At 45.6% G+C, this 54,432-nt stretch overlaps 1 protein-coding gene across 11 annotated transcripts; it reads right to left on the reverse strand.

Annotated features, from left to right (window-relative positions):
* Positions 1-8,407: 8,407 nt before the first annotated feature.
* Positions 8,408-50,466, reverse strand: LPAR2 (lysophosphatidic acid receptor 2). 11 transcript variants are annotated; one of them, XM_038378060.2, is made up of 4 exons: positions 32,666-32,916; positions 32,076-32,150; positions 22,411-23,154; positions 8,408-14,260 (listed from the first exon to the last, which is right to left on the reverse strand). In XM_038378060.2, exons 1-4 carry the CDS (start codon positions 32,703-32,705, stop codon positions 13,959-13,961), a joined length of 1,161 nt encoding a protein of 386 aa, XP_038233988.1. In that variant the 5' UTR covers positions 32,706-32,916; the 3' UTR covers positions 8,408-13,958. The 11 variants fall into 11 exon arrangements, 10 of the variants coding, with proteins under 10 accessions (XP_038233988.1, XP_038233991.1, XP_038233986.1 ...); XR_006278438.1 differs by lacking the exons at positions 32,076-32,150; positions 32,666-32,916 and adding exons at positions 14,705-14,797; positions 49,698-50,146 and having other exon boundaries at positions 14,126-14,260; XM_038378063.2 differs by lacking the exons at positions 32,076-32,150; positions 32,666-32,916 and adding an exon at positions 50,187-50,466.
* Positions 50,467-54,432: the final 3,966 nt, after the last annotated feature.

A 54,432-nucleotide genomic window follows, 5' to 3' on the forward strand; every position in this document is an offset into this window, starting at 1 on the left:
AGTGGTACATGCCATGAAAACATAAAATATATTTGTCAGTGAAATTACAACATTAGAATCACAGTCAGGATTCTGTGAGCCTGAGTCACCGCTGCCTTACTCATCTTGTGCTGTTGTAACTCTGCTGGTTTTAATTTGTTAGGCTCCCTAATGACCAAAGGATGGAGCCATTACTTCCACTGATGGGCCCTGGCTGCTGCCTTGCATGTTCACACTAGGGATTTACTCTCCTGTGTAAGTTTTAATTTTCATCTCCCATCACTACCTGTAATCTAGCTCGCTAGCTATCCTTATCACTGTGGGATTTGAGCACCTCCTTCCTCAGCACAGGCTGATGCAGGACTATCCAAAACCACTTGCCATGCCAGTCATGGTCCAGAGCTAATTTGCAACATCAACCACCCCAGGTTCACCCTGCAGGGGCAGGACCAGACCATGAGCAACAACTCACCAGGCCAGCAATCTGGCCAGGCCTAGACAGATGCCAGAGACCTACTGGTGACCAATCATCCAAAGGTGCTCCAGTCCCAGAGTCTCATCTTCACAGCTCAGTGACTTTTCATGAGAGATCTAGGTGTTGGCCTCTTGCTGCTCACAATTTCTGAGAATGCCACCATAGAGGTCCTGGATTTCAGTCTCTTTCCTAGCAGCCTAAATTTGGCCTCTAGGACATCTCTACTACCCTTCCCTATGTCATTGGTACCTACATGTACCACGACCACTGGCTCCTCCGCAGCACTACACATAAGTCTATCTAGATGCCTCCAGAGATCTGCAACCTTCGCACCAGGCAGGCAAGTCACCATACATTTCTCCCGGCCATCACAAACCCAGCTATCTATGTTTCTAATGATCGAATCTCCCATTACTAACACTTGCCCTTTCCTAATGACTGAAGTTCCTCCCTGGAGAGGTAACCTCAGTGCAAGAGGACCACCCCAACATCATCTGGAAGGAGGGACCCAATTATGGGAAGCGTTTCCCTCTGTTTGCATTGACTGCTCTCCCTTCTCTGGCCTTTCATCCTCCTTAACAGCGCAGAGGTTGTCTGACCAGAGGTGGGGACAAATCTACAGTGTCCCAGAAAAAACCTGTCTCCCTTAGCTCCTCCAGTTCCGCCACCCTGGCCTCCAAACCCGTACCCGTCCGAGGGCCAGGGAGCTCCTTGCACCCAATGCACACATATGCCACCCACCCACAAGACAGGTAATCATATATGCTACACTGAATTCAATAAACAGGATAGCTTCCCATTCTGCTGCTGGGCTTCTGCCTGCATTTTCTCTCTACAGCTACCTAGGTTAATGACAGCATTTTTGTTTAAATCAAGAAGTTTTGATTATAGTTTAGCCTAAAGGTTTTAAGAATGGCAAGTGTACCTCACCCCTTCCTACTTCCCTCCCAACTCCCTCTTGAAACTCCATTAGCGGCCCACTGTTCTCAAAAAGCCAACTCAAAAAGCCAAGGCCAAAGGGTGTTGAACTTAGGTGGCTCTGTCCACACTAGAGGGACAGATTTCAGAGTAGCAGCTGTGTTAGTCTGTATTCGCAAAAAGAAAAGGAGTACTTGTGGCACCTTACGAGACTAACAAATTTATTAGAGCATAAGATTTCGTGAGCTACAGCTCACTTCATCGGAGCATAACTGTCAATACCAGCTGAGCTGTGGTCAGGGAGAGGAGGAACTGGATTTGACACCTACTCCCTCAGTTCCCTGCCACTAGCTGACAGATGCTGAGAAAGCAACTCCTTAGTCCTTCTTGTGATGGTGCCGAGAAATTCAGCCCCAGCAGAACCCAGGCATCCCAAGAGAGACAGAAAGCTGCATTTCAGGGTAAATTGGTTGGCAAACATGAAAGGTGACCTTCTCTCCTTCACCAGCACGGAAATGCAAGTTCCAAGAAGCAGAGGCAAGACAACCCCTCAAAAAAACAGCAGCCCCAAGGACATCTGCTTTGCATGAGCAGCAGCATTCCAGCTCATCCTGCAAAGGGATAAGAACAGTCTGCAGAGCAGAGACCTATGGCTTACAGTCCCTGTACACAACAAATACCTGTAGGCAGAAAACCTCCAGCATACTGAGGGCCTAATTCTCCACTGCCCAGCACTCTGTGTCATCATCTACACCTGCCCAAAGTGGGTACAAAGCACTCCATTCTGATTTAGCACCGTTTTAACACCCACTTTGGTGCTCGCTTTTCATGGATATAAATAATTGTACAAAGTGCAGTGCAGTGGAGAATCAGGTCCAGTCAGTTCACAGGGGGAGATTTTCTTACAGCACAAAGGGCAGCAAGCACCAGATTTTTAAAGATACTGAAGCATCTAAAGATGCAGATCGACTGGAGTTAGGCACTGAGGAACTTCTGAAAATCCCACTGGACGCCCTAAATAATTTTGAAAATCTAGCCCTAGCTGTCTCCTATTGTACCTTTGAAAATCTTCTCCACTATCTCCATGTTGTTTAGTCTCTTTTAGTTTGTAGAGGGAAACTGCTCACTTGCTAGCTACCAGGGTGCTTGCTGGGACCCTGCAAATCCATCGGTGTGTATTAAAGGTCTGATTTAGGCAAACAGACGTATTAGAATTTGCTGCTGTCAAATCAACAGAGAGGGGGCTGCTTGCCTACCAAGTCTCATTCTGATCTTTTTTATTCCAGTGTAAATCAGGAGTCCACTAAAGCCAATGGCGTCACTTTGCTGTAGGTGAAATCAGAATCAGCTCTACACCCATAAGCAATGCTGCCCCTTGAGGTTTCTGCCATACCATAAGGTGGTGTCACCTAGATTCAATCCAAATATTGTCATCAAATACACTTAAGCCTTAGCTACTTGTTTGTTTAAAGCCCTAACTTAACCTTGCAGAACTAGGCTTAATTCCTTGCTGCCCTGCACATTGTATGAGTAATTTACACCTATTAAAGGAAAGTGGATGCAAAAAATCAGACTTCTTCCCTCAGCCACCCTCCTGGGAGAATGCTGCACCTACTTTGCATACCAATAAATGATTCTTGAAAGAACCAGGCACCAGGCCCAGGGAGAACCAATGATTGAATGAAGCTTTGATGCCCCTAGTGGACACACTGCTCCATTGCGCTGCAGAGCTGCTTACCTCGTAAGCCAGGGATGGGCAAATATTTTGGCCTGAGGACCACATCTGGGTGGGAAATTGCATGCAGGGCCATGAATGTAGGCCTGGGGCAGGGGGTTGGGATGTGGGAGAGAGTGCAGGGTGTGGGTGCGATGTGCATGAAGGGGCTCAGGGCTAGGGGGCTGGGGTGCAGGATGGGGTATGGAGTGTGGGTGGGGGCTCAGGGTAGGGAGTTGGGTGCAGGAAGGGTGCAGCTCTGGCCCGGCTCCACTTACCTTGAGGCGGCTCCAGCGTGGCAGTGGCGTGCAGCGGGGCTAAGGCAGGCTCCCTGCCTGCCCCTGGCCTGCACCACTCCCAGAACCAGCCGGCACCACGTCCTTGACAGCCCTTGGGGGGGCAGAGGGCTCTGCGGGCTGCCCTCTCCTGCTGGTACCTGCCTTGAAGGTCCCATTGGCCGCAGTTCCCTGTTCCTGGCCAATGGGAGCTGCGGAAGATGGTGCCTGCAGGTGAGGGCAGCGCGTGGAGCCCTGCCCCCCTCCCTCCCCAGGGCCACAGGGACGTGGTGCCAGCCGCTTCTGGGAGCAGCATGGGGCCAGGGCAGGCAGGGAGCACCACGGTGCCACGGGAATGGCAATCCTGCAGGCCGGAACCAAAGCCCTGACAGGCTGGATCTGGCCTGGGGGGCCGTAGGTTTGCCCACCCCTATTGTAAGCTCTACACATTTCTGATATGAACAGTGACAGCTGTTACAGAATTCTTCCAGACTTGTCCAACATGCATAATGCACAATCAATGCCCCAGAGACAAGGAGCCGATTGATTACACCATGTAGAAACACTCACTCACTCTGGCTTTTTAATAGAGAAAACAATGTTGTACCATAAAAAAGTCCCAGCTTGACACGGTGCCAATGGAAAGTTCCAGGCTGCAGAGCACTTTGTGGGGTTTAGGTAGCAGCTTTCCCATCATGGGAGCATCATCGCTGCATGTCATCCCTGAATTTTATTTTAGGTATGAATCATGTCCTGACTCCCTTCAGAATGGCTTTGCCACTTCTTTCCAGGTGCTACAGTAACTTGCTCACAACCCAACTTTTGTCTGGATGTCAGAAGCCCAAGACATTCACGTGTTGGAACATGACAATATGACAAAATGTATTGCTCATTCTTTGCGCCTCACTGGGATCCTCCTGCCTTTGGCCTTCACATTCCTTAAGGACTTTCAATCAGTAACTCCAACTTTCATTCTGCACAATCTGTGCTTAAATTCTGAGGCATGATCCACTGAACTATTGTGATACCACCCCGTGGGCATCTGTGGCATTGCAGATGCTGTCATATGGATTCACTTGTAAGCTGCAGAGACAGTGCCTGCAGGTGAGGGCAGCACGTGGAGCCCCTGCCTCCTTTCACCATCAGGGCCGCAGGGGACTGGTGCCAGCCGCTTCCAGGAGTGGCAAAGGGCCAGGGCAGGCAGGAGCCTGCCTTAGCTCCGCAGCGCCATGGGGTGGCAATCCTGCAGGCTGGAACCAAAGCCCCGACGGGCTGGATCCGGAAATAACAGAACTCCACAAGCTGTCACATTCAGCCCCCAACTAAAAACTCTCCAGCGCATCATCAAAGATTTACAACCTATCCTGAAAAATATATAGGTTTTTTCTCATAGACCTTGGGAGACAGACCAGTCCTCGCTTACAGACAGCCCCACAACCTGAAGCAAATACTCTCCAGCAACCACACACCAAAAACACTAACCCAGGAACCTATTCTTGCAACAAGCCCGATGCATACTCTGTCCACATATTATTCAAGTGACACCATCATAGGACCTAATCACATTAGCCACGCCATCAGGGGATCATTCACCTGCACATCTACCAATGGGATATATGCTATCCTGTGCCAGCAATGCCCCTCTGCCATGTACATTGGCCAAATCAGACAGTCTCAATGCAAAAGAATAAATGGACACAAATTTGACATCAGGAATCAGAACATTCCAAAAACCGGTAGAACACTTCAACCTCTCTGGCCACTCTGTAGCTCATGAAAGCTTATGCTCTAATAATTTGTTAGTCTCTAAGGTGCCACAAGTACTCCTTTTCTTCTGGCCACTCAGTAAAGATTCAAGGGTGACAATTTTGCAACAAGAAAAGGAGTACTTGTGGCAACTTAGAGACTAACAAATTTATTAGAGCATAAGCTTTCGTGAGCTACAGCTCACTTCATCGGATGCATTTTTGCAACAGAAAAGCTTCAAAAACAGACTCAAAAGGAGAAACTGCTGAGCTTGAATTAATATGCAAAACTAGATACCATTAACTTGGGTTTGAATAGAGACTGGGAGTGGCTGGGTCATTACACATATTGAATCTATTTCCTTAAGTTAAGTATCCTCACACCTTCTTGTCACTGTCTAAATGGGCCATCTTGATTATCACTACAAAAGTTTTTTTCTCCTGCTGATAATAGCTTATCTTAACTAATTAGCCTTTTACAGTTTGTATGGAAAACTTCCAACTTCTCTGTATGTATATATCTTCTTACTATATGTTCCATTCCATGCAACCGATGAAGTGGGCTGTAGCCCATGAAAGCTTATGCTCTAATAAATTTGTTAGTCTCTAAGTTGCCACAAGGACTCCTGTTCTTTTTAAGGGACATTTTCCACTAGTTTTCAACACAAACTTTTCCAAATATGGCTGGTCCCTGCCCCATTTTGAGCTTTGAATGCCACATTTACAGACAGATGATTTTATTTCTTTGGCCAGCCTGACACAAACAGCCTCATGACACCCTCTAGCCTAAGAGCCCCTTGTAGACTACATCCATGTTTCGCAGCCATACAACAATATGGGAAGGATACAACTCGAATAAATCCTGAACTTGATTGTCATACTAAGATGATGTTGATTCCATATCTGTTTTAAACGGCCCATAGCAGGTGCTGCGATGCCAATCCGTTGGAGACCCTCCGTGTGAGAATTGGAGGAGCTGGTAAGCATAGGCCCCAACTTCTCCTGGCACCAGTGGGTGCTTGCGCACCCCCTGTCCTCCTGACACCACCACCAAAGGAACATTTGAAATACATTTTAGAACTAGTTTTTCCACTGTTTTCTTTTCCTGTTCATAAAACCACGTGAGAAGCTGGAAATCGTAAGGCCAGGCTAAAATCGCCAAGGATTCACCAAGTTAGGCTGAACATTCACAGCTCTCACTGGTGCCAACAGAAATGGAGAGTGTTCACATGGCACAAGAACGCCAAGACAACTCAGTATTTGGAGTTAAGAGTTTTTGAGGGTCCAGTGTTGGGGTACTAGAGGGGAGAAGTCTTCTGCACTTGTAGGTTTGTTTCATTATATACAGCACCAGGGTGGGGAGTGAAGAGATGAGGGTGTGAATTATTTAGGTTTCTTAATGCCTGGGCATTGCTATTCATTATTCTGTGTGTTTAATCTAAGCTCCGTGTCACATATGCAGAGTTATGTTAAAAGATACATTTGGATGGATAATGTAATGCTCTAGAGGAGTTTAACTTGGAGACGTGCACTCTCATTGGTCTAATTGCTGTAGGATGGATGGGTATTACCTTTTATAAAAATTTGATTTTAAAAAAGAAAGATGCAACTCCATGACTCAAAGGCAAATGTAGAACTAAACCATCCAACTAAAACTTCGATGCTTGAAAGTTTGCATTGTGGCCTGAAAGGAGGATCAAAAGCTTTCAAAACTTATTACTGACCTTGGCACAAAAAGTGGGAGTGTGCTAATAAAATACAGACTAACACGGCTGCTACTCTGAAGCCTAATAAAGTTTCAAAAGAAAAGGAGTACTTGTGGCACCTTAGAGACTAACAATTTATTAGAGCATAAGCTTTCGTGAGCTACAGCTCACTTCATCGGATGCATTAGTAATTAGTAATGCATCCGATGAAGTGAGCTGTAGCTCACGAAAGCTTATGCTCTAATAAATTTGTTAGTCTCTAAGGGTGCCACAAGTACTCCTTTTCTTTTTGAGAATACAGACTAACACGGCTGCTACTCTGAAACTAATAAAGTTTGCGGATGATACAAAGCTGGGAGGTATCGCCAATTTAGAGAGAGAGACCGGGATATCATACAGGAGGATCTGGATGACCTTGTAAACTGGAGTAATAGTAATAGGATGAAATTTAATAGTGAGAAGTGTAAGGTCATGCATTTAGGGATTAATAACAAGAATTTTACTTCTAAACTGGGGATGCATCAATTAGAAGTAACTGAGGAGGAGAAGGACCTTGGAGTATTGGTTAATCATAGGATGACAATGAGCTGCCAGCGTGATATGGCCATGAAAAAAGCTAATGCAGTCTTGGGATGCATCAGGCGAGGTACTTCCAGTAGAGATAAGGAGGAGTTAGTACCATTATACAAGGCACTGGTGAGACCTCACCTGGAATAGTATGTGCAGTTCTGGTCTCCAATGTTAAGAAGGATTATTCAAACTAGAACAGGTACAGAGAAGGGCTACTAGGATGATCGAAGGAATGGAAACCTGTCTTATGAAAGGAGACTCAAGGAGCTTGGCTTGTTTAGCCTAACTAAAAGAAGGTTGAGGGGAGATATGATTGCTCTCTATAAATATATCAGAGGGATAAATACCAGAGAGGGAGAGGAATTATTTAAGCTCAATACCAATGTGGACACAAGAACAAATGGATATAAACTGGTCATTGGGAAGTTTAGACTTGAAATTAGAGGAAGATTTCTAACATCAGAGGAGTGAAGTTCTGGAACAGCCTTCAAGGGAAGCAGTGGGGGTAAAAACTATCTGGCTTTAAGATTAGATTCAATAAGTTTATGGAGGAGATGGTATGATGGGATAACATGATTTTGGCAATTAATTGATCCTTAAATATTCATGGTAAATAGGCCCAATGGCGTGTGATGGGATGGGATCTGAGTTACTACAGAAAATTCTTTCCTGGGTATCTGGCTGGTGAATCTTGCCCATATGCTCAGGGTTTAGCTGATCGCCATATTTGGGGTCGGGAAGGAATTTTCCTCCAGGGCAGATTGGAAGAGGCGCTGGAGGTTTTTCACTTTCCTCTGTAGCATGGGGCACGGGTCACTTGCTGGAGGATTCTCTGTTCCTTGAAGTCTTTAAACCATGATTTGAGGACTTCAATAGCTCAGACATAGGTGAGAGGTTTTTCGCAGGAGTGGGTGGGTGAGATTCTGTGGCCTGCGTTGTGCAGGAGGTCGGACTAGATGACAATGGTCCCTTCTGACCTTAATATCTGTGAATCTATGAAAACCAACTTTGGACAAGAGATCAGCTCATTGAATATGTGAATTACCAGTTTATTCACATGGCTGTTTTTCAAAGGACATAACACGCAATTCTCAAGCGTGAAGTCTCCACCTTCCTATTGCACTGTCAGTTATTGAATCACTTGGGGATAGTCATGAACAGACCCACAGCAGCATTGACTCTGCCTGTCTATCGTTTTGTAGTACACCCATAAGCTTGGTATCTGAGTGCTTTTAAAAACCATAGCTCTGACAGTTTAAATGTAGCTGGCGGTTCTCCTTTCACAATCAGCCCAGTGACACAGTCTCTGTGGGGTTCTAGGAATGCACAAACACAGGAACAGCCAGCCCAGCTCAGAGCAAGCATCCAGCCAGCCCAGTCTCAAATGGTGGCTGGTGAAGGCACCAGCAACCCTGCAGTGGCTGTTATGAGATAAATTGCCTGCTGGAAAGCTCCTCCTAACTCCCAGGAGTTGCAGGTTGGTTTATGGCAGGTAGTATTAGAACAACTGTCTAAGATACAGCAATGGAGACATTCCCATAAGATTTTTTTTACTAACAGTAACAATTACAGTGCAGCCAGGGTCACTGCAAACTGCAAAAAAGTGCAGGGAGCTAGGCCAAGGCCACCCATCTTGCAAGCACTGTCTCATATGTTCACTTTATTTACACCAGGGTCCCTCTGCGCCCCTTTGGCATGTGAATGGGAATCAGGAGCTTACTGTTCATGCAGAGCAGATAAGATTTTGGGCCAATTTTTTCAAAATTTGCATGCCTAAGGTCAGGCACTAATGGGAGTTGCATGGGCTAAGCCCATCTGAAAATGAGACTACTTATCCACCAGCTAAGTATCTAACTTTAGACTTGCAAATTAGGAAATTTTGTGGTTTAAGGTTTCTGCTAATTGAATTGATGCAATTAATCTTCCTTCCCAGCACAGTTTCAAGGTGCCCAGAGCCAAATCTGGCTGCAAAAGGGGCTCCTTTGGAACTAGGGCTCTTGAGCTGTAGCACGCGAGCCCTGGATGATCCTTTCACTTCCGCTTCCCATGTAGCATTCACACCCATATGCTGTGCACAAGAGCAACTGTCAAATGACTTTACCTGTGATTCCCTGAGCAACCTGTATTCAGGAAACTCAACTGATGTCTACGACTAGCATGTATTTATGTTTATATCAGCCAAAACAAATATTGCCTGTGTGTATGATTTACAGGGCACAATGGAAAGCTTCTCACACACTGACTTTACATCAGGTCTTTCCTGCAGTATTTCTATGTGATCTTTCTTTCCTGAACTACCTCTGTTGGGCATGCACTTTCCATGGCAGAAAGAAGCCAGGCTTTGCAACTATATTAAAACATGTCCCAAGCCACAAAGAAAGAAAAAGCTTTTTGAGCCAATGCTTTACTGACCCCATAATCCTCTAAGCACTGGCTGTCTCCTAGCTAGCCTTAGACAACTTCCCTTTGCCTATCCCAAGTGTTCTCTACTTGTTAAAAATAACGCTACACTTCTATTGCTCCCAGCTACTTGATACTGAGCAACAATAGATGAGAATTGAAAATACCTACTACCCTCTTAGAGGAGCACAGGTGTTTCTGGAGAGTTTGGCCTGCTAGGGTTCTCCCTTTCAGTTGGCCCTGCTCACAATACTACAGCTGTTTTACTATCCAGCCATCACCCAAATCACTGAGTTGCAGAAGGATGGGTGAGCCTTTGGGATCTTCACAAATAATTTCCCCTTAAACAATTCCTCATCTCTCCCACTTCTTCCAGTTTTTGTTCCAACAAACAAAACTTGCACTACACCTTCAATGTTAGCCTCCTTTCAGAATTGCCCTTGTATGACTTTAGGCAGTAAGTTTCTTAAGGAATTCCAGCTACTAGCAAGGCACGATCCCTCATTCCTGGAACCACGTGCCCTAACTTTGATCAAGCTGTGTGTTCTCACATATCCCATATCTAATCCCTTAAAAATAGCTCCTAGGTGTCTTTTCCTTCCTTCCTTCCAATGGTCAACGAGTCTGTAATCGCCACATGCATCTCTGACATCTAGAGCAATACAATGCTGGCAAATTTCAGGCTGCAGGAAGATTTTCTCATTGGAAGTTTGAAAAAGTAGATGATGAAACTTCAAAGGGAGGTTCATACTTCAACATTAGAAATCCATTATTTTTCTACTTGAGATGAAGAGAGCAAGGGATGCTAGCTTTGCTGTCAATATTGCCTCCTTTTTTGTCTTGAACACTGAGCAAAGACAACCGAGGTGAAATGAACAGCACAGGTACAATGTGTCATGAATCCAGTGTGACAAAGAACAAAACTCACATGCACTTTACAACATCTCATTCATGAGCAATGAGAAAGTTATTTCTGGAGTCTGTAAGTTGCCTTTACGAAGCTAACATTTTAGTAGAAAACATTACAACCTGCTCTGAAAAGCATGTTAGACTCACCAAGAAGAATGGGAAATTTAACATAAAAGGGTACTTCCTGTCCCCATGTAATTAGATAAGGGCTTTGTGTTTCCTGGAAAGTGAATTTCTTGTACAGCGTACTGAACAACCTCAGGTCCTCTTTTGATCATGTGGACTCCATATACACCATTTATCTCCATTGCTAGGTGGTTTGTGTCTGCACCTGTCAATCTTGACTCACTGACTCTCCCTTTCCTTTCAAGTTTCATCTGACATCATTTTCCACTCTTGCTTCTACGCTTCTTATTTTCCCTCTCCCAGATCTATTAGATCTACTTGGAAATCAGCTCGATTTCTAAGGGTTAAGTCACTCAGGAAGAGAAATCTCATTAAAGACTCAAGCCACTCTCTTTCCATTCAGAATGTGTGATAGCTGTCATTCAGAGGAGATATGGGCCATGTCTCTCTCTTTATAGTCGCTGTCTTTATTGGGTTGGGGAGGTGCATTCTGAAGGAGAATAAATCAGGCTGAATTTTGGCATAGTCGTTACTCAACCATCCAACTCCATTGTTACAGATAAAGTACCGACAAGCTCTAAGGCAGGGCAATCAGAGGGGAGTGTCTGGCTGGCACAAGCCATTAGAACCAACAAGAACTCATGTACAACAATCTGTCACTGCTCATACAGGTTCAGTTCTCAGGCTAGTTTTAAATAAACTAGTTAAAAATACAAAAAAACAAAGATGAGCTTCTATATGGTGGCAGTAAAGTGTCAAATAAAGGAAAATTATTATTAATTATTATTATTATTAACAATTCCCTTCCTCCACTGAGACACCTGCAGGAAACTACTTGTAAGAGTGGACTTAATTGTTCTCTGTAACAGTGCAACAGCTGCAGCCCAGCAGACTGGGTGAGGTCAGGCTAGTTAGCTGACCTCTCTGGGAGGAATGTGCACAACTTATTAAAAGCCCAATTGGGCATAAAAGCCAACTGCAATTCTTGAAGGGCTGCATGTCATTTCATCCACTATAAAGATTCATTCATAACCAGCATGCAGCACAGTCAATGGCTTTTCCCCTGGAAATAATTTTGGTACCAATCCCACAGCTAAACACCACAACTAATGAACACTTTTAATTAATTTTATCCTGTTAATAAAAGAGGAAGCCTGGACAAATATGTCTAAGATAATTTTGCTTTGCTTTTCTGACAGAGGAACTTTTATTGCTTCGCTGCTTCAAGGTTTTTGCAGAAGCTGTAGGAAAATTGTTAGGTTTGAACTGCGCACAGCAGACTATCAGTGACAAAATCCAGGAGTTAACAAATATAGGATCCACCTCATTGCTAGTGGAAATTGGCCATTGACTTCAATGGAGCTGTGCTAATCTGCACCAGTAGAGAATTTAGGCCATAAAGCCCTTGGGTGCAACTGCAGCTGTTCCACAGGGTTAATCTCTTTTCTTTTTGGTGGAAAATATTTAGAATCAAAAATCCTCTGCCAATCAAGCAAAGCACTGCCCATTTTCTCTGAGCTCCATGACACGGAAGTTTAAAAGGTAACAGCTTCCAACCATGACGAAGCTATGCAACATGTCTGAAGGCTGTTTCTTAGTTGTATCTGGATTTCTGAGCCACTGCTAGTGACAGTCATCTAGCTAAACAGAAGTAACTACGACTGTAACATTGGCAATCCCCCAATCAACATTGGACCCGATCCTGAGACGTGCTGATGTCAGTGGGTGTTGAGGGAGCTCAGCACCTGAAAGGATCAGGCTGTTTAATTTTTAAAAATTTAAATATTTTGTGTTAAAGGTTATAGGTGTTGGTCTACCATCGCTCCCACTGGAGCCAAGGGTAAAACCCCCTTTGCTACTGTGGGAGCAGACTCAGGCGAACACTGCGTGCTTTTGCAAATCTCACCCTAAAGTTTTGTTAATGACATTGAAGAAGTTCGGAGAATTGTTTAGTCTCCCACACAGCCAGTGTCACAAATATTCTCTCTGTAGTAAAGTGTCTGCCTCCAGTAGGGGGCACCAAAATGACAATCAAACTTATATTATCACAGTGTTCACATACATTTCAAGAGGCAAATAATACTCTGGTGCCATAAATCCACTGAAATCAATGGAGTTACTCCAGCAGAGAATTTGGCTCTAAGCATATTGATGGTGAGAAATGCTTCTTGTTTCTGTGCTGCACCAAGACAAAAAGAGGTCTTGGTTTGCCTTTCAGACCACGTTTGAAATGGTGGTGTTTACATGCTATTTGAATAATTGAGGGTTAAGCTACAAACTGCACATTAAAAACTAGGGGAAAGTGCTGATTGCCTCAGACTCCAACACAAAGCTGCCGAAAGGGCTCTTAGTGAGTGGAAAGGGTTAGTTTCATGGGAACGTGACTCACTGCATCTTCATGAAAAGGCAATGAATTTGCAGTCAAGACTATAAAGTACTGTGTAGTACACGTAACAAAACACCAATGCTCTTGGAGCTTTTAGCTGCAGCTTCCTCTAGCCCAGGAAAGTGGAAGGTGTTTCTCGGGCAATCTGGAAAAGCCCACAAAACTTGGAAATTCAGTAACAAACTGCTTCTCATAAAGGAATTCACATAAACTAGATCTTCCCTAGAGACACCTTGAAGAGAACAGGATTTTCAAAATCTGTGGATCAGAAGTCTCTCAGGCAAAAGTCTCAAGCAAAGCTCTTGCTGATTTCAATAAGTAAGGACAGATTAAGCAAAAGGGCTTTGGCCCTGGAATACCACAGCATTGGAACGACCATTCCTCTAGGTAGTAATACTGAAGACATGAATACATGTCTCACGTAGAAATACTTGTACAAGCATCTCGGTTAACAAGCAGCATGCCTTTTGGAGGCTACTACATTAAATCAACAGTGCTGTTAAAAACAGCAGCTCTTTAATAGTGGGTATGTAACTGAAAGTCCGTCGGTGCTAAGCAAGGCACTGCTTGGCACTGCCTTAACAGCTTTTCGCCCCATTCTGCTGACCCTACTCTTTATCCAAACATTTATGCTTTCAAAAAAGTTTAGTGTTTTTTTTTTTAAAAAGGTTCTTCTGCTTGACAAACAGGTCACCCAGATCTCTGTTCTTGGCTGGTCACTATGGAGCGGTGCGGATGAACCCTGAGCTAGGGTCCTACAGTGAGGAGTCCATGATAGAATGGCCGTTCTGAGAGAGAATCCTGCGTTTTGTGACATTGGACTTGACCGACGCGGCAGAGTATTTGGGATTCCTGTAGCAGATAAAGCAGAGGATCTTCCAGAAGGTGCTGCGCATCTCATTGTCCCGATAGGAGTAGACAATGGCGTTGATGAGCGAATTGATCTCTGCCAGCAAGAGGACGTACTTCTCCATTGCCAGCACATTGCAGCTCTCGCAGGCCAAGCCATCCAGCAGGAGCAGCACCTGGCCTGGAGTCCAGCAGATAACGAAGGCACCTGGGAAGAGAAGAAAAGCTGTAAGAAGCAAGTGAGGCACTAGGACTCCTGCCTCTGACTTGCTGGGGGGGTCAGGACCTTGGGTGAGTCTCCTGCCTCCACAGCTGGTCAGGAAATGTTCCCCCCCACTCCAACAAAACAAAGAGAATGAGATTAAAAAGATATATTCAAATTTTTGGTTTTCATAGAAAACCTGAAAGAGGTGGTTAATTATAGCAGGTTATTTCCGACAGAAATGTCTTTCTGCAAAAAAGACTTTCTGTCAAAAAGTCATTTTAGGTGGAAAATTTTCAGCTAGCTTTTATCTCAGTTTTGCTAGCTATATGACAAACTGACTTCCGCTCTCCTTCCCATGGTGGGTGTTACTAAACGCAGTTAATTAATGCTAAATTGACAAATGCAAAGAAATGCGCATAGGAGGAAATAACAGAACTATTTATATACCATACAGGTTTCTACAGTAACTCTGTCAACTCTGAGAAAAGACTTGGGCGTCATTGTGTGCAGCTCAATGAAGATCTCTGCTCAAATATGCAGCTTCAGTGAAATAGGCAAACAAAATAGGATGATTAAGTAATAATCTGGAAAATATCCCAACACAATTATATAAATCAATGGTTCATTATCTGAAATTCTGGGTGCAGTACTGGTCACCCCATATCAGAAAACAACATTGCAGAATTAGAAGGGGTTCAGAGAAGGGTGAGGAGCATGATCAAAGGCCTGGAAAAATTCTGTTCTGAAGAGAGATTGAAAAGCTTGGCATTGTTTCCCTACGAGAAGAGAGGATGTGATATGCCTACACCTTGAATACTGTGTGCAGTTCTGGTCGCATCCTTTCAAAAAGATGTGTGTGATTTGGAAAAGAGGCAGAGAAGGAAAACTACGCTTAGAGGTATGGAACAGATTCCATACGAAGACAGATTAAAAAAACTGGAACTGTTTAGTTTAGAAAAGAGACAATTAAGGGGAGATATGATAGAGGTCCATAAAATCATGAATGATTTGGAGAAAGTGAATAAGGAAGTGTTATTTATCCCTTCACCTAACACAAGAACTAGGAGTTACCCAATGAAATAAATAGGCAGCAGATTTTAAAATAAACTAAAAGGAAGTACTTCACACAACACAGTCAACCTGTGAAACTTCTTGCCTGTGAGAAAATGTGAAGGCCAAAAGTATAACTGGGTTCAAAAAAAAAAAAAAAAAAAAAGATTAGATAAGTTCATGGAGGACAGGTCCATCAATGGCTATTACCCAAAACAACCCCATACTCTGGGTGTCCCTAAACCTCCAACTGCCAGAAACTGGGACTGGACAACAGGGGATGGATCACTCAAAGTGCCCTGGTTTGTTCATTCCCTCTGAATCACCTGGCACCAGCCTCTGTCAGAAGACAGGATACTGGGCTAGATGGACCATTGATCTGACCCAGTATGGCCATTCTTTTGTTCTTAAGGGTCATTTCCCTTTATTCCTATACTTTGATCAGACTGGGAACAAAGACATTTGTTTGGGGACTCAAATTATAGACACATTCTGTACACATAGGGACAGTAACTCAGGAATATCTATTCATCCTGTCTTGTAACACAAGAACTAGGGGATATGCAGGAAAACTGAATGGTGGCAAATTCAAAACTGAGAAAAGTATATACTTTTTCACACACAATCTAATGGAACTCATTGCTACAAAATTTCATTGAAGACAAGAGCTCAGCAGGATTCAAAAAAAGAGTTGGCCATTCAAAGGCATAACAAGGATATCCATAATTATAATAGCGAGGATTAAATAAATAACCAAACATTTTGGAAGCGATCTAAACTCTCCTGCTTTAGGACATGAGCCCAATCCTCTGGCTGTAATGAATCAATAACTTCCCCTGGGGGTACGTTATCCCATCACTTCCTTCTGCAGGGCTTCTTGCATCTTACCATAGTCAGAGATGGAAGACAGGGCTGGCTGGGTGCCTAGGTCTGTCTGTTCCTGGCAATTTCTGTATTCCTTCTGAAGAGATCCATGTTGCTCGAAAGCTTGTCTCTTTCACCAACAGAAGTTGGTCCAACAAAAGATATTACCTCACCCACCTTGTCTCTCTAATATCCTGGGGCCAACATGGCTACAACACCACTGCAAACTACTGTTTGGGAAATCCTTTAGCAGAAGGATTTTGAAGGACAAAGGATGGCCATTCTGTCGATGAATGAGGAGGAGGGGGGAGTGGGAAGGAATTTCTAGGGCGATTATTGTGCATTCTGAACCCCCTGCTATTTACAGTTGTGCTTTTAGTTCTGAGGCTGCCATAAACCACGCACTCCCCCGCTAGCATTCAAGGATGTGTCTTGTTACACCAGGGGTTTATCCTGGCCTGTCTCCTGGGGGAGGGTGGAGCAGAAGTAACAGTACTCACTGGGAGTTTTTCCAACTACACCCTTTACTGGAAATCATCTGCTAGGAAGAAAAACTGCCACAAGGGTGCTGCAAAATGAGAGACTGACTCCAAAACCTTTTATTAAAAGGAACAAAGAAAAAGGCAGCACTGGTGGGGGGGTCAGGGCAGCAGCAGCTGCTTTCTGGGCAAAGCTGGGTTTCTCTGCAACTCCAATAAACTTCCTTCCAGGGTCATTGCTTTGGTCCTAATTTCAGAGGGAGGAGGGGGGACAAAAAGAAATTCTGCACTCAGCTGAATATTAGCCTTTAGAAAAGTGTGCGCACCAGTGTGTCACTAAGGGAGGGCTGATGCCCCCAGCTTGTGAGAGAGCCTGTCTCCAGCCCATGCACGCTGGGCCAAATTCTCCAGGGCTGAGTGCCCACAACGGGGGCCAAGTTCCCTGAAAAGCTCTGTTGCCTCTTCAGCACCTAAACAAAGGGGCTGGACTCTCAAAGGTGTGCTGCACCCAATGCCCTCACCCATGTTTTGGTGCCTAAATGGGAGCTAAGTTCTTTGGAAAATCTAATTCCCCATAGTGGTCCGCTGACAACCGCTTTGAGGCTGTTGGGCCCTGTCCTGTGATTTCACTCTCATTCCCCAGTTACAAAAGCTCTGTCTAGGGGCTCATACCATAGGAAAGTTATTTCAACAAAAGGTAGGGTGTGCATTTAACTCACTACCTCTGTTCTGGGATAAGAGCTTGCATGGGACACTCGATCTGGAATAAGAGTGTTCACACGGAGAGCTCTTCTGGGTAGCTATTGGTAATCCAAGCCCTTAAAGGTCATTGAGAAGACAGAAATCCATGAACTTTAGGAAAGTCCACATTTGCCATCCCACCCATTCACCTTGCTCGCTCTAATACAAAATGAAACTTTTCCAACCCAAAAGCATCTTTCACATACCCCATATTGACAGGTTTCAGAGTAGCAGCCGTGTTAGTCTGTATTCGCAAAAGAAAAGGAGTACTTGTGTCACCTTAGAGACTAACAAATTTATTAGAGCATAAGCTTTCGTGAGCTACAGCTCACGAAAGCTTATGCTCTAATAAATTTGTTATACCCCATATTGACAGTTCCCTGAAGATTAACCATTTCAGAAGCTCTCTCTCTCTCTTCATCATCATCACACACCCCCTTTCCCCACACAGAACTCCTGAACACTGACATTAACCAGATGCTTTTGGCTTCCTTTATTGAGCAGTAAGTTGTCTCACTCTTGCTGTTTCCCCAGATTTTACAGAGCAAGTACAGGGGTGTTAATTACTGAGCCAAGTCTCCGTTGATGCAACTCGAGTAGAGTCAATAGAGTTACAACAGCAGAGAATACAGCCCAGTTATGAATCATCTGGTGCCCTCTGCGGCTGCTGGGATATGCTCATGTGCAGTTGCAGGTCTGTCTTTTGAAGACCAGAGAGGCACACGGGGCAGGATCAGGCAATGGAAGGCCGAGGAAGCCCTTCCTCCCATCACCTTGCCCTGACCCACAAACACGATGCAAGTGCCTCACACCATCCGCCCGCTCCATCCCTGTGCTCAGGCCATGGCCAAGACTTCCAGGGAACCCAAGGGACCATGCGTCATGCACACACGCGCCCACAAGCCTAAACAAGAATGGGCTGTCTCACTGTCAGAGCCATGCAAACAGCTTTGACCCTGTCCTGACTCCACTGAAATCCCCAAAGGGCTCCGGCAGTACGGACTCTACAGAGGCCGTTATCTGCCACGGCCCCATTAGGACATGGTTTTCATCCATATTGTCTGGACCAAGGGATAATGTCTCCTGCTGGCCAGCCTCCCCTTGGGCTCTCAATTTGAGCACACAGGGGAGTCTGGTCAGCAATGAATCTGCTCTGCAGTTCGCTAAGGGCCAGGGGCCTGGACTCAGGGGAAATTCTGCTTTCCTTATCCATATGCTGCATCTTCCCTGTCTCCTCCAGTCCCCCCTGCCCCCTTCTGAGTGGTTTCATTCTAAGACCTTTGCACCCCATTTTTAACATCTGTGTCCTACATGATTCTGACACACAGCCTCACACAGCAGTCACACACTTGCTGCCCCTGCAGGTCTCTAACCTCCCTCCTTGTTAACACAGCCACCACACCCGCCAATGCATAAGGGGCAAAATATGTCTCTGTGCACAGTCCAAGTTTGCAGAAGGCTGTGGAGCCGGGCTAAGGGGATGAAAATTATCCCAGGGTTTTAACAGAGCAGAAAATTTCTGCATTAGCTGCTCTGGTGGTACCCTGATGAGCCATATCATTAATGGGTATTTCCCAGCTTTGAGTAGTAAAAAATGGTCTTCCCTTCCCCAACTTTCTCAGATGTCTGGGTGAAGAGCTGGCTCTGCCATTTTCTCCCTGATGTCAGTCCCATGGTGATGGCAGAACCCAGGGTTTCACTGCAGAGATTCCAAGGGCTTTGGCCAATTCCTCTCCGTCTGCCTGCATACGGCCTGCATGTGATGGGCAGAAGGCCCCCACTCCTCACAAAGAGCCAATCGTCTCTTCTTGGCCACCAGTCCCAGCTCCCTGCAAACCTGCACAGAGCCACTCCTCCAGGCTCACCTTGCTCTCCCTTGCTGGTTTCCAGTTCAAGGAGCAAGGAAAGGCTTGAAAGAGGAGGCAAGGGGATCCTAGCAGCAGAAAGATGGGTCAGGTCTGGATTTTTCCCCACCACCACCTTAGACACCCAGGTAAGCATGCCTGCCAGCAGCCAGAAATCCTTCCTCCTTCCCAGCAAGATGCCTTGAAGTCACACTGAAATTAGCTGGTCCCAGTAACCTCCACACAGGGTGGAGTTAGCCACTGTTCTAGGGGGGTGAGAAATAATGTGCCCTGTTACTGACTGCACAAAACAAATAAAACATGTTCCAGCCCCGCTGAACTTGTTTACAGCACCTGATTGATTTCCAGGCAACCATGGGCATGCTACTGGCAGCAGAACATTTGGGGGGGGGGGGGCGCATGCAGCTAAGGCAGTGGTTCCCAAACTGGGATTCGCAGAACGTTACAGGGGGTTCGCCAGAAAAATTTCACTAATGGCAGCCAGGGGACCCCGGGCATTGGAGGCAGCAGATTGGACCAAGTTGCAGGACAGACAGCCTGAGCCCCGGCAGTCAGCGGGACCTGCAACCCAAGCTCAGTGGAGCTCAGTTGACCGGGGCAGTCAACGGGGTCCAGCAGCAGGAGCCCCATGGATGCGGACGAAATTTAAACTTAAATCCCTGGACATATTCATTTTTAGGAGAGGGTTCACGAGATTTCACAATTTAGTGAAAGGGGTTCATGGGCTGTTAAAGTTTGGGAACCACTGAGCTAAGGCAGGAAAACACACAAAACCATAGCACTGTGTTAGCAAGTTGTAACAGGATGAGAGCGCTCATTCTCCTCCAGCAGGGAGACACCAAGGAACCACAGAACTCAGAGTTCTGCTGGCCCCGCCCCTTCCCACTCCCCAGCTCTGCCAGCAGAAGTTTCCAGGGAGTAGCTTCTTTGTTTGCAACTTGAAGGTTTCCCTGACTGAGCAAATTCTGCACTTATCAGGAGATTTGCAAGCTGGGGAGCGTGACCACAGACTCAGATGTGAGCTGGGCTGCAGAGGTTAGGATGACAAGACAGCAAGTGTGAAAAATCGGGACAGGAGATTGGGCGGGGGTGTGTGGGGGGGGTAATAGGCACCTATATAAGGCAAAACCCCAAATATCTGGACTGTCCCAATAAAAACAGGACATCTGGTCACCCTAGCAGAGGCGCTTAACATGTTTATTTATTTCATTTTCATTAAGCACTTTGTATCATGAAGGATGGGACAGCAAGTAATTTATAAAAAACAGAAAATTTCCCTGCACTGGCCCTGCAGTCACCAGGCACTCTGCACCAAGATCCTGACCTGCAATAGCTATGCATGCTGCAGGGAAGCCCTGACACTGCAATACTGATACACTGCACTGAGGTACTGGCGCTGCAGCCTGAATGGTTATAATTATAAATAAATATTCCACCTATGTCTGATGCCTTTCAACCCAAACTGCCTAATGACCTTTAGAGACTATATACACACAAAAACACTAACATGCAGCTGCCTCTGGGGTGCAGGGCAGCAGCCGCAATGCACAACACTGGTCCAGGAGACTGGGACAAACCTTGGGCAGATTCTCTTGGTGTACTTTGCCAGACCTGTGCTGCATTCAATGGAGCTTCACCAATTTATACCAACAGGGAGTTTGGCCCACGGGGGTCTCACAGAGAGCACCACCTGGCGGCTTTAATATTTCTGCAGAGCAGACAGTACCTGATGTTTCAGGGTTTCTGCAGTGATACAATTCTCAGAGCAGTTTCAGTACAAACCTCAGGCAGGACCCAGGCCAGGTGTGTCAAAGACCCTATGAGAGTTACATGCCCAAATCCCACTGACTTTGGACCAGAGTGGGGCACAAATCTCCCCTGGCCCATTTGAAAATACCAGAGTGAAATCTGGTTTCATCATCCTTATCCCCTTTTATTGCAGGGGCTGTAGGTGCCGACTCCGTGGGTGCTCCAAGGGAAAAAAATAAAAGTAGAGTGGATGCTCACACCGCCCGCCAGTGGCCACACGCCGACCAGCTCCTCCCCCTCCAGCGCCTTTTGCCCACCCTGATCAGCTGTTTGGTGGCAGGCAGAAGGCACTGGGGAGAGGGGGCGGAATGGGGGGGTGAGAAGAAGCAGAATAGGGGCTAGAGCCTTGTGGGAAAGAGCAGAGTGAGGGTGGGGGCGGGCCCTCCACACTGAGCGGGGCTGGAGTACACCCAGGGAAAGCTGAAAGTCTGTGCCTGTGGCAGGAGAGATGGAGGACTGCTTCTCTAGAAGCCTCCACACTAGTACAGCTGCTCCCAACTCCACTGGCGTCCATCGTCAACTCCTCCCCCTTAGGAGAGCAGAACACTTTGAATAACGCACGTGTCTGCCAAAGTGCACCCCCACCCCCGGACAGCCAGACATGGGGTGTGATGTCAATACACCGCTCATGTTCCCGGTCTGCGCTGGGCAAAGCTCAGCCTTTGCTCTCTGATGGAACATCACATCTTCTTCCCCCACAACCTCAGGCTCTTTTAAGAGCCATAGCTGCTGGCCATTTTCACAGAGAATGGAGATAAGAGAATTGGAGGGTTGCACTACTCCAGGTGCTCCAATTAGAAGCCGGGGCAAATGCCAAACTCACCCCTTTAGCTGGGCCTTCCCTCAACAACAGCAAAGAAAAGAAAGGTAGAAGGAAAGGGAGAGACAGGGGTGAGGCAAGGAGTGAAAGGAAGAAGAAATAAAGGATCATTTCTCCAAGTAGCTGTCAGGAGGAAGGAAGCCAAAGTGGACCCCGTGATGGATTTTATACTGTGCGTGATGATTCTGGAAAGCATTCAGATACTACAGCGTAGGTAGAGCTTGTAATGGATTTATTTTCTTTAGACTGACAGTTAGTCCAATGGTTATGGAACAAGTGTTCCCCAAAACACCCCCATGGGAGCCACTGCAGTTGCATGTAGGTTAGAGCAGTCCTGAGGCTGCTCTAAGTTACACCAGAGGTGAAACCATCCCCCAGGAGCCCCAGGGGAACAAGAGGGTGTCTCAAAACCACCTCCCCCCATTTCAGCTGTACTGGACACCTCCTTCCCTCTCTTACTTCCCAACACCTGGGCAGACAAGGGAAGGAGCCCCATGGCACCATGCAGAGCAGGAAGCAACTTACTGAGAATAATGATGACCGTTTTGATGAGACTGATCATGGTCTCCTTGTAGCGGGGGTGGAAGCTAGTGTGCTTGGACATGCGCATCATCTTCCTCTTGACATAGACAAAGATGTGAGTGTAGACGACCACCATGATCAGGAAGATGACCAGGTTGGAAAGGGCCCAAAAGGTCAAGTAGCTCCTGCTGTACAGGGGCGCCATCCTGGAGCAGTTGCCCAGGTCACACAGGCAGTGCCAGCCATAGGACGGAATGAGGCCCAGCAGCAGGGCTGTGACCCAAATGCAGATGATCAGGATCACCACCCGCTGGTTGGACATGGAGCTGTGCAGCTGCATGGTGAAGACAGTCTGGTGCCTCTCCACTGCGATGGCCAGCAGGTTCACCACCGAGGCAGTCAGGCTGGTGTCCAGGAGGCTCTGCCGAATGAACCAGGTCTTGAGGGAGAGCCCTGCTGTCCTGGGCCCCGTGTGGAACATGAGGAACATGTAGGCAATGCCCGCGAAGAGGTCTGCTGCCGCCAGGTTCCCCAGCAGGTAGTAGATGGGGTAGTGGAAGCGCCGGTTGATAATGATGGCGCTGATGACCAACAGGTTGGTCAGGAGCACAATGATGCTGACTGTCAGGCCCAGGGTAACGACCAGGACGTCCTTGGTCCTCCAGTAGGAGGTCAGCTCCTTCTGGCTGTTGTTGTAGAAGAACCCCACACTCTCGTTGTAGTAGCAGTGCCTCATCTTTATAGTCCCTGAGGACAGGAGAGAGTCGTGTTAGTTCAACAACTAGCACACAAAGTAGCCCCCATTTATAGCCCCTGAGAGATGCACTGAGCTAATACTCTACAGCCTGGTCGACACTGAACACAACACTTAGTTGGGAAAACTTTTGCGCCCTCAGCGCCATTGTTAGGTCGACTGAACCCCTGGTACGGACACAGGTAAGTGGACAGAAGATCTCTTCCATTGATCTAGTTACTGCTCTTGGAGAGGTGGATATACCACAGTGATGAAAGAACCGCTGCTGTAGTCAGTGTCTCCACGGCAGCAGCACAGCTGTGCTACTCTAGTGTTTCTAGAGTATAGCAACCCTGAGATACAAAACAGGAAAAAGCGTCGGTAGGACAAACTGTTGGATCATATTAAAGAAGTTCTGTATTAAAATCACAAATGAGTTTGATTCCTCATAGTTTAAATTCCAGGGTATTACTAATTAAGAGGTCTCTTGGTTTTTGGTACTGTTTCTCTCCCTCTATGTGTGAAACTTGCAAGCTGCTAATTGTGTTAGGTTTCAGAGTAGCAGCCGTGTTAGTCTGTATTCGCAAAAAGAAAAGGAGGACTTGTGGCATCTTAGAGACTAACAAATTTATTTGAGCATAAGCATGCAGTCATTTTCCACCGAATGCATCCGATGAAGTGAGCTGTAGCTCACGAAAGCTTATGCTCAAATAAATTTGTTAGTCTCTAAGGTGCCACAAGTCCTCCTTTTCTTTTCAGTTCTCAAAGCAATTCTTTGTAACAACAACTACTCACACAGAGAAAGACTCAAAGCAATACTCTGTAACAATAGAAAAGCACCCAGAGACTCCCTGCCCTTTTGTTGTATTCATCTCGCTTTGTTAACAATTGTGATTAAAATAGAGATGGAGGATGTATGTGGATGGATGCTTGGTGTGGATAATAACTGAATGATCAGGGAGGTGCCAGCCTAAGAATCCAGTGTCCATCGGCTGAAGAAGGCGTCAAGTGGAAATAACCAGAGGACCCCCGGAAGGCAGACTGGAATCCACCCAACAGCCTCAAGAATGGGAGAACCAAAGAACAAGAGAACATCTGGCAGCACAGAGCCATCAGGAATGTGCCATCTGCTGATTGATTCAGCAACAGCATGATGAAGCAATTCCCATAGACTGGCATAGGAAGAAATTCCTATAAAAATGGACTCTAGAAAGTGAGAACTTTGGGGTCTGATTCTGCAAACCAACTTCCAGGAGCATCAGATGTGCATCTGACAAGGCCCTGCTCCCTTCTCATGTCCAGGCCACCTGGCCAGTGGCTTGGTATGAGCAACTCTAAGGCTGGTAACTAAGATAACAACCTTGCAGAACCTGTGTGTGTATGTGTGTGTGTGTGAATAAATATGAAATTGAATGGAATGTTATAGCTGTAACTGCTTACTATGATTCTTTCTCAAAAATGCATCCGATGAAGTGAGCTGTAGCTCACGAAAGCTTATGCTCTAATAAATTTGTTAGTCTCTAAGGTGCCACGGGTACTCCTTTTCTTTTTGCGAATACAGACTAACACGGCTGCTACTCTGAAACCTACGATTCTTTCTGTATTCACAATAAATATGGTATTTTGCCTTTTCCCCCTTTAATAAGATCCTGCTGGTTTTTATTTTATTGGTATATCAAAACCTCACCATTTGCTATAGACACGAGTCTAATTAAAGTGAAATAGGGTGAACAAGAACCGGAAGCCATAACAGCCCTTCCCCCATGTTCTGTAAACAAGGTGCCTGATTCTCCTTTGCCTCGTGCAGTCATTCACTGAACAAAGTGAACACAGGTTGGGTGTCTGACGCTGCACTCCTATAAGTGACTGCACAAGATGCTGGGCCACAGGAGCCCAAGGAGTATAACCAACTCCAGGAAGAGTATGCGAAGGATGCAGCACAACTCCGGAAACAGATCAGGCCTCAGAGATTTGCCCTGATCTGATAAGGGATTCCTCCTCAGGAATATCTGCTTCCCGACCAAGCAGCTATGTGTGGGAGACAGAACTGCAATTGTTATTGTTGCTCCAGCTGCTCTACTTCAGAAATGTAAAATAAAGCACATAACACAGACGTTTATCAGTCAAACATCAAGCAAAAATCTGACAAAACCTTTGATTCCCTGCAGCTGTCACCCAACCCCCATGGCTCCTGGCTTAAGTGCACAGCTCTTAAAATGGTTGAGTTTATTTTGCTGCTCAGTGCCTGATGGCAACTCCTGGCTGGTCCTGAATTCCACTCTGTTCCCAGGTCTTACTAATCCTTCTAGAGGGAGTGGGCGCTGCAAGACTAGTCTGCCAAGGGGCAAATGAGTACTGAGAGTCTGGGCAATCGAATCTCATACTCCAGGGTATCAGCTAATCCCCTGCGTGGGTCAGGGAGCGACTCTCTCCCTCCCCACACCCATGCTGAGCAGTCACAATTGAGCCGGAGCCTGAGCCAAAGCCCACTGAAGTCCCTGGAAAGACTCAGGGACTCCAGGTGCACTCTAGTGTTGGGAAAGGTTGCTCATCTTTCCTTGAAGCATCAGGTACATGCTGCTGGTGGAAGCAGGGTATGGGACTAGCTGGGTTATGGTCTCCAAGGGGATAAATCCTACACAACGAAGCACGTATCTCTTTCAGATTTTAAAATACGCTTCTCGACTGCCCTGCGGAAGCCCAAGTCAGCAATCTGGGTGAAGTCAATGGGGATTAGGTGCCCAGAGCAGATGCAAAGTCAGACTAATGGAAGCTGATTTATTTGGAAAAAACACTAAACATTTTAGGGAATTATCCCAGTCAATGTCATGAGGCATTAGACTGCTCACTCAAACGGTGACAATAATCAGCACAGAAATGGGTCTGTCATCTCTGGAAGAGAAGATTTACTCCTCGGGATGTTTGCATCCTAGGCTAAGTAGGGCTCGACCTTTCCTTTGACAGCAGAATCAGTACAGCTGCAGGGAAGAGTCAGCAACTACATTTGCTCTGGATTTCCCAAAAGCCATCAGACATGTAATTGTGCATCGTACATCCAGAAGGGCACCCCCTAATCCCTCAGCACCAGAAAGTGACTCTGGCATGCAGGGACTGAGCCCAAGCAACAATGGGAAGTCTAGAGCTCCATCTCCTGCTCAGAAGGATTCCAACTCCCCATACCCAAGCCTTGATTTTAAATCCCTCCAGCTCAGTGGTTCTCAACCTTTCCAGACTCCCGTACCCCTTTCAGAAGGCTGATTTGTCTTGCATACCACAAGTTTCACCTCATTTAAAAACGATGTGCTTACAAAATCAGACATAAAACTACAAGTGTCACAGCACACTATTACTGAAAGATTGCTTATTGTCTCATGTTTACCATATTATAAAATAAATCAATTGTAATATAAATATTTTACTTACATTTCAGTTTATCAGGTTTCAGAGTAGCAGCCGTGTTAGTCTGTATTCGCAAAAAGAAAAGGAGGACTTGTGGCACCTTAGAGACTAACAAATTTATTTGAGCATAAGCTTTTGTGAGCTACAGCTCACTTCATCAGTTTATGGTACACAGAGCAGTATAAACAAGTCATTGTCTGTATGAAATTTTAGCTTGTACAGACTTTGCTAGGATTTTTATGTTGCCTGTTGTAAAACTAGGCAAATATCTAGAGGAGTTGAGGTACCCCCAGGGGTACACATACGCCTGGCTGAGAACCATTGGGAGTCCAGCTGACCTCACAGGCCTTTTCGTACTTCCCTCCCCTGCCTGTTACCCTTCGTTACATAGGGCAGGTTTCAGCTCCTCCTCACCACTGTGTGTACAAGAGTCTTCTCCTCTTGAGCTACAGCAATCCAGAGCAGCCTCCCTGCCTCTCCTCCATTATTTTCCAAAACGAATATGAAACTACCACTTTTGCCTTGGCCTAAGCCTCGTTGTCGTCATCCCCCACATTACTTGTTGCTATTTAGCCATATGAAGTATCCGAGTTGCAGTTTGCAAGGGAGAATCTGTATAAGATGAAGGTACATGGCACCTAATGTAATTTCAAGCCCCATCATCATTTCTTTTTGCAGCCAACATCCCACGCTGAATGGCACAAAACGTTTGCATTGGAGAAACCAGCGTTTGTGTTTTGCAGCTATTCAGAAGCTCTCCCCTGGCACCTGCCTGCATGAGTTTCCTCTGCTGTGTGGCTTGAGATCAGGATAATGAAGAGTTAATTAAGAATTCTAACCTCATTAAAGGACTATGAAATAACAGCCCCATAAACAAGCAAGTGAGATCAGGAGAACCCTGACTATTACACACAAAAACCTCCCAGCCTCTTGGTTCTCTAACACAGGGGTTCTCAGGACAAATTTTTTGGTGGCCTCAGAGTGCGGCCACCTACTCTTGCTGGAAGCCGCTCTCACACTTTCTCCTAAAATACTTAATTAGCTTTAGAAAAAACAAATAAATATGCACATGTATGTGTCCAGATCATTGTAATTTATTTATTACTAGCTAGTAAGTCTCTTGTGAAAAATGGTATTAACAAACATACAAATATCACTTTTCACAGCATATCTAATCAGTCCTGGCAAGCCAGGGGGATAAATTAAGGCCTAGAAGGAGTATTGGGAAGGCAGTGGGGCCAGGGGAGATAAATAAATTACAATGAGAAACTGGGGCCAACAGTGCAGGACTGGAGCCTGAAGCCCTGTGGCCAGAGCCCGAAGATGAGGTACTGGGATGGAGCCTGAAGCCATGTGTCCAGAGCCTGGGGCCTGCCATTGCACAGCCAGAGACCAGGGCTGGAGCCCGAAGCCCCGCAGCCAGAGCTTGCTTCTCTCCCACCCAAGGGCTGAAGCCCAAAGCTTGAGCCCCCACCGCCCCTGGGAAGGTGGGGAACTCACTGGCTGCCTGCTCCTACACACTGTGCCCCAGGTGACTCCAGAGGGGGTCAGGGCCCAACCCTGCTGCTGGCCCCAGCAACCAACACCAGAACGGTGCATCCAACAGCAACAGGGAGCTCTACTCTGCCTCCCCCCGCCCACTCCAAATCAGAGCCCAGGAGACTGTAGCTGCAAGAAAAGTCCCTGGTAACCACATTTGAGAAAGCTTGAAAATTGGGAGTCAGTGCTGCCTGCAGTGGAGGGAAGCTCAGCTCAGAGCCAGAGAGAGGCCATTAACATCTGCCCCAATTTTTCCATTTATTTTTCCTTCTCTAGCACCTTCCATCTCAAAGTTCTACGGTCAGGTTTCATAGACATGAACTCACTAATCCTCATTGCCCTCTTAGGCTATTGGTATCCCCATTTTGCAGATGAGAGTAATGAAAACACAAAAGGAGTCTGGTGGCACCTTAAAGACTAACAAATTTATTTAGGCATAAGCTTTCGTGGGTAAAACACCACTTCTGTTATAGAATGTCCAGGAAGATTGAAGTGCTTTAGCCAGTAGGAGAACACTTCAATCTTCCTGGACATTCTAGAACAAATTTAAAAGTAGCTATACTTAAACAAAAAAACTTCAGAAACAGACTTCAAAGAGAAACGGCAGAACTAAAATTAATTTGCAAATTTAACACCATTAATTTGGGCTTGAATAGGGACTGGGAGTGGCTGGCTCATTACAAAGCAGCTTTGCCTCTCTTGGAATTGACACCTCCTCAACTATTATTGGGAGTGGACTACATCCACCCTGATCGAATTGACCCTGTCAACACTGGTTCTCCACTTGTGAGGTAACTCTTCCCTTCATGTGTCAGTATATAATGCCTGCATCTGTAATTTTCATTCCATGCATCTGAAGAAGTGGTTGTTTTTGTGGATACAGACTAACACGGCTACCCCCCCGATACTTGACACCATGCAAAGGTAAAATGGCTCACTTAAAACCATACAGCAAGCCTGACGGAGAAAGGAACAGAACCCCCATGAGTCCTGACTTGCAGTTCCCTTGCGTGAGTCATTCCCTTTAATAAGTCTGCTACCCAAGGCTGAGAGCAGAACCCAGGAGTCCTCATTATGGTATCCCACTCCAGCAAACAATACTGCCGCCTTTTCCCGGATGTTTCAGAGTCTACCCATGCAGGACAGCAGAATTTGCTCTGCTCACAGTATTGTTGGTAACCCAGTAATGATGTTACTATAGCCAGTCCAACCTGGTTATCACCTGTGCCCCACCTGCCTCTCCCCACACACCTTGCTAATTGTGCAAACATGCAGCATGAACTGGCCTGGAACTGAAAGCACAACACGGAAGCAGCCAGATTCACAAGCTCAGCTAAAGTCTCTTGATCTATCCACTTAGGCCTTGTCTACACTGCCACTTTACAGCGCTGCAACTGTCTCACTTTCTCATGTAGAAACCCTCCCCCAAGTGCTGCAAGTTTCAGCGCTGTAAAGTGGCAGTGCAGACAGTGGTACAGCGCTGGGGACCCGCACTCCCAGTGGTGGGAGCTACTCCCCTCGTGGAGATGGTTTTTTATAGCGCTGGGTGCCGCAGCCACACCTAAACGTTGCTAGTGAAGACGTGCCATTATACACATGGCTCTGATTCCCAGAGAGTCTTGGTGCAGCACAAACATTGGTGAATTTAACTTAGCACACCCCAGGGAGGTAGGGGAGTATTATCATCCCCATTTTTACAGATGGGGAAACTGACGCACAGATCGGTGGTGTGGCCTGTCCCAGAGATAGCCTGTGGTAGAGTCACAAATGGTGTAACCACAAACCTGTGCTTCTCCCTTCGGAGCCGGCAGCAGGAAGCTGAGGTGTATGCAGACCTTACACACCACCATGCAGTCATTCCAGGGCACCATCTGGTCCAACCACAACTCAGTTGGGGGTGGGAGCCCATTACAATCTGCAAGGGCAGGGGAAATCTTAAAACAACTAAAGTCTTGATCAGCAAGAGGAAGGAAAGATAGGAAGAAAGATTAGGGATAGACAGAGAAAACCATTGGGGGTAAACAGACAGCTAGAGAGCTCCCTGGGGGGAGGATGGGGAGGGGGGGCAGGAGTCTCTTAGGGAATGGAATAGGTTAGGGGCTCACACATGTTACTTCACACACCAGCAAGGCTGGGCCTGTAAGCATCTCCCTCCTCAGCCATTTGCAAAACCTTAAACCCGCCAAAACAAAGGGGGAAACTTTAGCAGGAGAAACAACAATACATTTCTCTGCAGAGGGTCAGGCCCCTGGCACCAGGGCCCTGGGAGAGAGGGATAAAAGGGCGTCAGCCACGCACATAGCACTTTATAACAGCTGTATGCACAGGAAGCAGGTTTCAAATGCATTTGATTCAATCAACATTTTGCTGTGAAATGGTTTCAGTCTATCCTTATTTTTTCCCATAGTGAACACCAACATAGGTGCTTAGATACTATGATGAGTGTGAGACAGATCGATACATACTGGCCTCTAAGCAATATTCATTGAGCACACCAACTCATACACCCAGCGCAGATTAATTTTATCAGAAGGATACTGAAAATAATAATACTACACGTGTGTGTTAATCCATGTGGCATCCAGTTTCAGTCTTTCAAGTCGGAGAGACAAAAAGCATACTAAGATAATGCTGTCTTCCCCCAGATAATGGAGACCAATCACATGTTGTTCAGAGGATTAAAATTTCAGCAATTATTTATAAGCAGTGCTCTTGTATTGCTATTGGTCCCAGACAGGGGTTGTCTATTTTTTGTCAAGGTCCAGACTCCAGAGAAGGAAAATAATAAAAATAAAGAAGAAGAAAATAAAAAGATTTCAGGGTCTGTTCAAAAGCGTCTGGTGGTCTGCCTATTGACTACTCTGATCCCAGGCTATTAGAGAGACAAGCTGGGTGAGGTAATACCTTTTATAGGACCAACTTGTGTAGGTGAGAAAGCTTGTCTCCGATAAAAGATATTACTGCCCCCTGCTTGTCTCTTCAGCAACTATTTGACAGGTCCAATAAACTTTGCTATGCACACTGCATGCTTTCATGGTTCCCCAGGGAATTGCAAAGGTTTCTTTCCAGTGGCACTGAAATTGTATCAGTTTGCCTCCACTTCCCCTTTACTGAGAACATCTCTGCAAATGAGCAAAGCCTCAGTTTCTCTTTACCAGCTGCATAAGCAGAAAAGAGACACGGTCAGTATGTGTAGTATCTAAGAATGGAAAACTAGTTTATCAGCATTCATCTAAATGATAGGGTCTTAAACATGGCTTTAGACAAATACCCAGCTGGAAAACATGGAAAGTTTCAGAGAGTTTTGCCAACTCCCCCTGAAACATAAGGAAGTTAGTTTTCAGAGTAGCAGCCGTGTTAGTCTGTATCCGCAAAAAGAAAAGGAGGATTTGTGGCACCTTAGAGATTAACACATTTATTTGAGCATAAGACTTCGTGAGCTACAGCTCACTTCATCGGATGCATCCGATGAAGTGAGCTGTAGCTCACAAAAGCTTATGCTCAAATAAATGTGTTAATCTCTAAGGTGCCACAAATCCTCCTTTTCTTTATAAGGAAGTTACAGGCTAAACCTTGGCAAACCGGTGACCAGGGTGTGGTCCAGATGCTGACAAGTAATTGCTTATGTTCCTGGGAGCTTCCATGATATCTCAGGCGCAGCTTTGCAATTAGGAAACTGACCTTGGAGCATGGCATCAATGGCGGAGATCACCACAAACCACCATTATACAAAAACAGACAAACAAAAGGCACCCAGCAGCAAGCAAATGAACAATCAGGCCAGTGCCATGATGCACAAAGGAGAAAGTCTGGTTCTGTTGCTGAGTGCATGGCCATTCCCTTTCCAGGCAGGGCCTTGCAAAGCTTGGTGTTCACTTATTGGTAAAAAGAAGCTGCAGCTGACCATTGTTTATCCTCAAAGCCTCTTCCCCCATCACATAATCGAGAACTTGTTATGCAGTTCCCTTCCTTTAACCAACCATTGCTAGTAACTGACCTTGCAGGCAATGCTGGGGAAGAGAAATTCTCACTCCATACCCACTGTCCTGTGGGATGTCACTGGGAGTTCTTCCTGTTAAAGAAGTGCACAGTGCACCTTATTTCCTTGTATCACATAGGAATTCCTCACCTGAGCTGCTATCCCTATACATACTTCCTCCTGCCACAGCTTTAACTGTGAGAGTAAAGGTTCACAGCAAATTGAGACTCATTCTTTTAACAGAAAATAAAAATGCCTACACATCCTGGCTTTTCATTTCTTAATGTTCAGTAACAGTGGAAGGTACCGCCTCTCTCCTTCGAATCTGGGAAGGCATTTGGTGCACATGACTGGACCGCTGATAGCCAATGTAGTATGGCAGTGAGCAGCAATGAATAGCTGAAATTCTTCTCCAACTAATAATTACGATCAATACTGATCAAACCTGAACAATGGAGCTAGTACAGAACTAGTATTCTCCTCACATATGCTCCAGTCCAGCTATTTGAACAGAGCCCACTACAATACTATGTTGTCAGAAATTCAAAAAGCCAATTTTTAAAAAAACCTTAGTCACTACAGTGTTTTACTCCAAAGAATGTTCTTACCTGAACGCACAGCTACTGCATCCAAATTGACAATTAGCATTGGTCTCCCCAGCACAGAAAGACAGAGCTGCTATTTAGCAAGGAGATGGACGACCTCATCCCTGGAAGACAGAGAGAGGCTCCTCCAGGCAAGGAGGAGCCCTGTGCCAATAGAAAAGTTTAAGACAAATGCTATACCTCCAAAGTCTGTCACAGGCACCTCTGAAACACTGACTCCTGAGAGGCAACTTTGCAAGAGCTCTCTGCAAAGAGCCCATCCTTCTTTGTGCCCTCCCCTAGGCGGGCCTTACCAAGCCACAGACATCTGCCAAGCAGGAGACTTGATTCACCCAGGAACTGTAATCCGAGTCTTGTACTAGCTTGATCTAGGCTGCAACGCCATTCTCTGAGCACCTCCACTTCTGGAGGCACTGGTCTAGCACTAGAGGGGACAAGTTGCTCAGATCTGCACTCCTGACTCTGTGATTTTGCTCACTGTATGAATGGGTGCAGCTAACAGAGACTAGGGGGTGGGGAAGGAAGAATTCTCTCCACTCCCACCCCCAAGGCCTCACCTAATGGTAACCTTCATTTCATTTGAGTGGTGGACTCTGATCCCTCCAAAATCAGGAGTGGTACACACTGTCCTCTGGACAGCTTCCACCATAGGAACCAGCTGCTTTACAGACTAAGACCATCCCTGATGAGAGCAGCACACTAAGGGCAGCTATCCCACAGTGCAGCTCTCTCCATTTTGACGATAGGTCTTGTGGGAAGGGGGGGTGATCGTGGGGAATCCTGGGTCCCTGCACAGCCTCCTCTCCCCAAACATTGATCAGCTCTAGGAGCTCAGCATTGCTCTAAGCAGGGGATCGTTTGCTCTATGGAATAGCCATTGTCACCTGGCCAGAGGATAGGTGAGCATTTGCCCAGAAAACAGGAAGGAGAGTTTCGAAGTTCCTGGGGCTTTACAGGGGAGGGGTGGATGTCTGTTTACCTGGCATCAGAGCAGCAGAGCTGCTGACTGGAGTGGTCAAATAGGCACTGTGGGAGATCCTACGGAGGCTAAAAGCTCTGTGAACAGGAAGAACGTGTTTTCACTTGCACATCACCAGCAAAAGTTGTATGCCTCTCGTGGAGGGGGTTTTCTTTCTGTGGTGAAACTTCTGAGTTTCACCACAAAAAGTCACTGGCAAATGTAGATGCTCCGACAGTTTTTGTACAATAAAGGGACTTTTTTCGCTTTAAATGGCAAGTGTAGACATGCCCGGAGGTGGTCTCTGCCCCAGAGGCAGAGCACAGGGCCTGACCTGGGACAGCTCCCTTTCCTGGCTAACTTGCTCTGCTACAATCCCAATGTTCATGTCCCCTGCCAGGCTGCTTGCGGGGATCCGGCCCTCACCTTTATGCTATAATCCCACCCAGCAGCCTGGCTCTTACCAAGTGCAGAGAGGGAAACTGCCTAAGGGAGGAGGAAACACATGACCCCTGTGGTGACAGATTTAACAGGGGGAGGGGGAAATGCACCTCCTGTGGCAGGGGAGACTCACAGGTGATCTCTTCCCTTTGCACTTCTCAGTGGGAAGCTCCCATGGGGCAGACCTCTCTTCTTAATTATGCTCAAATAAATGTGTTAGTCTCTAAGGTGCCACAAAGTACTCCTTTTCTTTTTGCGAATACAGACTAACATGGCTGCTACTCTGAAACCTTCTTAATTTAAGGAGATCTGACAGTGATTTGTTTAAAACAGAGAGAGAAAGAACACTGTGACTTGACTGCATGAGTGTTTTCCCAGAGGGAATCTTAGATCAGGTCTACACAAGAAAATTTGCAAAAAGAAAAGCAGTACTTGTGGCACCTTAGAGACTAACAAATTTATTAGATCATAAGCTTTCGTGAGCTACAGCTCACTTCATCGGATGCATTTATTTTTCATTTTTCATTTATTATTCATCGGATGCAAATTTTTGTTAGTCTCTAAGGTGCCACAAGTACTTCTTTTCTTAAAGCCAGGAAAAGAGCCCTCATCAGGATCATCTCACTTTCTGTGTGCAGCACACCACCGAGCGCAATGTTGGTGTTAACAAATCATAGCAACGCTCATCATTAATTAACTCAAATCCCACTTCATGGCATTTGCAACTCCCATTCGTGTTCACGTTCCCCCACTGAAGAAAATCCCCAGTGACTTCCATGTTATCCCACCCCGCATCACCCGTTCCCCTAGGGAACAATGTTCTCCCCACATATAGCCTCAACTTCCCCCCTGTTGGCTAGGTTGTGGGATCTGGGGGAGCCGGGCTGCATTACGCCAAGTAGGCAAGGAGATCCACAGAGACTCTGACACAAAAACAGGAGAGACAGCGACAGAGAGGCAAGATGGACCCAGACAATCAGTAACAGGGAGGGTGGCTCCCCTGCTGACAAAGGCAAGGATGGACAAATGGAAAGACTAGGGCAATATTCCCATTGGCTTCAATGGGAGACGGATCAGGCCCTATAACTAGAAAACAAAATGTCTTCAGGTCCCTAGAGCAATGGTTGTCAAACTTTTGTACTGGTGACCCCTTTCACATAGCAAGCCTCTGAGTGCGACCCCCTCTTATAAATTAAAAGCACTTTTAAATATATTTTAAACACCATTATAAATGCTGGAGGCAAAGCAGGATTTGGGGTGGAGGCCGACAGCTTGTGACCCCCCATGTACTAACCTTGCAACCACTTGAGGGGTCCTGACCCCAGTTTGAGAATCCCTGCCTTAGAGTCTCTCTCTCTGCTGCAGACCCCGACAGGCCAAAAATCACTGCGGAGAATTCTGCAGGAAACACTATGGCCAACCAAAAATGAATGCAGAGACCATACAACAACAGGTGCAATTCTGCTCTTGGGCAGCAGATAAGCAAGGCACATATTCTAGGCAACACTACATCCAGGCCTGTTCCAGTCTTGGGGAGATACTAGGAAAGGGGCTATGGACACAATGCATTAGAAGCTGAGAAAAGGCATGCAGGCCCAGATGCCCAAGCCCTTTCTTGGCTGAGCTGAATCTCAGGGACTCGGTCTCTCTTTCCAAAGCTCAGTCAGGCCGCCATGAAGCAGTTGGGGGCAGGCCCAAGTTAGAAGACCTGGGATAATCAGAATGAAATAATTATTGGGACACTGGTGACATCAAGGCTGTATATCAAATTAAATACTTTATTGCAAATCAAGGAGGGATTTTTATCCCAAGGACACTGGCAGATCTCCAGCTCTGGACAACGCGTGGGTGATCCCCTTTGCCTTGAGGGCCCTTAAACAAAACCCAGCTCTTCTGACAGGCTTTTCCAGCGCAGTCGGGGTGCATGCTGAGTGAAATTCTAGACATGCTAGTTCTGCAAATGTTTTTTTCTTTAAAGTGTTGTAAGTGCTGCTGCAACACCGAGGGCGGAAACGAATTTAGGATCTCTGGAGCTTAGTGCATGAGCCTCTACCACATGAGCTAAAAACCAACCGCTTTAGCTAAGGGTGTAGAGCAGACTCACTCTCTCTCTCTCTCTCTCTCTCTCTCTCTCTCTCTCCTCTAGTGAAAAGAAAAGGAGTACTTGTGGCATCTTAGCGACTAACAAATTTATATGAGCATAAGCTGTAGCTCACGAAAGCTTATGCTCAAATAAATTTGTTAGTCTCCAAGGTGCCACAAGTACTCCTTTCCTTTTTACGAATACAGACTAACACGGCTGCTACTCTGAAATCTCTCTAAGTGGTCTCAATGCCACTAGATGAGACAGAACACCACACCCACAAGGTGTGTGGGTTACACTGTATTTCATAAACAGTTTTAAAAAAAACAGAAACAGCTTGGGGTGAATTTAACCAAAAGTAAAAACTCAGAATCCTCCAGTTATAAATAGTCTGCCCAAACATGAAGGAAAAGCCAGTTTTACTGAGTATTTTCATGTTGAAGATACATCTGGAAGCCTGCTGCTTTCTTCTAGACAGCTGTACGTCTTAGGATATTGTCTTGTTGTTTCTAAATAATATTTTAAAACTAGTGCATCCTAAATTGGCCTTTCTCCAGAAACCATGTTTACTCTGGTAACATTTCTGCTTTGTATACTGAAGCACAATAAAAAAAATATAAGAAAGGTGTGTGCATTGCAAATTCCCTCCAGTCCATAACAATGGAGATGAGCCAGGCTCTGGAGTCATCTTGCTCTCTAAAGAGAAGGGGGGAAATCCACAAACAAGCAGCAGCAGGAAGAAAAGTGTTACAGACATGCTAAACCAGTGGGGGGGGGGGGGGGACAGAAACGGGGCTTGGTTTTGCCTTAATTGGTTTGTGAGTTCCTTGTTGGCTAGTTTTTGGCTTGTAGCTTCTTCTTTTTTTTTTTTTTGGATCAGCTCCTGGCAAGCAGGGGAGTCGGGTGCACAGCAGGCCCACCACAGTCACAGACTGCACGTGGGGTGTGGGGGGAAATCTAGTCACAGAGTGTTGGAGTTCTTAGGGATTGGCTTGTTTCAGCCCTGTTTTGAAATAGGATTAGCTTGATTGTTGGCTTATTGTGAAAATCAGGGGGCTTATTTACCACATGAAGGTTGGCAACTGTGCAGTGCAGCTGTATGTGCAGAGCATGGGCTGCAATGGAGAAAACATCCCAGCTTGGAATCCTAATGTGGGACCCTTGGTAGCTTTGATTACTTGAAGAGGTAGGGGAGTGGGGTGGGAACATGTCTCATAAATTCCACTGCAATCAGCAAAAACCACCCAGCATAACTGGTTTTAGATGAACGGTCAATGTCTCATTACAACAGAGCCACACCTTGGACATAGACCTGAAGAGTATATAAGGTCAGGAGTGTGTTTGAGGTCCCTCCGATCTGTGTCAACAGAGGATTTTCTGTACAAAGAACAGGATGATAGGAATTAGACTGCCTCACACCAAGTGTCCAGCCAGACCTTTGTCAGGCTTTTTCTACGCTTGAAAGTTAATTCAGGTTTGTTTAAAGCACAATAGCTATTCCTGAATAACTCCATACATGGCCACTCTTATTCCGGAATAAAAGCGCCGTGTTCCTGTTTAGCTTGACCCAGTTTCAGCTATACCAGAATAAGGCACTCTTACCCACAAATAGAATTATTCAGCTCTAGCAATTGCAGAGTAACTCCATGTCTAGACAGACAGTGGCCAGGGTCAGTTGCTTAATAGGAAGGTGCAAAGATATTTAAGAACTCAGTGCTCCGGCTTTTATAATACAAACTAATAATAGATCTTGCATTTCTCTACCCCCTTTGTCAGAGTCTCTTAGACAATAATTAACTAACCCCCACAAGTCCCTCTGTGAGGCAGGGCAGTATTATCCCCACTTCGCAGATGGAAGTTGGGATTTTCAAAAGGAACCTGATTCTTGAAAATCCCAGATGAAGAAAATGAGGCATGATGAGCTCAGGTCACTTACCCAAGTAAGTAAGGTCTATGACAGACCCATGAAAGAACCCAGGTCTCCTGACTCCCATTCCTGAACCCCAAGGCCACCCTTCTTCCCAAGGGCTGCATTTGAAAATCTTCCACCAGTTTCCCTATCATTTGTTCAAGCTGTAGTATGTACAGGGCTCCAGCATTTTCAGCTAGCGCACTTGAGATCCTTGTGTGCATCACTGCTTTTTTTAAAAAAAAAAAAACGGGGGGGAATGCAAAATCATTTTAGTATAGACAAGGCCAAGACGACTAGAGGGACATTACAGTCCATTCCACAAATTGCACCACTTTAGTCTGATGGGTTATTCCGGTTTCACTGGCTCAGGGCAGGTTTTTAGCATGTTGTGTAGTTTTTCCCCACAGCCTACACGAGCAGCGTTTGCTCAGTTGAGAGGCACTCAGTAACCTGATCTTGGACTGCAGATGTGATCACATTCTGGTGCCCAGCAGAGAACCGGTGGAGAAATGTTTCCAAAAATAATAGATGTTTGCATCCCTTTTATTACTCTCTTATTTTTCAAAGCAACATTAGTTGTTTTAATAGATTTTGCACTTTCAAACAACCTTAAAGCCAAGATTTTTGTTCAAGCCTCATAGCTGAGATTGTCCTGTTCATGGCAAACTGCAGTTACCTACCACTGAACCCCTCTCCTGGAATCCTAGGAATGTTGGAAATCTCCTGGACGAGGACCCCCCACTCCAACTCTCTACAAATAACTCAGCTCAAATGAAAGCTTCCCAAAGTCCAAATGGCTCTGGGATTCCCAACCCTAACAGGAAGTCACAAATACTCCTTACCTCCTTAGGATAATAGCCAACCTTTATATCACCTTCCATCTGAAAGTGTTTTAGAAGTATTGGAATCACAGCACCCACTGTCATTGAAATGCAGCTGCCTCTGGGGTGGAACACAGCAACTATTTGCCAGAGTACAATATCACTACATGGCAATTTAGGACGGGAAGTGACAAAGAATGTTATGCTCAACTGTAACCTTATCCGCAATGGAAATTTGCTTTGGTTCCAGCAATCAACAGCCACCCATTGCTGTAGTTACACCAGGACAAAATCCCAAGGACAGATGTGATTAGAAATTGCCTTGCCTGCACTTGGGGTTAACACTGCAGTAGCTGCATCAGTGGCTGGTTTTGATAGCTGGAATCAGGACAAATTCCCATTGCACACAAGGCCTAAAATTCCAAGGGGAATTAAGTTCCGCAGAACATGATCAGCCCAGATTGGAATCTGGTCACAATGACCTTGTTAGAGAAACTGTTGAAAGCACAAGGAATAAATGGAGCATAAGAATGGACTGGACTAGACACGAGTGACTTAAATGCAGCTAGGTTCCTGACCCAGCACCTTGTGACATCCATTAGGTAACTACCCTGGAAGTGATTTAAAAAGGTGCAACAATTTAATAGCACTTTGCACAATTCCTGGACACCCCAGCACCCTCTAAGCAAAAAGCATTTACTCTGCAGCAGTTGAGAGGAAACAGAACGGGGTGGGGGGGGGGAGAAGAGAGGGTTGTTATTGTGGCTGGCTGTTTTGTTTGGAGACAAGATGGTCCAGGGACCCTGCATCTCTTCTCCTAATTCACACAGGAAGAAGGAGATCATCCTCTGGGGGGGTTGGGAGGGGGAGGCATTTTTGCAGGCAGAAGCAGCCCTTTGGAATAGGAGGATAACCTGGCCCCTGCGTGATGTCATGTTATGGGAAGCCACATTAAGGTTAAGCTCAAGTGTTTATGAAACCGGACTCGGTTTTTAACCAAAGAGAATTTTATCTGGCACTTTGCACTATTGGTAATACAAACAAAACAAGGTGGAAGCTCCCTCCCTGCAAGCTGCATGCGGGCAGTCCTGGGCACCGGCTCCTTTCACCAGGAGTGTGCATCCTGCTTTACTCTGGACTTGGCTGCAGCCCCGGGAGATGAAGGCTCCCTGTTTAGTTGGTACTCACTGGAAAGGAAGGGAATCTGACAAGGACTCCACACATCTTAGTCTTTGCCTTTGCTTTTATAGGAATTCTCTCTGAAAACCCATTTCCCCCATTTCTCTGTTCGGTTTGGTGTCAGATGCCTGCTGCTTATGGCTGGAGAGTCACAAAAACTGTTTAGCATGCCTTTCTGCTTAAGTCTGGAAATAAAAAACAAAATCAATTCCCAAAGGCCTCCAGTTGAAGGCTGAGTGGCTACAGCAGGACTGCAGCTTTATCCTGAACAAAGCACCTAACTCTAACCCAAAGTGACATCTTGCATCAAACTGCCCTAGAGCCAAATCCTGACCTCCTAACTCAGGCAACACTCCCAGTGAAGCCAGCAGGATCTTTGCTTGACTAATAAGAATACCTTGTTCTTATATAGCACTTTTCATCAGCAGATCTCAAACCACTTTATAAAATGGGGATAATGGTATTTTGTAAATAGGGAAATTGAGGCTCAGAGAGGTGAAAGTGACTTACCCCAGGTCACTCAAGCGGACAGTAGCAGAGCCAGAAACAGAACCTCGGTCTCCCGAGTTGGGAATCGAATGCTCTAGCCACTAGACAGCACTGCCTAGTGTATAGATATAGACTTCAGCATCCGGCCCAGTCAGTGGCAGGTTTCACTAGCATGGGTCAAAACATTTCATAGCATTGCCCGCTCCATGCTGCAGCCCTCTCCCCACCTACAGGGCAGGTGTCAGCTGGTCGCAGCAGAGTGAGAGCCTCACCACAGCATCTGCCTAGAAGCAAGCATTTTACAAAAGGGTTTGGAGTCAGTCATGAAACCTCCTCACTTGGGTCCTAAGGTTGCCAATCCTCCAGGATTGTCCTGGAGTCCCCAGGAACTAAAAATTAATCTTTAATTAAATATTATGCCATGAGGTGAAACCTCCAGGAATCTGTCCAATCAAAATTGACAACCCTATTGGGCCCTGATCCTGTAATTGGCTTCTCGAGGCTTGGCACAGGGGTCTGCTCTAGCAGATCCAAATATAGGAATCAGGGTCCAAGTCTTTTGTTTTTCATATGACAAGATTTCCAGAGGGCAGATTCTAATCTCCATTGTACATGGAAAAGGCAGAGCTGCAATAGCTTCAATGGAGTTACTCCACAACTGAGACCTCATCTGGCCCTGGGACATTTAGGGTTTTTTCCTAAAAAAAATAAAAATAAAAAAAAAATAAGTCTTTGTAACCTGGCTTGCAATTCTCTCCCATTCATTTTTACACATTTGGTTCTTTTTTGTGCCATTTTGTTAACTTTATACTCCTATAAGCTTTGATATCAAGCATTTAGCCCTTTTTTCAATGGAAAACAATCATAATTAAAAATATTACAGACCAAGTCATTTTTTTTAAGCTTTTTTTTGCCACGAAAAAGCTGACTTTTACCCTGACAAACATCCAGCCTTACTTATAACTAAGCCCTTCACGTCTGGAGAGTAGGAAGCATGCCAGTTGCATTTATGGAACTGTTATATATTAAAAACATTTACATGTATTTTAAAATTAGTTTAAAGGGCAACAAAGCTGATGGTCACGTAGGCCCTCACTACTACATATCTCAAACTGACTGTTTAAGCACAGACTGAATTACAGCTCTACAAATCTTTTTTTAAAATAAATGATAGAGGAGGACAGGCAGTGCTCTGAAAGGATTCCAGCCACAAACAGTTTCTTTTTGCGAATACAGACTAACACGGCTGCTACTCTGAAACCAGCCACAAACAAACAGTTGATCTAAATGCCCAGATGAGCACATTTAATTTAATTTGTTCCAGATTTTCTCTGTTGCATGCACTTGACTTGTGTATATTAAGGTGTGCAACACCCAAGGGTGTGTCTGTGCCATGTTGCAAATTAAAGGGCAGAAGCAAATTGTCACCCACGGTCTGAGCATTCAGTCCAGTGGAGCACAATATTCTTCTAATGTTTGAAATGTGCAAGGCTTGGCTAAACGTTTGATATTCATATATTCAGCTAATTCATGCTCTTGCTCTCTGTGTTGCTACAAGCGCCGTTGGCTCCATGTGTCCACAAGAGAGGAATAAATCAGTGTAACATAAAACTTAAAAGAAACAAAAACAAGAATAGAAACCACATCATCCATTTCTGTTCCTGATATGTTTTTTGGACACAACAAGAAATTCAGAGAAACACTCACTTTCTACTGCATCTTCCACCCAACATACTTCCTCCTCTGATCTGCTAGCAGATTTTTGTATTTATTAGAACAGAACATTTAACAATTAAATGATAACACTGTCAATATATTGCGTTCATATAACACCATGCAGGATCCCAAAGCTGGTTACAAGCCAATATAAAAATCATAGCTGTGGATCACTTCACTGATCACTGAAAATATCCAGCCACCTCTGGTGTGAAACATAGCAACTATCTTACAGGATACAGCACACAGCAGCGCTACACAACAGTTTAGGACAGGAAGTAAAAGTGAATATTGTAACCAATGGAAACTGCAGGAGTAATTTAGGGAGGCAGAATGTAATTTTCTGATCTAGTATTTGCTAGAGCTAAGGAACTTGAAACCAAAGAAGCGTGGTGCATAAGGGTGACATTAGCAATTTTTTTTAAAGGTAAAGAGACAAAAACTATTCATATACTGAGTACCATATCCCGTATTATAGTGATTTCTATGTCTGTTACCTGGCATAACACCACTGCCCCTTCTTTGAGCACCTAGGTGGTACAACTTGGAAATCAAGAACTGATCCTGCTCAGTTCATGAGCTCTGCAGGAATTGCAGTGCACAGAGATATATCTTCGTGCAATCCTTTGGAAGTGCTTAGGACTCTGGAATGGATTCCGCTGAACTCATGGCTGCAGCAAGAAGCCTTTTGAAGTTTATTACACACATTTCAAACAAGTCAATAAATACATTTAAACATCAAATAGAAAACATTTGGGTTTATGTATTTTACTGTAGAGGACATTCAACTTCTTTAATAATTGTAACTGCTTATCAGAGCCCCCATATTTTCCCTCTTTAAACTAGAAAGAACAACATGCCCCTGTCTCATGGCTGAATTGGGCTCATTTAGTTCACATTTGCAGAATGCTGTAAGTTCCTCAGATGGGAGGTGCTAAGTGACTGCATCATCCCTGCATCTGACCCTGCTCTAGCCACACTGAAATGGAGGGCTATCACTAGATCCTCTTCACATCTGCAGCCTCCAGGAAAAATGAAACTGGAGCAAGTTGATGCTTTTCCCAGGGAGACCAACTCAAGGAGCATCCCCACGTGCCAGCTCCAAGATGGGCAAAGATAGTGGACACAAAACAACACATAAAAGGATTAATGCATCAACTGGCAAGCTAGGGCTGCTGTTGGTGGTACTATGGCATTCATTGCTTGAGAGGATTTGGCCATTTGCTGGATATTTGGGGAAATGCTTATGAATTTTGAAAGATTAATTATTGTTGGGCAAATTATTATTTAATGAACTGTGGCTGCATCCACACAGATACGATGGATGTCAGGAAGGACTGAATGCAGGGCATTCATGACCAAGGATGAAAGTCACTCCTGTACAGCACAAACCTCACGTAACCCCCTTAGCATTCACTTGCTTACTGTGAAATCCAGCTTATTAATACACACCATAATAATCAACTTCACTCCGTCACTGCAGACAATGGAGTCACCATTAGAGATTGATTCATCTTGGCCAGCCAAGGGGGCAGAGTTAAGATTGCTGGGTGCAAGTGAGACTTACAAAACAACAACACCCTAGCACAGAGGTGGACAAACTATGGCCTGTGGGCCACAGCCGGCCTGCATGACTGTCCTGCCCGGCCCCTGAGCTCTCGGCTAGGGAGGCTAGCCCCGGCCCCTCCCCTGCTGTCCCCCCTTTCCCCTCAGTGCTCTGCGCCGCTGGTGCTCTGGCCCGCCACTCCTGCCGGGCAGGGTGGCAGCATGGCCGCAAGCTCCTGCCGCTCTTAGCAGCATGGTAAGGAGGCAGGAGGTGGATAAGGGGCATGGGGTGCCGGGGGGGGGGCAGTCAGAGGACAGGGGGCAGTTGGATGGGGCAGAGGTTCTGGGGGGTGGGTGGTCAGGGGACGGGGAGGTTGGATGGGGGTGGGGTCTCAGGGGGTGGGGGTGTGGATAGGGGGTGGGGCAGTTAGGGGACAGGGAGCAGGGGGGTTGGATAGGGGGTGGGAGTCCCAGGGGGCCTGTCAGGGGGCAGGGATGTGGATAAGGGGCAGGGAGATGTATAGGGGGTGGGGTCCAGGGGGCAGTTAGGGGCAGGGGTCCCAGGAGGGGGCAGTCAGGGGACAAGGAGCAGGGGGGTTGGATGGGGCAGGGGTTCTGAGGGGGGCAGTCAGGGGGCGGATAGGGGGTGGGGTCCAGGCTGTTTGGGGAGGCACAGCCTTCCCTACCTGGCCCTCCATAAAGTTTCGCAACTCGTATGGGGCCCTCGGGCCAAAAGTTTGCCCACCCCGCCTTAGCAGTTTGGTTAAAAAAGAGTAACTCTGTTAGCTATGAATACACAGCAGGTTTGATCCTCACTGGGTCTACTAGAGGGAATCCCAATCACATGCACTGGCACAGTGCATTACAATTATTCATCAAAAAATGCATTTTGGAAGTGCACTATTTGTTATCCATTAATCCCCAGTTTTAAACACGTCAGACATGCACTCAGGGAGCAGAACCAATACCCCATGAGTCAGGTGACCAGACACACATCAAGAATAGTGATTAGTCAAAGAACAATTTTCCAGAGGCTGAAAATTATTTGCATGCAGCACCTGGCAAAGTATGAATAAGAAAGTTTGGATCAAGTTGCAGATTGCTTGCAAAGAGAAAAAAAGGTCGACCTTCCCAATGCACATTCAGCCTGATGCTGTACCTTTGAAGCCAGTGGGAGGATTGCCATTTATTTCAATAGGAGCAAGTTCGTTATTCCACAGCAAATAATTCAACCAGCTCTTGCAATAACCATTTAGCCTTGCTCACAGACTTCTAGCTATAGTGAGAATCAAATATCCCTGGGAAGAAGAAAGTGTTCCTGCCATTCTAAAGGGGTGCTGGGGACAGACTAAAGGTCTTATAAAGCCTTTTACGATTTTCTCTTTCGTGGTGACAGGAAGAGAGCTGAGTCCCTCCTTGCCAAAGAATCCATGAGTGAAGAACTGCTAGCTCTTTGTCTCTTCAAAAAAAAAAAAAAAAAGTAAATGCTGCAGTTGGCACCTTAGCTAAGAATCTACTACCATCTGAGCATTTAGAACATTAGAGCTGAGTCTTCTAAATTCACTTTTATCGTAGGAGGGAAACCTTCTGGGCCATAATGTTGCATTAATGTTTCAGTGTTAGGATCTTTTGTGCATGATGTTCTCAAAGGCATTTTAAACATATTCTGGGGGGACAACGTTATTTAAACAACAGCTCTTACTCCTGTAAGCATCCACTTGACATGCAACGCATGTGTGTGTGCAGTAGCTAGGTCAGAGATGGGCTGACATGAGCCCAGGAGGCCTGGTGCTGCTCCCACTGAAGTCAGCAGTAGATTGTCTAAGAGGCCCCTTGCCTAGGTGTCTCTGTCAGTGCCATCATTGGGTGCAGTATGGATTATGGGTCCATACTGGCAGGGTCTCTGCTGGCTTCTAGGTACCAAACACCAACAGATTAAGATATTCCTGGCAAAGCCCCAGGTTTGGAGTAGATAGCAGCTCTCTGCTTTACATAGAGGGGATGATGGTGTTAAAAAGGCAAATGGCTTAGAAGTGCTAATGGTTTCAAGGACCTTACTTTTGAATGAAGTAGATTCATAGGTAATGTAAGAAGCTGAGCTGCCCATTTCCAAGGCCCCTTCTTTTGGGCAGTTTTAGAAAATATCCCGTATGTAAGCCAGACTCTCAACTGGTCCATGCAGATAGCAAGAAATAGTGACATATGGCAGGGGCCAGAAGAAAGAAGGGTCTGAGTCCCACAGAGCCCTGAGCTCCCAAAGAGAGCTGCAGGATTTTGTTTCCCCTGGACCCTGCTTTGTAGGAACTGTTATATCTGAGAAGGATCTGGGATCCTTGATAGCCCCTTTAGCAAACCCCACAGGGCTTTGCCCTCAAGGTGGTGGTATCAAGTGCTTTGTGTGGGGCCCCATCTCCACAAGGGAGCACAGTCAGATTGGACAGACTGCCTGGAGAGCCCCATTCTTTGGAGGAAGTGACTCAGGGATAGCCCTCTTGAAGCCCCAGGTACGGATCTGCTCCAACCCTTCCTGCTGACAACCGAAGACCTGATTATCAGAAGATAAGTCAGCAAACTCTGACTGAGCTTCCCTGATCCCTGCCTCAATTAACTCACGAATGCTCCTTCCAGAACAGGAGGCAGAGCCTTAATTTATTTAAACACAAATGCCAGATAATAAACAACAAAGCAATAGGCAGCAAGACCATGAGAAACTACAAATACCAGCTCATTCTGAAGTGTCCCTGTCTGCCCCACTTAAGCTGAAAGCGAAGAGGGAAAGATGGTGAAATTCAGTCTGACATTGAGACATTTAAAACTGGCCTGGAAAAAGGTCGGCCCTGGAAAGGACCTTGTCTGGAACACTCCTGCAGGGGCTCCTGGCAGGACAATGGAATTTTCAACCAAGCCTAAAGGATTTAGGTGCCCAGTTTTAATGAAAGTGGATGGCTGAGGCTTCTTTGAAAATCCTGGCTACATGCCCTGCTAGATCCTTCCCATCTAGCTCTAGTTTCTATGGGATCCTGTTACTGGTTTAATGTAAGTGACTCTAGTTCAGTGGTTTTCAACCTGTGGTCCACGCACCCTGAGGGTCCTCAGACTATCTCTAAGATTTCCAAAGGAGTCTGCACGTACATTTGAAATTTTTTAGGGGTCCATAAATGAAAGAAGGTTGAAAACCTTTGGTCTAGTTGATATTCATGGAAGATGGGAAGACGTGTAACTGAGGAGAGGATTTGGCACACAACCCACATTTTTCTGCTGCACACAGCAGCTACTAATGAAGTTTAAAAGGTCATTAATCTGCTCAATCATACCCCACGCACAAATACTGATCCCAAAGTCAAATCCAAACAACACAGGTCCAAGCTCTGCCCCTGTAGATTGTGGAGTTGCTTCAAATTTACACTGGTCTCAATGGGAGCAGAATTTGGCCCTCTGGGTAGGGGAAAATAGAATTAGGGCTGATCCTAGACCACTAGAACCAAGGGAGGGAGTCCCATTTATTCAATGGGCATTTAATCCGGGCCCCTAATGCACTCACTCAATGTCAATGGCAGAGGGGAGGGGGAGAAAACCTGGGTTTCCAGGTGAGATGTGTAAAGAAAGGGAGCCAGGGTGTCTGAGGAACATGGGAAGTTATACCTGTCTAGCAACTGTTACCTGAGCTGCTGCTTCAAGGCAGAAGCTCATCAAGTGAGCAGCCCCTTGGGTGTGTCTGCCTTTCTCACAGGCCCTCCTGCGCCAGGCTCCTTTCCTGATGGCCCTGGAATCCACATCCAGCCTCTCTCAGCTCTAGTGGGAAGTGGCACCTGCACGGGACATCTCTGCCCATAGGGAATGGATTCTGGTGGGAAGAGGGGGTTCTGGCCCCGCAATAGGGATCCAACTACCCCCATGTTTAAGAATCTTGTAGTTAACAGAGGATCCAGTAGTGATGGCACTGTGGTCACAGGGATTGGGTTGTAATTGTTTTTAAAATAAATAGTTAATTGGAATTAAAAAAAAACAACAGTATTATATGGAAAAAGAAAAGGAGTACTTGTGGCACCTTAGAGACTAACAAATTTATTAGAGCATAAGCTTTCATGAGCTACAGCTCACTTCATCGGATGCATTTTCTTTTTGCGAATACAGACTAACATGGCTGCTACTCTGAAACTTGGTATTATATGGGTAATTAACTTTATCTGAGACAGTTACTGGCTGCTTTCCCTTCCATTGGAAGGTTTAGTAGCTGACATTTGCTGAATATGTCAAGACATAACTGTGTTAGGGGGTTTGGGGAAGGGGAAGTGTGCCAGGCAGAAACAAAAAACATATTTTACTTTTTGCTGATAAAAACCCTCCCCCCGCATCACAGCAGGAGTCAGTAGCCAGGAATAGGAGCCCCAGGTCAGGAACCTGAGTCAAGGGTCAGAGCCAGGTTACCTGGAACAAGGCAAGGCTGGAACAAGCAGCTAACAGCTAGGAACAAAGGTTTTGAACAACTACCACTGCTCCTGCTGCGGGATGTAAACTGATCTGTGGACTCTTCCCACCAATCAGGCAGGGTAGCCAATCAAACAGTCCAGCTGTGCTGGTTAGGTTGCTGGGAAACTATCCGAGTTTCCTGATTCCTGACACCAAGTCTCAGAACCATGGCCCTTTTTTGGTCACATTTCACCTCCTATTTAACCTCACAATTTTAATGGATAGTTGAATTTTTCTAATCTATCAGGTACAGTTTCTTTAACCCAATTGCTGCCTCACAATGATGGTGCCAGGAGGCACCCAGCCTGGAATCAAGGTCTCTAGTTGTGAAACCCTCAGGCCTTTAATTCACTTTATGATAAGAGGGTCATTGAGCACTGCTGAGACTCAGAAGTGTCTTCATTGGCTGGATTAGTGGTTGTATTATCCTGAATTAATATTGACTGATGAAAAGAAGCTCAAAGCAAGAGGTTTGTTTCTTGATGGTTTGGCTGATAAAAGTCTCCTTGTTAAGGTTACTAGGGCTTTACCTCCCAATGATCTGTAAACCTATCGTAACTGCATCCCCTAGGAACCAGCTCAGAGCCACAGGGTCAGAGAGCAGCTGCCTTGAAAACAGCTAGCAGCAGAGAAGCAATAGCAGCAGATAGGCCAATACACAAGGGATTCTCTGCCCCTGCTTTGAAATGGGACGTGAGAATGAGACCTGGCTGGGGACAATTCCACTTCATAGACTTATCCAGGACTGTGAATTATGTCCTGCAATACACACTTGAGGACCAGTCCTTTAAAGTAGAAACAAGGCACCAAAGACAGGAAGGAGTCTAGGAGCACAATGCTTCCCCGTGTGAATTAGTTTGAGCTCTTACATTTCAACTTCAAAGAACAAAATAAATAAAATATTAGATACATCTGAAAAAACAAAGTCTGGAGGACACCCAAGGCCCCCAAGCTTGCTGGCCCAGAATAATCAAGATTTCCCTGCAGCTGCAACCATTGATGCCCTCACAATCAATCTAATTGTTAACACAGTAAGACCTCAAAATGGCCCTTGGGGCTGTATGAAAAAGACTGAGTTAAAGCCCATTGCCAGACTAGCCTCTGTGTGTCTTGTTACAGGGTCCACTGTTAAAACCAGCATGCTTTAGTGCCATCTTGTTATACCAGACTTTCCCAGCTGAGGGCAGATATTTCGAGGACTGGATTTTGCCTTAGTCCCCTTTGAAAATCCCACCCTGTACTAGAAAAAGAAAACCCCCAAAAAACAAACAACCACCACAACCAACAAAATCCTAACATTTATACAACTCTTTTCAGCAGTGGATCTCAAAGCACTTTATCACCATAGGAATTTGAGGTTGGTCTGTTCTCTGCAATCTGTTCACCAGGGTTTTGGCTAGTCTGAGTTTCAAACAACTCACTGTGTGCAGTAGCTGACACCGTTGTGTGAGATAGCTGGCGGGAAAGCGCATCTTCCATTTTTTGAGGGAAGCGTCTGAGGTAGAGGAGAGGAGACAATGGTGCCCGCAGCTGACAGCAGCCTGCCATTGCTGTTTTATGTAATATATTTTAAAAAATAAGGTGGTTACGAAAGACAAAAATCTTCTTGCCTTAATCAGAACTCCACCACACTGGGGAAGAGGCTTCCATCACCACCCTCGGGATGCTGTTCCCTAGCGAGCTCAATCTCTCTGCTAGGAAGTGATGCCTATGATAGCTGACACAGCCTGGATTTTCCATCACTCAATTTCAAAAGCAGAAGCAGAATAAGAGCCACTCACAGCCCCTGCTGGAGTCCTGTGAGAGGTAAATCAAGGCATAGGATGGGCCTCAGTCTCAAAGGAAAGGAAATTGCATACTCTGCCTTCTCTCCCCAGTCTCTGTTGGGTTGTAATAAAAGTGTGACTCACCAGAAAGCTGTAAAAGATGGTGTGTTGCTTGGACTCAGTCACCTGACCTGGGTCAATGTCACATGGCTGGGTCAGCATCCATAGTCCAGGCCTAACAAAAAATGCAAGCACTTAGATACCACAATAACAGGGATGGATGGATGGATGGATAGATTATCTAGAATGATTTTGGACCCCTCTTTCTGTCTGGGAGTCTGTCCAACTGTGTTCAGACCCTCTCAGATCCCAAGTGAGAGGCAGCTTAAGTTTAATTAGAAAACCCTTCTCTGTAGCAACATATTTAAACCACCCCCCCGCTGTTCCTCAGACGTTCTTGTCAACTGCTGGAAATGGCCCACCTTGATTATCACTACAAAAGGTCCCCCTCCCCCCGCTCTCCTGCTGGTAATTTGTTAGTCTCTAAGGTGCCACAAGTACTCCTTTTCTTTTCACCTTACCTGATCACTCTCATTACAATGTGTATGGTAATACCCACTGTTTCATATACATAGTCTCTATGTATATAAAATCTCCCCACTGTATTTTCCACTGCATGCATCCAATTAAGTGAGCTATAGCTCACAAAAGCTTATGGTCAAATAAATTTGTTAGTCTCTAAGGTGCCACAAGTACTCCTTTTCTTTTTGTGGATGCAGACTAACACGGCTGCTACTCTGAAACCATATTTAAACTGAGTGACTCATCCTGTGAGGAGAGACTATGAAGAAAATACCTGCATGTGGCAGTGATTACAGCTAACTGGTTTAAATTATGTGGCTTGCGGATGGCACAGCATCTTCAGGCTGCCTTTGGTAATGCATTCTGCTTCCTGTCTGTGCTGGAAAGGCTGTTGCAATTAATGCTCTAATCTGCTGGTTTGTTAGCACAGAGTAATGCTGTGGGGGATGGGACTGGAACCACCACTCTTCGCACCCCACAGGGAGAAGAGGCAAAATACTGATTTAGATGCTTCACTTGTTTGTCAGAAGGACTAACGTAGCCGGATAGTGGGGGAATTTGGGCAGGATTTTTTTTGTGTGTGATTAATGATTTAAGATGGAAACCTTGAATTTAGATTAATTTGTCCCCATGGAATCAAAGCCTAGAGATCCCTGCAGCATCCCTAAAAGATATACACTACTGTCCTTCCCTCCACTGCAGCTGTCATGGGTCATTTGCAGCTTGTTTCTTGGTTACACTGAATAAAGAGGAAACAAAGATAAACTGGATTTTTGCCCAAAGCCCAAGAGACAGTCAGCTGCTTTGCTTGTGACCTCCATTCTTTAACGTCATGCAACCTGAGGAAAATCATGAATGGTGTGGAGAAAATGAATAAGGAAGTGTTATTTATCCTCTTCACATAGCACAAGCACCAGCAGGTTTAAAACAAACAAAAGGAAGTACTACTTCACACAATGCATAGTCAACCTGTAGAACTCATTGCCAGAGGATGTTGTGAAGGCCAAAAATATAACTGGGTTAAAAAAATAATTAGATAAGTTCAGGGAGGGTTGGTCCATCAATGGCTATTAGCCAAGATGGTCAGGGATGCAACCCCATGCTCTGGATGTCCTTAGCTCGTGATTGACAAAAACTGGGACAGGATGACATGACATGGAGTCCTGTTCTGTTCGTTTCCTCTGAAGCATCTGGCACCAGCCATTGTCACAAGACAGAATACTGAGCTAAATAGACCATTGATCTGACCCAGTATGGCCATTCTTATGTTCTTAGGAGTCATTTCCCTTTATTCCTGTAATTTGATCAGACAGGGAACAAAGGCAATCCCATAGACACATCACAGTAAGAACTGACTGCATCTCCAGGGATGCTAACTGGGAAAACTTAAAACATCACGAAGTGAATAGCTTTTTAAATGTTTCTCTAAGGCATACAGCAAACCCATCACAAGTGGGAAAGATTTGCCTGACTATCCATCCACATTGAAGGATTCTCCCTCCATGTATGAGAGTTTTGGCAGTGCTGGAGCCCTGGATGGAAAGACAGCCCTGACACTGATTTCATTGACTAAATACCAGCCTTGCAGAAAGCAGTGAGTAATGTGGATTTACTAGAGAACAGTAAGCACATTTTCCCAAGCAGCATTTTTGTATTTACTGGAATGCCTGAAGGAAAAGCAGAGGGCATAGCTGGATGGCAGAAATTGTACTGTTTTGATTAGGCAAAGGCTTCAAAGCTTCCCTTACAAGGAGTAGCATATGCATCAGCTCCAGTAGCATATGCTTTTTCACACAATGCCCAAGTAACCTGTGGAGCTCACTGCCATGTGATATATTTGAGGTCAAGAGTTTAATAGGACTAAGGAAAAGGTTGATCCCTTAAGAATATGTGCCAGCTAGTTATGCTAGACTATCTGTTCAGCCTTGTATTTAGCTGTGACGTTGAGTGCCTTTTCCAGACCTGAGGAACAGCTCTGAGGAAGAGCTCTGTGTAACTTGAAAGCTTGTCTCTCTCACTAATAGAAGTTGGTCCAATAAAATATATTACCTCACCCACCTGGTCTCCTAATTTCCTGGGACCAACACAGCTACAACAACACTGCATATAAGGAAAATCTTGGATATTTACAGGGATAACAAGAATAACCAGCATTATAGCATGGATTAAAAATAACCAAGACTTGTGGAAGCACCATAAAGTGTCCTTTTTCAGGCAGGAGCCTCAACATCTGTCTGTCAAGAGAGTACTTCCCCTGGGGGCAGGTTATACCATTGCTGCCTTCTGAAGAGTTCCTGCACTTCCCTCTGAAGCAGCTGCTTTGGGCTACTGTCGGATATGGGATACTTGTCTAGTTGGAGTCCTGGTTTGGCAATTCCCATGTTCCCAGAGAGAGAGTGAATCTTCAAAAGCTGTAATAGGAGTCGAGGAAATTGGCTGTATTACTGTCAGAGAGTCTGGTGAGATGGCTTTATCTTCCTGGGTCTAGCGTTTGGGTGTGCCTCAGTTTACCTATCTGTAAAATGGATTAAATTATAGTGACCTGCCTTTGCAAAGTACTTTCAGATCCTAGAATGGAAAGTTCAAAATAGAATAATTTAATTTGTTAAAAATAAACACTGAAGTCAGAAAGGCTGTGTGTGTTAGGAAATCAATATGAAATAGTGCTGTAGAAAGGCTGCATTTGTTCAGAGCAACATAGGCAGCCAATAGACACAGTAGCTGCAGGGAAATAGAACACTAGCAGTTAAATGGTCATGTCGACTCTTGGGTGCCATCTGGTGGACACGAGGGCAGATCCTTAGCTGGAGTTAATTGTCATAAAAGAAAAGGAAAAGGAGTACTTTTGGCACCTTAGAGACTAACAAATTTATTAGAGCATAAGCTTTCGTGAGCTACAGCTCACTTCATCGGATGCATTTGGTGGAAAAAACAGAGGGGAGATTGATATACACACACAGAGAACATGAAACAATGGGTTAATCATACACACTGTAAGGAGAGTGATCACTTAAGATAAGCCATTACCAGCAGCAGGGGGGGAAAGGAGGAAAACCTTTCATGGTGACAAGCAAGCTAGGCTATTTCCAGCCGATGAAGTGAGCTGTAGCTCACGAAAGCTTATGCTCTAATAAATTTGTTAGTCTCTAAGGTGCCACAAGTACTCCTTTTCTTTTTGCGAATACAGACTAACACGGCTGCTACTCTGAAACCTAAGAATATCTGAGGAACAGTGGGGAGTGGTGGCTTATCCTAAGTGATCACTCTCCTTACAGTGTGTATGATAAACCCATTGTTTCATGTTCTCTGTGTGTGTATATCAATCTCCCCTGTTTTTTCCACCAAATGCATCCGATGAAGTGAGCTGTAGCTCACAAAAGCTTATGCTCTAATAAATTTGTTAGTCTTTAAGGTGCCACAAGTACTCTTTTTCTTTTTGCGAATACAGACTAACACGGCTGCTACTCTAAAAGAAAAGGAGTACTTGTGAACTGAAACCTGTTAATTGTCATAGTTCCACTGAAGTCAATACAGTGATGACAATTTACATTGGCTAAAGATCTGTTCCACAGAGTCCATGTAAAAATTAGCTAATGGCATATTTTCTGGATTTAAATCCTACCACGATCAAAATGGGCTTAATGTATTTAAATATTGTTAGATAAAAAAATTGCCTGGGCCGATGTGAGCTGCCTTGGGGCCCTTGTTTACTGGAATCTATTTGACAGATTTGTAAAGTACAGAATTCATAAGGTGCAGCCTGATGGCAGCCTTATGTGTCATATAGGGTATCATAGCTCAGACTGTA

Source organism: Dermochelys coriacea, chromosome 20 (genome assembly GCF_009764565.3).
Source record: "Dermochelys coriacea isolate rDerCor1 chromosome 20, rDerCor1.pri.v4, whole genome shotgun sequence".
In the NCBI taxonomy this organism is placed as follows: Eukaryota; Metazoa; Chordata; order Testudines; family Dermochelyidae; genus Dermochelys; species Dermochelys coriacea.

What these genes read in the sequence shown, in the direction of transcription:
- LPAR2 (XM_038378058.2), bottom strand. Translation starts at nt 49,824, where the DNA reads ATGGCAGGCTGCTGTCAGCTGCGGGCACCATTGTCTCCTCTCCTCTAC. An exon ending in GGTGTCAGCTACTGCACACA is followed by an intron (nt 23,155 to 49,697) that starts GTGAGTTGTTTG and finishes TCCTGTCCTCAG; the next exon opens with GGACTATAAAGATGAGGCAC. An exon ending in AACGGTCATCATTATTCTCA is followed by an intron (nt 14,261 to 22,410) that starts GTAAGTTGCTTC and finishes TTCTCTTCCCAG; the next exon opens with GTGCCTTCGTTATCTGCTGG.